Source organism: Eleutherodactylus coqui, chromosome 13 (assembly GCF_035609145.1).
Source record: "Eleutherodactylus coqui strain aEleCoq1 chromosome 13, aEleCoq1.hap1, whole genome shotgun sequence".
NCBI lineage: Eukaryota > Metazoa > Chordata > Amphibia > Anura > Eleutherodactylidae > Eleutherodactylus > Eleutherodactylus coqui.
In genome coordinates, this window is record NC_089849.1 from 126704849 (window position 1) to 126765796 (window position 60948).

The 60948-nt window shown below is 48.6% G+C and overlaps 1 protein-coding gene across 1 annotated transcript; it reads right to left on the reverse strand.

Annotated features, from left to right (window-relative positions):
* Positions 1 to 33720: 33720 nt before the first annotated feature.
* Positions 33721 to 58778, reverse strand: PRPF19 (pre-mRNA processing factor 19). The gene is made up of 16 exons (XM_066587889.1): positions 58624 to 58778; positions 55021 to 55170; positions 54831 to 54907; positions 51584 to 51725; positions 50517 to 50587; positions 47453 to 47515; positions 47330 to 47371; positions 46672 to 46746; positions 44599 to 44674; positions 43879 to 43988; positions 43604 to 43759; positions 43433 to 43502; positions 43262 to 43347; positions 40775 to 40945; positions 38031 to 38136; positions 33721 to 34191 (listed from the first exon to the last, which is right to left on the reverse strand). The coding sequence occupies exons 1-16, from the start codon at positions 58640 to 58642 to the stop codon at positions 34094 to 34096; spliced, it is 1512 nt and encodes a 503-aa protein (XP_066443986.1). The 5' UTR covers positions 58643 to 58778; the 3' UTR covers positions 33721 to 34093.
* Positions 58779 to 60948: the final 2170 nt, after the last annotated feature.

Here is a 60948-nt window from a genome sequence, read left to right on the forward strand (position 1 = left end):
ATATATTAGGACAAGTACTAAGGGTGTCCTGTGTAGTCATGTCTGGTCCCTATATATTGGGACAAGTACTAAGGGTGTCCCGTGTAGTCATGTCTGGTCCCTATATATTAGGACAAGTACTAAGGGTGCCCTGTGTAGTCATGTCTGGTCCCTATATATAAGGACAAGTACTAAGGGTGCCCTGTGTAGTCATGTCTGCTCTATATATTAGGACAAGTACTAAGGGTGTCCTGTGTAGTCATGTCTGGTCTATATATATATTCGGACAAGTACTAAGGGTGCCCTGTGTAGTCATGTCTGGTCTATATATTAGGACAAGTACTAAGGGTGCCCTGTGTAGTCATGTCTGGTCTCCTATATATTAGGACAAGTACTAAGGGTGCCCTGTGTAGTCATGTCTGGTCCCCTATATATTAGGACAAGTACTAAGGGTGCCCTGTGTAGTCATGTCTGGTCCCCTATATATTAGGACAAGTACTAAGGGTGCCCTGTGTAGTCATGTCTGGTCTCCTATATATTAGGACAAGTACTAATGGTGTCCTGTGTAGTCATGTCTGGTCCCTATACATTAGGACAAGTACTAAGGGTGTCCTGTGTAGTCATGTCTGGTCTATATATATTAGGACAAGTACTAAGGGTGCCCTGTGTAGCCATGTCTGGTCTATATATTAGGACAAGTACTAAGGGTGCCCTGTGTAGTCATGTCTGGTCCCCTATATATTAGGACAAGTACTAAGGGTGCCCTGTGTAGTCATGTCTGGTCTATATATTAGGACAAGTACTAAGGGTGTCCTGTGTAGTCATGTCTGGTCCCTATATATTAGGACAAGTACTAAGGGTGTCCTGTGTAGTCATGTCTGGTCCCTATATATTAGGACAAGTACTAAGGGTGCCCTGTGTAGTCATGTCTGGTCTATATATTAGGACAAGTACTAAGGGTGTCCTGTGTAGTCAAGTCTGGTCCCTATATATTAGGACAAGTACTAAGGGTGTCCTGTGTAGTCATGTCTGGTCTCCTATATATTAGGACAAGTACTAAGGGTGTCCTGTGTAGCCATGTCTGGTCCCCTATATATTAGGACAAGTACTAAGGGTGCCCTGTGTAGTCATGCCTGGTCCCCTATATATTAGGACAAGTACTAAGGGTGTCCTGTGTAGTCATGTCTGGTCTCCTATATATTAGGACAAGTACTAAGGGTGCCCTGTGTAGTCATGTCTGGTCTATATATTAGGACAAGTACTAAGGGTGCCCTGTATAGTCATGTCTGGTCTCCTATATATTAGGACAAGTACTAAGGGTGCCCTGTGTAGTCATGTCTGGTCTATATATTAGGACAAGTACTAAGGGTGCCCTGTGTAGTCATGTCTGGTCTCCTATATATTAGGACAAGTACTAAGGGTGCCCTGTGTAGTCATGTCTGGTCTATATATTAGGACAAGTACTAAGGGTGCCCAGTGTAGTCATGTCTGGTCTCCTATATATTAGGACAAGTACTAAGGGTGCCCTGTGTAGTCATGTCTGGTCTATATATTAGGACAAGTACTAAGGGTGCCCAGTGTAGTCATGTCTGGTCTCCTATATATTAGGACAAGTACTAAGGGTGCCCTGTGTAGTCATGTCTGGTCTATATATTAGGACAAGTACTAAGGGTGTCCTGTATAGTCATGTCTGGTCCCTATATATTAGGACAAGTACTAAGGGTGTCCTGTGTAGTCATGTCTGGTCCCTATATATTAGGACAAGTACTAAGGGTGTCCTGTGTAGTCATGTCTGGTCCCTATATATTAGGACAAGTACTAAGGGTGTCCTGTGTAGTCATGTCTGGTCTATATATTAGGACAAGTACTAAGGGTGTCCTGTGTAGTCATGTCTGGTCTATATATTAGGACAAGTACTAAGGGTGTCCTGTGTAGTCATGTGTGGGTCCCCTATATGTTAGGATAAGTACTAAGGGTGTCCTGTGTAGTCATGTCTGGTCTATATATTAGGACAAGTACTAAGGGTGTCCTGTGTAGTCATGTCTGGTCTATATATTAGGACAAGTACTAAGGGTGCCCAGTGTAGTCATGTCTGGTCTCCTATATATTAGGACAAGTACTAAGGGTGCCCTGTGTAGTCATGTCTGGTCTATATATTAGGACAAGTACTAAGGGTGTCCTGTATAGTCATGTCTGGTCCCTATATATTAGGACAAGTACTAAGGGTGCCCTGTGTAGTCATGTCTGGTCCCTATATATTAGGACAAGTACTAAGGGTGTCCTGTGTAGTCATGTCTGGTCCCTATATATTAGGACAAGTACTAAGGGTGTCCTGTGTAGTCATGTCTGGTCCCTATATATTAGGACAAGTACTAAGGGTGTCCTGTGTAGTCATGTCTGGTCCCTATATATTAGGACAAGTACTAAGGGTGTCCTGTGTAGTCATGTCTGGTCTATATATTAGGACAAGTACTAAGGGTGTCCTGTGTAGTCATGTCTGGTCTATATATTAGGACAAGTACTAAGGGTGTCCTGTGTAGTCATGTCTGGGTCCCCTATATGTTAGGATAAGTACTAAGGGTGTCCTGTGTAGTCATGTCTGGTCTATATATTAGGACAAGTACTAAGGGTGCCCTGTGTAGTCATGTCTGGTCTATATATTAGGACAAGTACTAAGGGTGCCCTGTGTAGTCATGTCTGGTCCCTATATATTAGGACAAGTACTAAGGGTGTCCTGTGTAGTCATGTCTGGGTCCCAATATATTAGGACAAGTACTAAGGGTGCCCTGTGTAGTCCTGTCTGGTCTATATATTAGGACAAGTACTAAGGGTGTCCGGTGTAGCCATGTCTGGTCCCTATATATTAGGACAAGTACTAAGGGTGCCCTGTGTAGTCATGTCTGGTCCATATTTTTGGACAAGTACTAAGGGTGCCTGGTGCAGTCATGTCTGGTCTATATATATTAGCACAAGTACTAAGGGTGTCCTGTGTAGCCATGTCTGGTCCCTATATATTAGGACAAGTACTAAGGGTGTCCTGTGTAGTCATGTCTGGTCTATATATTAGGACAAGTACTAAGGGTGTCCTGTGTAGTCATGTCTGGTCCCTATATATTAGGACAAGTACTAAGGGTGACCTGTGTAGTCATGTCTGGTCTATATATATATTAGGACAAGTACTAAGGGTGCCCTGTGTAGTCATGTCTGGTCCCCTATATATTAGGACAAGTACTAAGGGTGCCTGGTGCAGTCATGTCTGGTCCATATATTAGGACAAGTACTAAGGGTGCCCTGTGTAGTCATGTCTGGTCTATACATTAGGACAAGTACTAAGGGTGCCCTGTGTAGTCATGTCTGGTCCATATATATTAGGACAAGTACTAAGGGTGCCCTGTGTAGTCATGTCTGGTCCCCTATATATTAGGACAAGTACTAAGGGTGCCCTGTGTAGTCATGTCTGGACCCCTATATATTAGGACAAGTACTAAGGGTGCCCTGTGTAGTCATGTCTGGTCCCTATATATTAGGACAAATACTAAGGGTGCCCTGTGTAGCCATGTCTGGTCCCTATATATTAGGACAAATACTAAGGGTGTCCTGTGTAGTCATGTCTGGTCTATATATTAGGACAAGTACTAAGGGTGTCCTGTGTAGTCTTGTCTGGTCTATATATTAGGACAAGTACTAAGGGTGCCCTGTATAGTCATGTCTGGTCCCTATGTATTAGGACAAGTACTCAGGGTGCACTGTATAGTCATGTCTGGTCCCTATGTATTAGGACAAGTACTAAGGGTGCCCTGTGTAGTCATATCTGGTCCCTATGTATTAGGACAAGTACTAAGGGTGCCCTGTGTAGTCATGTCTGGTCCCTATATATTAGGACAAGTACTAAGGGTGTCCTGTGTAGTCATGTCTGGTCCCTATATATTAGGACAAGTACTAAGGGTGTCCTGTGTAGTCATGTCTGGTCCCCTATATATTAGGACAAGTACTAAGGGTGCCCTGTGTAGTCATGTCTGGTCCACTATATATTAGGACAAGTACTAAGGGTGCCCTGTGTAGTCATGTCTGGTCCCTATATATTAGGACAAGTACTAAGGGTGCCCTGTGTAGTCATGTCTGGTCTCCTATGTATTAGGACAAGTACTAAGGGTGCCCTGTGTAGTCATGTCTGGTCCACTATATATTAGGACAAGTACTAAGGGTGCCTTGTGTAGTCATGTCTGGTCTCCTATGTATTAGGACAAGTACTAAGGGTGTCCTGTGTAGTCATGTCTGGTCTCCTATGTATTAGGACAAGTACTAAGGGTGTCCTGTGTGGCCATGTCTGGGTCCGCTATGTGTTAGGACAAGTACTAAGGGTGCCCTGTATATTGGGGCAAGGAACAAGTGTGCCCTGTATAGCCATTTCTGGGCCCCCTATATATTGACACGGAGCAAGGGTGCCCTGCGTAGTCATGATTGGTTCCCTATCTATTGGGGCAAGGGTGCCTTGCATAGCCATGTCTGTGCCCCCTTTACATTGGGTCAAGGGTGCTTTGGGTAGCAATGTCTGGGCCCCCTATATATTGGGGCAAGGAACAAGGGTGCCCTGTATAGCTATTACTGGGTGCCCTATATATTGGGGCAAGGAGCAAGGGAGCCCTGCGTAGCCATGTTTGGGCCCCCTATATATTGGGGCAAGGAGCAAGGGTTCCCTGCTTAGCCATGTCTGGGTGCCCTATATATTGGAGCAAGGGTGCCCTATGTAGCCATGTCTGTGTCCCCTGTATAGTGGGACAAGGGTGCCCTACGTAGCCATGTCTGCGTCCCCTGTATATTGGGACAAGGGTGCCCTATGTAGCCATGTCTGGGCCCCCTATATATTGGGGCAAGGAACAAGGGTGCCCTGTATAGCTATTACTGGTTCCCCTATATATTGGGGCAAGGAGCAAGGGAGCCCTGCGTAGCCATGTTTGGGCCCCCTATATATTGGGGCAAGGAGCAAGGGTTCCCTGCTTAGCCATGTCTGGGTGCCCTATATATTGGAGCAAGGGTGCCCTATGTAGCCATGTCTGCGTCCCCTGTATAGTGGGACAAGGGTGCCCTATGTAGCCATGTTAGCGTCCCCTGTATATTGGGACAAGGGTGCCCTATGTAGCCATGTCTGGGCCCCCTATATATTGGGGCAAGGAGCAAGGGTTCCCTTTTTAGCCATGTCTGGGTGCCCTGTATATTGGAGCAAGGGTGCCCTATGTAGCCATGTCTGCATCCCCTGTATATTGGGACAAGGGTGCCCTACGTAGCCATGTCTGCGTCCCCTGTATATTGGGACAAGGGTGCCCTACGTAGCCATGTCTGCGTCCCCTGTATATTGGGACAAGGGTGCCCTATGTAGCCATGTCTGCGTCCCCTGTATATTGGGACAAGGGTGCCCTACGTAGCCATGTCTGCGTCCCCTGTATATTGGGACAAGGGTGCCCTATGTAGCCATGTCTGCGTCCCCTGTATATTGGGACAAGGGTGCCCTATGTAGCCATGTCTGCGTCCCCTGTATATTGGGACAAGGGTGCCCTACGTAGCCATGTCTGCGTCCCCTGTATATTGGGACAAGGGTGCCCTATGTAGCCATGTCTGCGTCCCCTGTATATTGGGACAAGGGTGCCCTACGTAGCCATGTCTGCGTCCCCTGTATATTGGGACAAGGGTGCCCTATGTAGCCATGTTAGCGTCCCCTGTATATTGGGACAAGGGTGCCCTACGTAGCCATGTCTGCGTCCCTTGCATATTAGGAGAATAAAATCCCTTTACCTGTTTGGCACTCCAGAAATGAGTATCTGAGTTCGAGGCATTGTATATTAATGCAGCTCTCTCCATTGTAGTTTGTAGGACTTGTGAAATGATGGGCAGTTACTGTTAAATGGCTCAGATGGGAATACCCTTGTGGACTTGGAAGTGTTTCAGTATGGCCCTCGGATCAGAACAAGTTGTGCACCTCTGGTTTAGTTGTTGTAGGTGGGTGGTCCTAGCTGGGAGATTTGGGAACCAAAATATCCCTTTGGTGCTGCTGTAAGAGGAAGAGGAAAGTAATTTCCTAAACAGGTGCCAAAGTATTTCATTGAATGTCATGTATACATTTTGCATATAAAAGAAAATAAAATAACTTTTTGCTTTTGTTCCCGAAGCTGTTGCAAAATGAAACATTTACCTGTAGTGCATACTTTATTCCCCTGTTGGAGTGCAGTACACAGAAAGGTCAGGTAGGGGGCTGTATACAGGCATTCTGGTGCCTGAGATGAGGGAAAACACCCGTGGGTGTGGCAGGAAGTAAGATAAAAGGATCAGTTCCTATCACACTCAGTGGGAAGTTGGCTGAGAGCCAGAGTGAGAGGCGGTGCGAAGAAGCCGTATCAGGAACTAGGAGCCTGAGGTCCGTCATGGACCAGTTGGGGTCTGTCACAGTCTGATAGAGGAGGACGCCCTCTAGATGCCCCAGGTGCGGGGTGGTGATGTCGACCCTTTGGGTTGTGAACACTGAGGAACTGTGTACCACAAGTTTGCTGTGCTGTGATTTGTGGAATAAATGCTAGCAGGTGCCAGACTTGAAAGAAACTCCCAAGTCCCCTGAGCCTTTGCCTTTGTACATGTGTCAACCATCCTGACGTAAAGATGCCTGGTTTGTTGTTAAAGGTTAAAGTTCACATCATGTGACCTTGAATGAAGAATGCAATTTTTTTAAAACCATTTTAATGAAAATTGTGGTTCTTTAGCTTTAACCCCTTAGTGACCAAGCCTGTTTACGCCTTAATGACCAGGCCAAATTTTGCAAATCTGACACGTGTCACTTTAACATGGAAAAACACCAGAAAGGTTTTGCATATCCAAGCGGTTCTGATATTGTTTTTTCGCCACATGTTGTACTTCATTTAGGTGGAAAAAAAAGACCGATAGAATTTGTGTTTATTTATTAAAAGCGCCAAAATTGGGAAAATTTTGAAAAAATCGTCATTTTTTCACATTTCCAACTGCAATATCTCAAATATGTGCAAACATAATATAGAAATTTTTGCTCAGATATATATTTCCATCTGTTTACTTTATTCTGGAAGCACATTGGAAAAACTTTCGTTTTTTTGTTAACCATTTAGGAGACGTACAAATGTAACATTACTTTTCAGCATTTTGAGGAACACTTTGTTTTCCTACACCAATCCAAGATTGGAAAGGCTCATAGGAGTCAAAATGATAGATACCCCCACAAGTGACCCCATTTTAAAAACTACACCCCTTAATGTACTCACTGAGGGGGTCAGGAGTGTTTTAACCCCACAGTTTTTTTTCAGGAGTCAATGCAATTTAGAAAAGAAAAACTAAAATTTCATATTTTTGCAAATATGTCATTTTAAAGACAGGACTTTTTTCTATAGTACACATGAAAATGAGGATTTGCACCCCAGAATGGATCCCCCTGTTTGTCCCGTGCTCAGAAACATACCCATTGTGGCCCTAGTATTACATCTGGATGCACAATGGGGCCCAAAATGAAAGGAGCAACCGGTGGCTTTTGGAACAGAAATTTTGCTTGAAGGAGATTTAGGCCCTTTTGCACACTTGTAGAGCCATTGAGTGACCAAAACGATGGTGAACGCCCACAAGTGACCCCATTTTGAAAAGTAGACCCCTTAACAAATTTATCTAGGGGTACAATGACTTTTTTGACTTCACAGTTTTTGAATGAATCTAAGCCAAGCCGAAGGAAAAAAATTACGATTTTCATTTTTTCGGTAATTCTGTCATTTCAAAAGCAGTTTTTTTTGTACCGCACATATATGAATGAAGACGTTCACCCCAAAATGGATACCCCTGTTTGTCCCGTGCTCAGAAACATACCCATTGTGCCCCTAGTATTACGTCTGTATGCACAATGGGGCCCAAAATGAAAGGAGCAACCGGTGGCTTTTGGAACAGAAATTTTGCTTGAAGGAGATTTAGTCCCTATTGCCCACTTGTAGAGCCATTGAGTGACCAAAACGATGGAGAACCCCCACAAGTGACCCCATTTTGAAAAGCAGACCCCTTAACGAATTTATCTAGGGGTACGATGACTTCTTTGACTTCACATTTTTTGAATGAATCTAAGCCAAGCAGAAGGAAAAAATTATGATTTTCATTTTTTTGGCAATTTTGTCAATTTAAAAACAGGGTTTTTTTGTACAGTGTACATAGGAATGAAGACGTTCACCCCAAAATGGATACCCCCGTTTGTCTCGTGTTCAGAAACATACCCCTTGTTGCCCTAATCTACTTAAAGGACACATGGCTAGGCCTATAATGGAAGGAATGCCCGCTGGATTTCAGGGTACAACGGAATAAATTCCAGTCCCCATTGCCCACTTGTAGAGCCATTGAGCGGCCAAAACGATAGAGAACCCCCACAAATGACCCCATTTTGAAAATTAGACCCCTTAACAAATTCATCTAGGGGTGTACTGCGTATTTTGACCCCACAGTATTTGAATGAATCTAAGCAAAGCAAAAGGAAAAAATGACGATTTTCATTTTTTTGGCAATTTTGTCAATTTAAAAACTGTTTTTTTTTTGACCAGTGTACATAAGAATGAAGACGTTCACCCCAAAATGGATCCCCCCACTTGTCCCGTGTTCAGAAACATACCCATTGTGGCCCTAATCTACTTACAGGACACATGGCTAGGCCTATAATGGAGGGAATGCCCGCTGGATTTCAGGGTACAACTGAATAAATTCAAGGCCCCATTGCCCACTTATACGGAAAAAATTTGACTTCCTAAAAATAATCCCCCGCCATCCCCATTTTTTGGCATTCCCTAAATATTAGATAAAGGTAATAATATAAACTGCGCTTTATGTCCGAAGACAGGGGTAATTACGGAGGCTCCTTGGGATGGGCACATGGGGCAAGAAAACCGGGTATCCCCCCTCCTCTCATGTATTTTCGAGGTATTTCGTGACCTCAGCGGCGGGGGTGGGGTGTAAAAAGTGGCGCTCTGTGAGTCTCCGTAAGCTTGCTGAGGTGCAGCGGTCTCACACAGAAGACGCTCAACAAGCTGCTCCTGGAACTGCAGGAAGGTGAGCGTTCCCGGGGCTTCTTGTAAATTGCGTATTACGGGTAGCGGTCTGAATAACGCCGGGGTCACACGGCCGGATGTGGAATCCGCTTACAGAGGCCCGCAGCGAATCCCAGCTGTGACCCTGCGTACGGCCGCGTAATGTACTGCGCATAACTGCCTACTCACACAGGCGGTCATAATTTTTTTGTTTGCATTATCCGCGCCGTCGCTTAGCGATGACCCGGGTACCCGCAGCCCGTACACAATGTATTTGCACATGGGCTGCGAGTATATCCGCCGTCATAGAGCACAATGGGCTCTAGGTCGCGGATATCCGCGGTAAAATATAGCATGCCGTGTTCTGTTTCTGCGAGTGGATTCCGTAATTCCGACCCGCTAATTGGGGGGAATTGTGTGATCCAATGCATGTGATTGATCCGTGGATAACCGCTGATCAAGCGCATGCAGAACCCGTAATTCCTCTCCGGTCATGTGTGACCGGCCTAATGTTATATCGCTACTTTATCACGTGACCGGGGACCGCTCAACGAGGCCGACGGTCACTGCTCCAAGCACTCAGGGACCGTTGGTCGCTGGGAGCAAGGAGATTTAAAATTTCCTGGGCTCCCCGACTCCTGCGAATGTGTCCGGCATTCTGCCGGCGGGCGCGTGCGCAGCAGCCGGAAGGGTCCATGGAGGATAATCGCATCTGGATTCAAATGCGGAAGCCTCCGAGAAGATGTTTCATCTCCCCCCACCGATCGCATCGGTGAGGGGAGATGAAACTGCCACTTTTTAAAGAACTTTTACGTGATCGCCATTATGCATTGGATAACGGCGATCACGTGACCAGTAACCGCATACCGCGGCTCCCCGTGACATCTCCAGGCTCTTGGCTACCTTTTGTAGCCAGCAGCAGAGAGATTTTATATTTCTTGGGCAATATTTCACTTTTGCGCATGCGTCCGCCATCATGCTGACGGGTGCATGCGCAGAAGCTAGGGTAAGGGCCGCGGATGAACATCCCATCAGGGAACAAATCCGGGACCTTGGGTACGTAATTTCATCCCCCCTTACGGATACGATCCGTAAGGGGAGATGAAACTTTTAACTTTTTAAACTTTTTTTAAACTTTTAACTTTTTTTTGACTTTTTAACTTTATATGATCACCGTTATCCGATGGATAACGGTGATCATATGACTGGAAACCGCATACAGCGGTCCCCAGTCATATCTCCCTGCACTCGGCTATCTGTGACAGCCGGGTGCAGGGAGATTTTGAATTTGCCGGGCTCGCCGGCTTCTGCGCATGCGCGCCACATCGGCACATCGCAGAAGCCAGCAGGGGGTCCCGACACCAGCCGGAGGACATCGGCGGACCTGAGGTGAGTATTTTCACCTCCCCTCATGGATCCGATCCATGAGGGGAGGTGAAACTTTTCTTCTTTTACACTTTTTTTCACTTTTCCGCGATCGCCGTTATCCATTGTATAACGGCGATCGCGGTACCGGGGACCGCTTACAGCGGTCCCCGCTGACATCTCCTGCCTCCCGGCTACCGACAGGAGCCGGGAGCCAGAAGATTTTAAGTCTCCCGCGCTGCCGGGCCTTCTGCGCATGCGGCTGACGTAATGCCGCCTGGCGCGCATTCACAGAAGGACGGCTACGGCGCCTGGAGCATCGGGACAGCGGGGAGTCGTGCGGCGGACCTCGGTGAGTAATTTCAGCTGCTCCGATGGATCCGATCCGGTTCTCTGTAGGTGCGAGTGGCCCAATAGAAACCAACGAGCTTTTAGTACTACTGCAAATTACACGTTTGAAAAGTATGCACCTAGTACGCAGGCAACATCCACCCCTGTGAGGCCTCAGGGCGGACTCGCAAGACCGTATCGTAATACGCAGTGTACAGTTTGCAGCGTTTTACCTGCATATTGACTTGCGTATCCCTGTGTATGCGTGCGGTGTTTTTCAGGGCGTATGCATGTGTATGTGCTGCAAATGAACATAAGCAAGAAAGGATGTCAGACGGTGCCTAACCCCATGGAAACGCGCTTCTAGTGCGCACATGATCCCACAAGGGCCATTTTCTGTGTTAGTGAGAGTTATTGGCGCTCTGAGAACCGTGTCTTCACTAGAGGATGATGCTCACGGCTTGGCTGGTATTTTCCACTTTTGCACAGCCACATCTGATGCATCAGAACAATGAGTTTGCCCATATCCACAGTAGCCATGGTATGTATATCATAGCCTCCACTATCCACAGGTGAGAGCTCGGAGGGTCGGTGGTCCTTGGAGACGCCTGCAGTCTGCCTACAACTTCTGCTTTCTTTTTTAACTTTCTTAGCAGGTCTCCTAGCAACATGTATAAAAATGTTGCAAATACGCAAAATAATTGCATATACATTGCGTTTAGAACGCACCAATAGAGAATAGGGCTCTTGCATGCGTAATATGCAGTAAAATGGAGCATACTTTTTTACACACGTAATATCCGCATTAAATAGACGCAGTGTGAATGGAACAATGAAAAGCAATTGACAACATTTCACATGTACATTGTATGAAAATATGGTTGGGTGAGCCCCGCAGCCAAATGGGAAACCAGTCCGAAAGTGTCCTTAACGCCCAGTGCAGCCGCGATTCTCACCATCACAACAAACAAGTGGTGAATAGGCTGCACGGTGGTTTGGGGGTTTTTTTTGTCCACAAGTTCGATATCGGATGTTTCCACTGCTGCCACCAGAGCTCGCTGCCATTTCTGACATTTTTTGGCTATTTTATAAAATGAAACCATCAAAATGCTGATAAAATTCTGCACAACATCCATTTTTTAGCATTTAAAACAAATGGAGGAGGCTCCAATGAATGTGGCTCAGTGGTTAGCACTGTTTCCTTGCAACCTTTCTAGGTCCTTCATGAGATTTGAACCTAGAGCCCCAGGACTGGAAGCCAACAGTGCTAATAAATGGTGATATTTTCGGGTCTTTGAATTTTAATAGTTAATTAGAGAGTTAACAGAAAGAAACAATGTGTAAAGGCCCATTTGGACACAACGATTATAATTATTGCTCAAAATTCGCTTAAAATCCGTCTTTTGAGTGATAATCGTTGTGTCTAAACGCGCTGCCATCGTGCACTTTTCGTTCATTGCTGATTTCTAGCAAGCTAGAAATCAGCGATGAGCCTTATCAGTGCCGCACACTGATTTTCTCAGCAGGTGGCGCTGATAGCATTCTTTCAGCTGGTATCCTGCTCGAGATGCAGGATACCAGCTGAGAGCTCTGAGAACAAAGCAGCTGTCCGCGCTCCTGCTGTTTCTCTGAGCCATCAGCTCAGCAGGACACTGCTGATAACTCAGAGAACAAAGCAGCTGCTGTTCTCCGAGTTAACAGCGGTATCCCGCTCCGCCTGCATTTAACTCTTTAAGTAGCTAATTGGCTACTTAGAGTCATGCAAAGACGATCGCTCAAAGCTGTTGTGAGTGATTTTTAAGCGATCATCTTTTAGTGTAAATGGGCCTTAATACATGTAGACCACTGATGCTCCTCCCCTGTTGCCCCCCTATCCCTTGAGATCTGCAAGAACAGGTAGCTCTTACTTCATGTTGCTATAACTCTGGCTTACTGCAAGATTCTTGTGGTCTAACCAGAGCTAAAGTCTTTAGAATAGCCAACCATTCTGCACAAAATGTACTTCGGCAACACGGTTAGGTCCTTTTCTCCAAGCCCAATTACAGCTAAGACAATTTTTGGGGCTGAGCGTACAGGATGTAACTGTATGTCCTGCGTTACGAGGAGTTAAATACTGCTTATATAGCTTTTATCCCAGTGTAGTGACCTCCCTGCACAACATGATGACCGCAGTGGAGCCCCTGACATGTCTCCGCTCCTGGGAAGCCCCTTGTGCCATTCCTGCCACGAGAAGCACCGTGTAAAGAAATCCGTAACTTGTGTCCAGTACCGTAATTTGGTTAGATAGGTTTGCTGCTTTGTGCAGGGCGAAATCCCTTTACCTCTTATTGTAAAAGTAGCAAATCTTCTTTTTGCTGTATTTTGGGGAAGGCCTGATGCAAGGCTCAATTAACCCCTTGATATTCTGGCTGGGAAACCCTGCACTTGGAAGGAAAAAAGTTGCTTTAGATTTACTGCTTCTCTTCATTTCCCCCTCCCTATCGCCGACGTATAAAATGCTGTATTGTTGGGTAACTTCTTTCTTTTTTTGTCGTAGGTGAGGGCATCCTTGTCCACTCCTGTGTAATCGCAGCCTGCAGCCCATACTTGGCCAACTTGCTTACGTTTCCTACTGCAATATCAGAAGTTTCTGATCTGAAAACACCAATGTTATCCAATAGGCGTGTGCTAAGGATTCATGGAATTGAAAGCCTTCACCTATTTCCTCTTGTCCATTACATGTATACCTCCGAATTGGAAATTCCACCCGGAGATGTCAGTGGTGTTCTCAAAGCCGCACGGAAGTTACAAATCCCAGAAGTGGAGCTATTGAAGCTGGAAGGAGGTAGATTATTAAGGACTGAGCCTGGAAGAAGATTAAACCGGAATTGTCTTAGTAGCAAAACTCAAACGCTCCATACGAAGGTTATTAAAGAGGCTAAAGCGGAAAGTGAAGGCATGATGAATGTATATACTCCTGTTGGGATTAAGCCACCCAGGAACCGCCAAAGCAAAATAGAGAGTGATGTAACTGGTATAGGTTTGCAAGACATTGAGCAAAGTCATAACAAACTGGAGCTAATCCTCTGCAGCTCATCGGAGAACAGCTCAAGCAATCTGAGTTGCACAGAGAATGTGTTAAGTACTGGCAGCTCACTGGAAGATTTGGTAGACAGTCACAGTTCCCCAAATGTGCCAAGCAGCCATAACTTGCTACAGGATGGACCTAGTAACCAGGACTTGCAACCATATGTCCCACTAAGCCACAACCCGATAAAAAATGTTGTAAACCGCCATGATTTAATCGAGAATGCTTTAATTGGTCAGAGTTTTATGCAAGATGTAATTAGTAACCAGAATTCACCAGTTGATGTTGCAAGCAGCCTTAACCTAATAGAATATAAACTGAAAAGCACAGTGGATTATGTACCCAATAACCGCGACCTATTAGAGCAAACGGGAAATGATTGTAGCCTGCTAGATATTGTGCAATGCAGTCAGGACCTACTCGACAATGTGCAGAGCACTGAGAGATTGCCAGAGGATGCGGGGCCAGAGGATGCGGGTCCCGTGGGCGGGGGGCCAGAGGATGCGGGTCCCGTGGGCGGGGGGCCAGAGGATGCGGGTCCCGTGGGCGGGCGGCCAGAGGATGCGGGTCCCGTGGGCGGGGGGCCAGAGGATAACCCAAGAGGTCAAGAAACACAGAAGAACTTGTTAAAGGCATGTAAAATAGCATTGCATAAACAAAAGCATAGCAACCCTGAAGTAATATGTAGCCAAGAGAGAAAATGTTTGGTAGAAGGCCAACAATCAAGACCTCAGACACAATCTAGAAAAATATTGTTGAAAAGAGTAAGAGTTGACAAAAAAAGTGAAGAAGTTGATACGAAGTTCTTGAAATTAGGTCCAACCATTAACAGTCGTAATATTGATATTTCAGTATCAGATAGGTCTGAAAAGCAAAATCTATGTAATGTGAGAGATTCATGTTTGACAGCGGACGGGTTAGATGACGGGCGGGATGATGTGACGCAGACAGTGGGATTAGGTGGACAACTCCCGGGTGAATCTGAAACTCGGGAAGATGAAGACGCCGGACATTTAGGTTCATGGGAAAGCTGTAAATTAAAGACGATAGAAACAAATGTGTTCTATAAAGCTGAAACGTTGTTTGATAGAGAAAATAATGATTCACCAGTAAGGGATGTGAAAATGACCAATCCTGTGCCACATCCAAGTTTGGAAAGCATAAAGGAGGCATCAATGGGTCTGATGACGAAGATGCAGGATGGACCTGTAGACGATCTGGGTTTAAAATCAAGTATTCACCGTCAATGTGAAAGCGTAGAGTCGGTGGTCCTAACCTCAAATACCAACTGTGAAGCCGCAACAAGCGGACCTCCATACCACGAAGACGCAAGATCCGGTACCTACTGTGAAGCTGAAACAAGCGGACCTGCACACCGGGAAGACACAAGATCCGGTACCTACTGTGAAGCCGAAACAAGCGGACCTGCACACCACGAAGACGCAAGATCCGGTACCTACTGTGAAGCTGAAACAAGCGGACCTGCACACCACGAAGACGCAAGATCCGGTACCTACTGTGAAGCTGAAACAAGCGGACCTGCACACTGGGAAGACACAAGATCCGGTACCTACTGTGAAGCCGAAACAAGCGGACCTGCACTCCACGAAGACGCAAGATCCGGTACCTACTGTGAAGCTGCAACAAGCGGACCTGCACACCAGGAAGACGCAAGATCCGGTACCTACTGTGAAGCTGCAACAAGCGGACCTGCACACCAGGAAGACGCAAGATCCGGTACCTACTGTGAAGCTGCAACAAGCGGACCTGCACACCGGGAAGACGCAAGATCCGGTACCTACTGTGAAGCTGCAACAAGCGGACCTGCACACCGGGAAGACGCAAGATCTGGTACCTACTCTGAAGCTAAAACAGGTATGACAGAAGATCTGGAGGCTCGAACATCAGGAAGACACCATGAATCTGTAATAGGTGGAACCGTGGACCATGAGGGTTTAACATCACACACCCACTGTGAACCTGAAACAAGTGCAGTACATGCCAATAACATAAGCATAAATGAATCAAAGAAAAGACGGCACAACTTGGATGACTCTTTTGATGAAGTAGAAAAGCTGAAGCTAAGGAAAGCCAATGATGGTCTTAGCTGGGAAGTTGTGAGGAACGTCGAGTCTCTAAGTATTGATTCCCCCAATAAGGGAAAAGAACACTTGAAAGAGTTGGAGGAGCAAGTTGAACATATACTAAATGTCACCACATCAATGTCCCCAGATGTAGAAGTGGGTGTATACAGTCCAGCTAGATATTTGGAGAAGTGTGTGTGGCCTGACTTGTCCTCAGAATCAGACATGGAAATCGATGTATTTGGATAAGACTATATATTCAAGGCCTGTATCAAAATAAGTATGTGTGCAAACCTTTTTACAGGTGCAAATGCACCTGCATGGAGTACATTACATACTCTTCATCTTGTGTGGATCTTTATAGGATTATTCCAGCCAAATAACATAAACCATATTAATGCAATAGGGGGGGGGGGGTCTTACCCCGCATACAAAAAACCAGAGTACCAGGCCTCTCCTTTGACTGAGTTGTATGGCTACTTCTTTATACAGGGGATCACTTATTAATGTGGTTTCTTGGGGTCTCAGTAGTTGGGCCTCGGCAGATCTTTCACACTGAACAATTATTCAGATCTTCGCTGGATTACGGGAATCTGAACGATAATTCAGTGTAAATACCTGCATGAACGGTGAACGATAATCCATTGGTTGTTCGGCTCATGCAGGCCTGTGTACACAGACTATGAATGATGGCCTGTTTACTGTGAATGGAGGCGGGTGGGCTGGAACGATCCCACTCTGCCTACATTCACTGAGCGATCACTGCTGATGTGTAAACACACAGGAGTCCCTATCTTTGGGCCCTACACTTGTCTTGTGTAAAACAGTTAAAACCTTACCTGTGGACAGGTATTATGACAAAAAAGGGATGTACAGCCCCACGGACTCTTCTAGTCACCCTTGTTCATAGTAAAATGTTGTTCCACATGCAGAATGTGTGCTTGGCGTACATACCTGCTGCTACGGTTTGTCCTATTCGCAGTCACCACCTCATGTATATAACATGTCTGGCAGATTCTGGACTACCCTGTGTGCGTCCGTAGTCTGAGACACGACCCGACTATCAGAACAGTAATGTCAGCATTGTGTCCATCGTCTTGCAGGGTGAAGTGTCTCCGACTACTGGGCACAAGTTAGTCTGAGATTCTCCAAGGCCTTTTTACATACATGAAGAGGAAAGTGGGAATGTGATGAACCGTGGTTGCAGTATTGTAGAGGTGGGCACACTGCCTGTTCTGCGTGTATGGTGAACACTTCACTACATTAGCACCACATTGGTGCTCCTCTGAGAATGGAAGCGATGACGTCTGGTCCAACTGTGTGTCGCTGCACCCACATCATAGGAGAAGAGCTACTGTATAACTGAAAGAGGCATGCATGACACACGCTGATGCTTTAGTAGCCAGAAGCAGCAATATGTGTAATATATAGGATACGTGTGTATTCATATGTATATTTACTCCAGAAGTGTGAACTAAGGCGTTTCACGTGTTAAGAGGTGTTGCCGTTTTGACTATATAAGGCCACAATGGGAACACCGCTGCTTACAAGGCGGCTGAGCTACACGGTTTCTGTAATTCTCATAGGAGTCAGTAGGAGTTAATGTAGCACAGGGAGCTACGCAGTTTGCATAACTCTCATTGGGAATTACAGAAATGGCGTAACAAAGCCCACTAAGCTGTTTCCATGCCAACCACCACCCCATGAAGCTTTTTTGTTTGCTTTATATCCATCATATCTGCATTTTACTATAATGCATTTTTCAGTTCCTGTAATACTCAAATTTTGTATTAAAGGGGTACTAACTTTTCAGACCACTTGTGCTCCTCTGTTTGTGCCTCATTAATCTTGTAAAATACTTTCATCACAAATCTTTGTTTTACTATTGTAAATCAAGGCTGAAGTGGCTGTCACTTGTGGTCTTTCAGTCCCTCTGCAATACACTGCCTGTTGGTAGGTATTAAGCTTCTGTAGTTACTAGGGTATTCTGTTAGCTGTGGGGGAGAAGCTACTTTACAGGCTCACTGCCTGCACCAAGAAGCTGACAAATCTGCAGACACTCTGTTTGCAATCAACACAAACTCTGCTTCTTCTGTTGTTACACATTATATTGTGTTCGCTAACCTTTAGGCCAGAATGTCTCTGCCCAACTCCTGCAATGGTCTTGGGATCACAATTCAGATACTGCCTCCCTGCTCATGGGACCAGAATCAGCACATGCAGCATGGGAAGTGACGGAAATGAAGTACAGGGCAGTGAACCACTGGAGGAATGCTAGGCTTGCTACACACCAGAAACTGGATTGCAAACAGCAGAAAAATGGGGAGATAATCAGAACTTGCAAACAGCAGCAATTAAGGGAGTAAGGAGAACCTGTTATATTTTAGAAAACTTGGGTATGCTTTTAGTAACTTTGTAGACTATCTGGTGTGCATTCTATGTAGACTTCACAGCATCGGTGAGCCATGGCAACTACAAGGACTTAATTTATTGTGTTTTGTTTTGCTTCCATTTCTGTATTGGTTATACCATTTTACATTGCTTCCTAGTTTTCAGTTGCCACAGTTTACTTTGATCCCAACACGCAAATAGACAGAACTGAACCAACAATGTTTAAATTGCAGCAATTAGAAATAGTTAAGCCCTATCACTTCTGCTGTCCCCGTGCTGCTGGCTGTGATGACCTTGCTATAGCATCAGTTGTGAACAGTAGCTGACAGGCATAGCAACAAGCTGCTAAGCCAATTGGAGCCTGTCAATGTCCCAATTACTGATTGGTCAGAAAAAAAAGACTGACCAATCACAGCTCTTTCGGTGAATAAAAAACAGGTGTTAACCTATTGTGTGTCAAAGCTAACAGAAGAGTAGAGTGATCTTGTGATGGAGCGCAGCTGTCTGTATCCTTGTAGATAGCAATCAGTGACAGGAAAGTCTGTTAATTTCTCCCCCCCCCCCCCCTCCCCTCCAGTGCCAAATTCTGGAAGAAGGATCTACACCCAGATTCTGCTCCTTCTTTTTACTTCAACAGCAGTGAATCAGTCGGACTCCCAACTCCTACTCTGCAAAGTAAATATCCAGTCCTCCACTTTTTCTGAGATTTCGCCCCATATTTTTGTCCAGAGAGAAGAGGCCTACAATCTTTCTGCAAAGATATTATTAAGGAATATTAATCACTGGAAAGATATTGCCAGTGAAGAAAAACCACCTTCTCTGCCACTGCAGTGGCATAGCTATAGGGGTCGCAGAGGTCACAATTGTGACCGGGCCCCTAAGCCGGATTCCTCAAATCGATATTTCCTGAAAACACCCAAGTTCTTGGCTATATGCTGTTATCTCTGATTTTAATGTCAATTAATTTCTTTTATCGTGTTTATAAGCAAAAAAACAGTTCATGTAAAATACTGAATGTGTTTTCATAGAAATGTTAACAAACCAAAGAGGAAAAAAGGGTATTTTATGAGCAGAACAAAAATCAGAATAAACTACAAGAAATGTATTTCACACAAAAGGATTTATTACAACATAGAAGAATATGTATTACAAAAAATATTTCCTAATCGTCGGTAAAGCCCCATTTAGACACAATTATCGTTACGGTCAGAAGTGAGCGATGGTTTTACTTTTAAAGATGGACATTTTAACCTAACAAAGATCCTTGGAAAACGGAGGCAGCGGCCGGCACTTCAGGCGTTAGATTATCGTCGTGTAGCGTTTGCATTAAACACGGTGTGTGCATTTAGTGAAGGGAAACAAAGCTACTTTGTATCGGCTCGTTGACAATCGTGGCTGGGCTTATCTGGTCTTTAAAAGAAAACCTAGCGGTTTAGCAGCGACAGACTAGATGGCTTTAATATAAAAGTTAAAAAAGAGGCCTATTATAGGCGATCTATGGGAAGGAACTGCGAAAGTTATATGAAAGACTAGGTGGTACAAACGACAGTATTCCAAGCGCTGCGGAATAAGTTGGCGCTATACAAATAAAGGTTTATTATTTAGTCATTGGAATGTAAATAATCTCTTGGTTATCCTTGTCAAAAGTACACGTAGTTTTGTGTTGTGACCTAAAATCTAGTAACGAAATCTGTGAGACCTTAAATAAAAATAATCCGTGAATCCGAGACCTTCGCACATGCATTTAAAAAGGCTAATTACTTTTTCAATGGTCTTGATTGCTGCTTGCAGGGTACGTAACAACGGCAGGCCCCATGGTTGAGCACTAGGTGGGCGTGTTAAAATAGGTGACTATACCTACCCCATAATCAGGTTTCCAGGAGTCTCCACGACAGCACCATTTGAGATAGCCTCCTCCTGGTTGGACAGGAACACACCGAGAGGTTAAAAGCTCCCCCCTCTCCCACCTTCCTCAGTGGTTTCTAACAAATTGCCGGGGTAGGAGCTTAACTTAAATCTTTACCTAACTGGTATTTTAAACCTATATTTTTCCTAAGAGAAATTATATTTCGTAAATTTTCCCTAGTATTTATTTTATTTTTTGGGGGGGGGAGGGGGAATGTATGTGCTGTCGTGGAGACTCCTGGAAACCCGATTTATCGGGTAGGTATAATCACCTATTTCCCCAGTCGTCTCCACGACAGCACTACCTAAAGAGTTGTATAAACTGAAAATTATCTAGGGTGGGATTGCCATCGAGAGAAAGTTGCAACCATAGGCCATGTCCTCGTCCTGCTGCACCTCTACCCTGTAATGTTTAACAAAAGTGTGCAGCCTCTTCCAAACTGCAGCCTTGCACATCTGTTCAACAGACGCTGAATTGTGCTCGGCCCATGAAGACGCTACTGCCCTTGTGGAGTGGACTTTAAGAACCGAGGGGACTTCTTTCCCCAGGGCCCTGTAGGATTCTGTAAGGGCCAGGCGAATCCACCTGGCTATGGAGCTTTTTGCTGCTTTGTTCCCTTTGTTTGGGCCAGAGAACTGGACAAACAGGTTGTCGTCCCGCCTCTAGTGACTTGTGGTGTTAATATAACTCCGGACCGCTCTCCTGACATTCAGGCAGTTTAGGGTTTTCTCTCTCTCGTCTTTGTCTATTGAAGAACGAGGGGATTACTAAATTCTGAGCTCTATGGAAGGGTGACACCACCTTTGGCATAAAGGCTGGGTCAGCTTTGAACACTAACTTTGTGTCGGTGATTTTAAGGAATGGGTGGCGGATAGATAGGGCCTGTAGTTCACTAACTCGTCTTGCTGAGGTAATGGCCAGCAGGAAATCGGTTTTGATCGTGAGCATTCTTATTGAAAAAGTGCTTCGATCAGTTCGATGGATTCTGCTGACGGCTTTCAGGACCCCAATTAGATTCCAGTCCGGAAATATATTTGTGGGCCTAGGTCATAACCTATCTGCTGCTGTTAGGAATCTGCTAATCTACCTGTTCTCTGATAACTTGGTGTCAAATAGAGTATTAAGGGCTGCGACCTGAACTCTTGGGATGCTTGGGGAGAGGCACATATCCAGGCCCTCCTGCAAGAACTCCAGGATTAAGGGGATGCCCGGAAAGATCCCGGCGAATCTCTTCCCTGCCTCCATGAGATAAACCTCTTACAGACTTTTTGATAAGGTTGGTTGTTTTTTTTCCTACTGAACATTAGGGTCCCGATTACTTTCTCAGAGGACCCTCTTCCTCTGTTAGGTTGTTAGGTGGAGTTTGTCTATAGTCGGGTAGCTCAGAGGTCCCTGCGTCAGTAGATCCACCTGAGCAGGGAAGACGACTGGGTCCTGGATGCTCAGTTTTTAGAAGACCGAACCAGCTCCTCCTTGGCCAGAAGGGAGCCACCAGAATCAGTGTGCATATCTGTGAATTGAAGTATTGCAACACTCTTGGAATCAACGGTATCCAAAAGATTTTTTGCGAGATGCTCTGTAGGGCTGGTGACCTTGTGCCCCCTTGGCGCCAAATGTGGGCAACCGCTGTGGTGTTGTCCGACAGGATTTTTATGTGCTAATTTCTTACCAAGTCCCCCAGCTGTTGGAGGGCCTTCCAAACCGCCTGGAGTTCTCTGTGGTTTGAGGATTGACCTCTTATGTCCTGCGGCCAGGGACCCTGTAGAAGTTGGTCTCCCACGTGTGCCCCCCACCCACAGGCACTTGCGTCTGTTGTGACGTGTGTGGCTGGGTTCTGTATCCAGTGGACTCCCCTTCGCAGGTTCGCTGGGGATATCCACCAACGCAGAGAGATTTTCACTGTTTTTGATGCGCATCCTTGTTCCTAATAAGGACTGTCTTCTGTCCCAGGCTGAAAGGACTGCGCTCTGCAGGGGTCTGGTATGGGCTTGTGCCCATGCTATCCCAGGGATGCACGATGTCAGGCTTCCTAGGAGGTACATGACCACCACCGCAGAAAGGTCTTGACTAGCTGACGGATCTTCTGTATTTTTATCTTGGGAAGAAAGGAGCATCGAGTCTCCGAGTCGAGTGTTATGCCCAGGAATACTTTTTCTCTGCTGGGATCTAAGCTGGATTTCTCACAGTTTATTATCCATCCTAGGAATTGGAGCAGATCGAGCACCATCGCCAGGTGTTCCGCTAAGAGCGCTCTGGACCCTGCTACAATCAGGATGTTGTCCAGATAGGGAGTGAATTTCTTACCGAAAATTCCTTTTTTCCGAGTCATCCTGACGGCAGACATGGAGGTTGCACCTTGACCTCGTAGGGACAGGAAGCAAGAGACTTTAAAAGGCTCCTCCCGTCTCCCATTCACCAGTGTCTTCTAAATTACTTACATGGACATGTCGTGGTTAACCAAGGAAGATATTTATTTGCTCCGAAAAAAAAATAACATGGTTAGTTCCATTTGAACATAAACAATAAGAGGGTAGCTTACCCGGACATAACACAAGATAATATGCACAAATTTTCCGCATTAAAGGAAATGTCCAACATAGGAGCCTCTGGGCTACAGATTCGTGCCCGCATAAACGTTTATATAAACGTGTGAATTTTTGGGAGGGAAATACGTGCCGTCAGGATGACTCGGAAAAAAGGAATTTTCGGTAAGAAATTCACTCCCTTTTCCCGGCGTCATCCTGACGGCAGACATGGAGTATACCAGATTAACTCTTTAGGGAGGGACCACTGCCTGCAGGACCCTTCTCCCGAAAGAGAGAGATCGGAGGAGAGGTCCGCATTCGGCCTGTGATGTTTTGCGAATGTGTGCAGGTTGGACCATGTGGCTGCCTTACAGATTTGGTCCGGCGTCACCATAGCCCTCTCTGCCCAGGAGCAGGATACTGCCCTGGTAGAATGGGCCTTGAGTCCTTCCAGGATAGCACTGTTGCAGGACGAGTAGGCCTGCTGGATGGTGGATTTTATCCGGTGGCTAATGGGTCTCCTAGAAGCCGCTCTTCCTCTGCCTGGCCCCTGAAATTGAACAAAAGACAGTCAGCCTTCCTAAAAGGATAGTGTCTGCTCTGGGTAGCATAGAATGGCCTTCCTTGCATCCAGGCTATGGTAGTCTCTTTCCCTATCGTTTTGAGGATTTTGACAGAAGGATGGGAGAATAATTTCTTGCTGTCTGTGGAATTTTGAGGCTACCTTTGGAAGAAAAACGGGGTCTGTTTTTTGTAGGACCCTATCGTCCTGGCTTAATAGGTAAGACGTCTTACAAGATAGGGCCTGGGGCTTGCTTACATGCCTTGCTGCTGTGATAGCTACCAGGAACACAGTTTTAAACGTGAGGAACCTAATCGGAATCTGATCGATAGGTTGAGGGGGTCTTTGCAGAGGCTTTGGAAAACTAGGTTCAGGTCCCATGGGGGAAGCTGTACTACAGCTAACTGACCTCATTCTTTCTGCTTTCATGAACCTGCGGATCAGTCTATGATCCGCCAAAGGTTGGTCTAGAATGGCCGAGAGCGCTGATACCTGTACTTCCAGGGTTCCTGCTCTCAGGTTTTTATCTGGAGGAAGTCCAAAATCTCCGCCACCAAAGTGTCAAGATTGGAGACCTCCAGCCCCCTCCAGGAGGAGAATTTTTTTATTTTTTTTCGATCTTATTATAAGTAGCTGAGGTTACAGGTTTTCGAACTGGCGTAGAGTTGCGATAACTCTGGAGGACAGACCTTGTCTTAGCGTCTGTTCCTCAATATCCACACTGCGAGGTTCAGTCTCTTCTAGGTTGGAGCAAAGAACTGGGCCCTGCGCTAGAAGGTCCTTCCTGGATGAAAGGCAGATTGGCTCCGAGATGGCAAGCTTTAGGAGCACCGGAAACCATGCCCTTTTTCCCCCAGTGTTGGGTGATCAGGATCAGCGTGATGTTGCTCTGCTGGACCTCCTGAAGAACTCTCGGGATCAGGGGTATGGGGGAGGGGGAAGGCGTACGCCAGACTGAAGTCCCAACTATGGGAAAAAGCGTCTAACCCCTCGGACTTGTCCCTCGGATCTAGGGAAAAATAGGCGGGACATTCTGAATTTTTGCTGCTCGCAAATAGGTCCACCTGTGGACTGCCCCAGGTTTCTGTAATGAGACGAAATTCCTCGATTCAGAGACCATTCCCTGGGGTCTAGGCCTCTTTGACTTAGAAAGTCGGCTGTCAGGATCTGGGATCCCTTGAGATGGACCGCTGTCAGGGACTGTACCGTGGACTCGGCCCATCGGAGAATCGGGGCTGTTAATTTCAGTAGGTGAAAGTTTCTGGTACCTCCCTGGTGGTGAATAAGTGAAACGGCGGTCCCGTTATCCGGGAAGATCTTAACATGCTCCCAGATGGCCCTAAGCTCTCTGAAATTTGAGGTCTAGGCACGCAATGTCGGACTCCATTTGCCCTGGAGCAAACGCTGCCCCACTTGCGCTCCCCAGCCAGGCTGGCTTGCGTTGGTGACTACGGAGATGAAGGGCTCTGTCACCCATGGGGACTCCGCCTCTAGGTTGCCAGTTAACCGCCACCAGCGGAGGGACCTTGTGACCGCTGATGACACGGGCGTTCTGCGGTCCAGAGAGGTTGTTGCCCCATCCCAGTTGCCCAGGGTGGCTCTCTGTAGCGTCCTTGAGTGAGCCTGGGCCCAAGGAATAATGCCGATACAGGAGGTCATGAGGCCCAGGAGCCTCGTTGCGTCCCTAATCGTTATTTGTTTCTTCTGGCCGCATTTCTGTGCTGCCAGACTAAGGTTTTCCTGCCTGGGTGGAGGCAAAGACAAGATCTGAGACACTGAGTCTATCTGTACCCCCAGGAGGTCTTTCGCGTCTCAGGGAGAAGACTAGATTTAGGGAAGTTAACTAACCACCCCAGTCTCTGAAACAGGGAGATGATTTGGCTGGTATCCTCTTTGAGGATCTTCGGCGCGGATGCCATTACTAGGAAATCGTCCAGGTATGGGAAAATGTTAATGCCTGCCACGTGGAGATGCGCCACCATCTCTGCTCTATTTTAGAGAATATCCTGGGTGCCGTTGAAATTCCGAGGGGTAGGCACTGGAATAGAAAATGGTGTACACGGCTGCCAATCCTGATGGCAAACCGCAGGTACCTGTGATGTTCCGACAGGTCTGGGACGTGGTAGTACGCGTCCTTTAGAACGACGGTACTCATAAAGTCCCCTCTTTTGATCAGAGTTACTGCAGACCTGATGGTTTCCATCTTAACCTTTTGTAGGTAATCAACCTGTTCAGGCCCTTCAGATTAAGGATCATCCGAAACTGTCGTTCGGTTTTTTGATCAGAAATAGGGGTGGGTAGAACCCCAAGCCCTGTTCTACTGCGGGGACCTGGACTATCGCCCCCATCTGTAGCACCTTAGAAATTTCATTTCCAAAGATACCCTGCAGGGCGGGGGATTGCGTGGGGGCCGGGAAAGCTCAACAGTCTTCCCCCCCCCCCCTGGTACTCGCCTACAGGGGAAGGGGTTGTTTTTGTCTTACTCCTGCCTCCTTCGGGGTAGGACCAGCACCCCGTCTTTCCTTTGCCTCGGTATGGCTTGAAGGATGGCTGAGGTTTGTGGGGAAATCCCGTTTTTGCTTGGTCCGGGAAACTGTGGGTCCTGTCGGTAGCTCTTTTTAGGATCTCCGAGTCCGCGCCAAAGATGTGCTGGCCATGAAACCGAGATGTTACACGGCCTTCCTTTGGAAGCCGTATCTGCTTTCCATGTTTTCAGCCAGACCGCCTGTTGCTGATCTAAGTAGAGGCAAGCATCCCAGTAACGTATCTCTAGGGGCCTTCTGTTTAATCTGGTCGTCGAGTTCCCCCAATCAGAGGAACATCGACCTCGCCACAGAAGTCGCTGCGATATTGGACTTCAGCGTATAGGCCGTTGTTTGCCAGGCCCATTTCCATCAAGGCGTCAACCCTGTCCATCGGGTCTTTAAGATGAGGAGTCCTTGAATGGCAGGGCTGTCTTTTTGGCCATTATGGCCACCTGTGCCTGACGCCGCGCGCGGCCGCACCGGCATGCCTGGAGGAGAGAGGCATCTGAGCCCATGGCCCGCCGCTCTCCCTGGCTGAAACCACTGCGCCGAGCTGTGGCAGGGGAAGGAGGGGACCCAAGGACCTCTGGTCCGCCACTCCGACCGCTGCGGTGGTGAACCCCGGGCGGTCAGACCTGTGGTCCGCCGTGCTCCCGGACCGTGCGTAGATGCTCACGTCTTTCTCCACAAAGCGGAGTCTCTCTTTATATTCGCAGGACAAATAGAGGTGTTTGTTCGCGCAGCCCACTCATACGTGATTACTTCAGGGTATCATTAAACGGAAACACTGTGCGGTTCCTTTGTCTGAGCCCGCCGGACACTGTGTCCTGTACGGATCTTGGCTCGACCACATCCCCTTGTATCCCTGACTGCTTTGATCAGGTCAGCCAGGTCCCCAGATGAGAAATAGTACTTTATATTCTCATCCCTGGCGTCAGGGGGACGGTCAAAGAGTTCGCCATTTGACAAGTTGCCCAGGCATTGCTCAAACTCTGAGCTCATTAGCGGTATGTGGCTCGCCCTTTAGCGGCCCTTCCTTCCGCTGAGCTGGGGGGAGACTGGAAATCGATGCCCGGACCTCCTCTCTAACCAGGGATCTAATATCTTCCCTGAATGCGCCTGTTCATCCGTAAGGATCCTGGAGGTACAATCGGGGCATAGTGCTCTTTATACGCTTCGTCAAGTTTTTTTTTTTTTTTTTTTTTGTTTGTTTTTTAAAGACACAGAGCGCCTTTCCTGTGTTTTTCCTTTAGGTCCTGTTTAGACCGAGTGGATTCCCTGTCCTGCAGAACATACATGCATGCACATAAGGGAAAACACACAATGCTAAATCCCTGAGCATAACATTCCTGCAACAAGTAACACTTACAGTTTGCAGGGCTTCCATCTCTGGTTCCTTTGTAGTCATGATGCAGAAACGCAGACAGAACCAGGTAGACAGATAAATCCTTCCCTGAAGGTGTGCTGTCAGTGGAAGCTTGTCGGGGGGGTCTCTATTTTCAAATCTCCCGCTGTTCCGGGTCAGCTGACGGCGTCTGACGTCACCGCGTCACGCCGCATCCTTGGCTCCGCCCCCCGACGCCGCGCGCGGCCGCGCCGGCATGCCTGGAGGAGAGAGGCATCTGAGCCCGTGGCCCGCCGCTCTCCCCGGCTGAAAAACAACTCCGAGCTGGAGGAGGAAGGAGGGGACTCAAGGACCTCTGGTCCGCCGCTCCGACTGCTGCGGTGGTGAATCCCGGGCGGTCAGACCCGTGGCCCGCCGTGCTCCCGGACCGCGCTGACTCTCCGGAGGGGAGATGAGAAGGGAAGCAGCCCTGTGGACCGTCAATCCCTCCAGTCAGCCTGCTTGGAAAAGGGTGAGGGGGGAAAACAGCCCTGTGGACCGTTCCCCCAGCTGTCATCCTGCAGCTCCCTGGAGGGAGCTCCTCTTGCATGTCCCTGTAGGGACAGGAAGCACTGGTGAATGGGAGACGGGAGGAGCCTTTTAAAGTCTCTTGCTTCCTGTCCTTACGAGGTCAAGGTGCAACCTCCATGTCTGCCGTCAGGATGACGCCGGGAAAAAGGTATTATCAGGATTGATCTTTGCCTTAGATAGGCAGCTACCTCTGCCATGATTTTTGTAAAAATTCGGGGCGCTGAGGAAATCCCGAAGGGAAGGCATCTGAACTGAAGATGAGTTGTTCTTCTGCCCATGTCTAGTGCGAATCTCAGGTACTTCTGAGAATCCCTGTGAATTGGCACATGAAAGTACGAATCCTTTAGATCTATAGACGCCATATAGGCTCCCTTTGGTATCAGCTTCACTGTTGAGGAGATAGTCAATCTTGAATTTTCGATATCTGATAAAGGAGTTCAGGGGCTTTAAGTTTGTTATCATGCGTGACTTCCCGCATGGTTTCCTTATCAGGAAGAGTCTGGAGTAGTGGCCCCTGGTCTTTTCGTTCAGAGGTACAAAGGATACTGCATTTAAATGTAGTAGGTCCTGAACGCATTGTTGGAGTAGGCGTAGTTGTTGTGCTGAGCCTCCTGTGGTAACGTATTTCCTTCTGGGGAGGGAAACCAGTTCTATTTGGTATCCCTGCTGTAGGAACTCTGGGATCCATGTGCCTTCGCAAATCGTGGCCCATCGATCCCCAAAGTTCCCCAGCCTTGCCCCCACTGCAATGATGTCAGGGTTTCTGTTTTGTTAGATCCCCTTGGTGGGGGTTGAAGAGGAAATTCCTCCTTCTACCCCCCCCCCCCTTGGGTTAATTCCAGCAGCCTGTTTTGCCCTTTCCCCTATATGATTCGGGCTGTTGCGCTGGGGCCCGAAAAAAGGTCTTCCCCTTCTGTTGCTTCTCCTCTGGGAACCCCTTTTTCCTGTCGGATGCCTTCTCGAGAATTTTGTCGAGATCTGGACCGAAGAGAAACTGTCCATGGAAGCCAGCACAGTTTGTTCTTTAAGGCTAAATTGCCAACCAGAACTTTAGCCATAAGACTCTTCGGGCTGAATTGGACACCTTTACTGAGAGCTTTACCGTCTCCGCCGCTGTGTCCGCCAAAAGGTTTGTGGCCATCTCTAGGATAGGAAGAGCGTTTATAATCGGCTCCCTTGGTGTTGTTAGTTATATGGAGCTCCAGCCACACTCCTAGGGTCCTGGCCACACATGTGGCTGTCCCAGTCTGAGTATACTAGCTGCTGCCTCCCAAGATCTTCTCAGGAGGCCCTCAGCCTTCCGATCCATTGAATCTCTTAATTGCGTGGCGTCCTCGAAGGGTAGAGTTCTTTTAGCCACCTTGGCCACAGGGACATCCACTTTGGGTACTTCTTCCCAGCTTCTTCTTCAAACGGGTACCATCTTTTAACCCCCTTAGAGGAGAAAGATCCCGCATCGGGCTTTGTCCATTCCTTCTGAATCAGCTGGGAAACGTTGCTATGGACTGGGAAGGTATGTCTGCTTCTTTCCCCTAGTCCCCCGAAAATCTCGTCCTGAATAGTACGCAGCTCTCTGGGTTCCTCCATTTTGAGTGTCGCCCTGACCGACGTAATGAGCTCTGCTAAGCCTTCCTGATGAAATAGATATTTCTTGTAATCTTCTTCATCTGAGGATTCTTCGGGCCCTAGTTCTTCCAGCTCCGTCCCGATCGAGCTTCTTTCAGAGTCTGAATATTCTTCCAGGCTATACACTCTTCTCTGGCACTTAGCCCTGGATGCCCCCGCTGGTGGCGCTGTTTGCGATGTCAGAGCTGACCGAACTTCCGCTTCGACTAGCTTCCTGACATCTTCCAGGAATCCCCCTGATTCCTCTTTAACCAGCCTGGCTACGCATGCCTTGCATAGAGGCCTCTCGTATGTAGCTGGCAGTCTCGATCTTCACTCTGCGCATTTTTGGGTTTTGTTCTGGGAGGGGCGTCTTTTTTTTTTTTATCCCTCTAGCAGACAAACAGAATTTTTTGTGGATAAGGATGCAACAGTCCAAACATTATACATTGGATTTACTTACGGCTCCCCGCTGTAGCTGAAGATTCAGCGATGTGCAGTGCTGGAGCACTCATCTGTAACCACTGCTGCAGACACCTTGGAGCAATACAAGCCAGCCTAAAAGCAATGGCTTACCTGTTTGAGTTGATCTTCTCTCAGGTTCCTTTTTATAATCTTTTTAAATTTGGCACCTCCGCGCCAAGCCCCGCCCCCTCCTCGCATCCAGCGATGCCTACATGATGTCATCATGTCGGTCATGTGACGTGGCCCCCCGACCCCTCCGACGCGCGTCAAAGGGACTCCTAGAGCGCCGCGCCCGGTCCTATGCACAGCTGATGGAGGAGGAGCTGAGGCCCTCGCTCTGCACCCCCCACGGGCCGCCACGGGAAGAACCTGGCCCATTGGGACCACTCCATGTGGGGTCCCAGGACCCACTCATCTGGAAGGGAGAACAGACTGACGCACTGCCCTCCGATCCGCTGTAAGTATTTTCATGCCGGCGTCTCCACCAACACCTTTTAATGGTGCTATTTATTGTACCATATAATCTACTGAAAACGTAAAAAAAACTGTAAGTGGAGAGAAATGGAAAAAAAAGATTAAAACTAAGATATTTAATTTTTTAAAATGTGCCGTGTCCATTTTCTGCACATTAACTTTTTTTATTTTTCTCTTGACATAGTTGAGTGAGGTTTCACTTAGTGCGGTACGTCCTGACGTTTCCAGTGGTACCATTTTTGCAATGGCGGAGGGCCGATGGGTTGCTATGGCAACAGCACGCCAGATACGACCATCCAGCTTCTCAGTAACATGTACTCCTCTCAAAACTGTTTATTGGGCGAAGTTTCTTCCATTGTGTCATACAGGCACGCACCAAACAAGTGGAAGAAGAGGTCCACCACCCAGGTAGCCTTGGACAGCCTGTAAAATAAAATAAGCAAAGGGTGGAGCCATTTGTAGGGCCTCAGGTGCCCCGACTGCTCATCTAATCACACCATAACTCCCATTCGCATACCTGGCTGAGATAGAACTGCAGCAAAGCAACAACTTCTTCTAGGTGTCCGATTTTGTAAAACTTTTTTAGAAGACGGACAATGCTGCTGCAGCAGTGGTGGGTGGTGGGAACACGTATTCTCAGAATTACCCACATACCAATGAGCAGATCTCGTACCAGAGCCGTCACCTCGATAAACCAGACTTAAGCTAGAAATAAGGATTTGTATCAGCAGCAGGGTTGCAGTCTCTTAACTGAGAACCAGTTTTCCACATTTGAAAAGCTTGGAAAAAGATGTGATCCCAATACAAGTGGAAATAATGAAAATGATAAATATTTAAGAGATGAGCAGGACTTCCGGGATTCTACTGAACCATGACTCATGTCAAAGGAAAAAGGCATTTGGAGGAATAAGGATTATTGGACTAGTGATACAGCCTGTAGTACGTCAGATAGAAAAACAAGTCCTTTAAGACAAGAGGAAAATGAAGCTTCGACTACCCTCTTTCCCTGAAAATAAGGCCCACCCCGATAACTCCTACCCTGATTTTTGAGGGACTTGAAATATAAGCCCTCCCCTGAAAATAAGCCCTGCACTACTTAAAAAAACCCTCGCCTAACCGCTGAATGTTGGCTGGCGCTCAATCCAACCACGTCACTTGCTTGCCGGAGGTGGGGTAATTCAAAACCCTATTACCAGAATGAGAATCCTCAGGCTGACACAGCCCCCCCAAATAAGACTTTTGGGGCAAAATTTTATATAAGACCGTGTACACTGATGAAGGGCAAATACCCTGAAACAGCTGCCTGTACATGGAGTCTGGCTTTGCTTTTAATTCCCAGTCATTGTTACCAGGCTTATATAAAGAGTCTGACTTTGGCTTGAAGGAATGCTGACTTCCAATAGGTGGCACTGTGGAGGTATTATTCCATCTCCCTTATTTGCATATTACTCCTCACTCACCGTCTAGGTGCTCTCCCTAAGGAGAAAAGATAACGTTATTTTCGGGAAAACACGGTAATACAACCTCCTTCAGAAAACCCTATCAGAAGCGAAGGCAGAAAGACGAATATATCCCAAGAGAAAATCAAAACAAAAACCAGGAGTCTTGGAGGAAATGGCTAAAGTTTCTTTGATGCAAATATAATTTTGAACTTAACTGATTGTAGCCGGCATTTGGTTCTGTACCAGTCAAGTATCTAGAAATCTAGGTTTTGCCCGACTCACACAAGCGTGCCTGTACAGTGGATTCCGTGAATGATACGCTGTACCAATCTACCGCAGGCGGCCATGTTGGCACTCACATGAGTTGCTATGATTGGTCTTGCGTATTTTGTGCATGTCCTATCTGGCCAGTATTACATGAGCATACACGCCAAGATAGTAAATAGTGATGAGCGACACGCAGCCGCTACACAATGCCACTGGCGTATATCTGGCATTCTGCATGGTACGAGACAGTCGTGTGAGCGCAGCCTGCTTACGAGAGGACTTCGATTTTCTTTAAAGGACTAACAAAATTAAATATTTTGAAAAATCTGAAAAGGGTGATCAAGAGAAAATAAAATCTATTAAAATAGTTTTTTTTCTCCAGTGTAATTGAAATAGACAAATTGCTTGGTCTTGATGGTGTACACCCACCAGTTCTAAGCAAATTAAAGGGGCTTTCCAGGGAGAATACTATTGATGACCTATTCTCAGGATAGGTCATCAATAGTTGATGGGCTGGGGTCAGTCGCTCAGGACCCTGACCGAACACCTGAGCAGGTGCATGATGTCAGCCCCGCAACAACACAGAGGTCAGAGCTAAAGCAGAATGCTCTGCACTGACCTGTGTAGTGGCCAATGCAAGCTGTGCCTGCAGTTACAAGCATCAGCCACTACACAGAGATCGGCACAGAGACTTCAACTCTGACCTCTGTGCTGTTGTGACGCTGATAGCATGCGCCCGTCAGCTGATCGATCGGGCTCTCGAGCGATGGACCCCAGCCAATCAACTATTGATGACTTGATAATAGGTCATCAATAGTATTCTCCCTGGAAAACCCCTTTAATTAATGAGACCGACCATTGCTTATATTTAAGGACTCTATAGTGACAGGGACTGCTCCACTGGATGGTCACATCAGCAATATTAAAAAAAGGATCAAAAAGTGACCCTGGAAACTACAGGCCGGTAAGTCTAACTTCTATTGTGGTAAAATGTTTGAAGGGTTTCTAAGAGATGCCATCCTGGAGGACCTCAAGGACAATAGCTCTATAACTCTGTATCAGCATGGGTCATTACAAACATTGCGACTGCACAGGTAATTTCTTTTTACATAGTAAAAGGTGGGATTTTGACATTTTTATTTTTTATTTTTACTACTACTTTTTAAAAGAGAACTTAAGTGTATTAGAAAAATGATAATATAGGATATACTGAAGTATACTGGTGTATTAGGAAGCCTATGAACCTCAGCCAGATGCAGTGACGCACAGGCTACCATTATATTCAAGCCTCCAGGTGCCATAGCAACCCATCGGAACCCAGTGATCCCATTCCGGCAGTCTGATAGGTGAGAGGGAGCCCCCTCCCTCTGTCAGCAGTTTACATGATGTGGTTGCATTGACAGCAGCGTGTAAAGGGTTAAACACGGGGTGCGAGGTTTCTTCAGTCCGACAGCCGAGCGCCCCCTCTCCCCACCACTGTTAAGGAGCTTTATTCTGCAGCGCCGTCTTTTAACAGTTGTATGGGTGGTTGTTAATATGTCAAAGTGTGGACACGGATTACAAATGACACGGTCTAGATTTGCCACCTATTTAAGGCTCTGTCTCTAATTCTACACTTAATCAGGTTGGATATGTAAGGAAAACTTCTCTCTAAGTGGTCAATAAATTTCAGAATTGAGTTCTCAAAAGGGTCTTAACTTTTCTTACCACCAAAATTGTTTTATTTCAGCAACATTGAAGAACCAAATGGCAATGACTTTTACAACTTTTATTACTAATTTAATAAAACATTACCAAATGCAGGAGAATAGAAACTGATCAAAACTGCTTTACATGACTGAAGACGACGAGGTTAGTTCAGCTCATGAGAAACTGGTTTCATAAAGGAAAGAGGTGGGAGGAAAAAAAACACAGGTAAAAAGGTACAAGAATAAAAGTATGAGGGAGGCGGAGCTTGTAGAGACACGTACAGCTAGAAGGGCGCTGGTAGCATCTTAGGAGTTACTATCTGCAATAGTTCAGTTACCGACCACACAGTACAGACATATTACACCTCATATGCATGTTACGCAGACCAAGTTAACGGTGTGGTGTCAACGGCATTGGCAGATGTCCACAATACCACATCAAAGGCTGTAAAAACGTAGACTCCGGTCCATCCCTGTAGAGGCCAGAAACTTAGCATTTTGGCCAAATGCTAGACCTGTTGTGAGCGCACTGTGATCTGTGGAGGAGGAAATGGAGAGGTTTAGTACACAAGGAATCACGTTCCCATCACTCCTGCAGGAATTACCACCGGGGATACATGTCAACTGAGAGAGAAGGCTACAAATATGGACACGGAATAGAAGTCTAACTTAAGCACCGCCCACTTGTCAACATTGCAATAATGCTGGTAAGATAGATTCAAGATCATGTTCTGTTGACGAGGACGGTTAAGGGGAATCTGTCAGCAGTTCTGACCCCACAAAACTGTTGAGCCATTTCTTTGGTCACGCTCCTACCAACAACATTCACAGGGGTGACCGGAATAGTGTTAAATCTGCCATGTGTGCACGTGGAGTTGTCCAACAGGGCCATGTCCTGACCTCAAACGCTCTCCATCTCCCTGAGCGACAGCTCTAATGGCCTTAGAGAGAGCAGGGTATGAGGAGCTGCAAGGTTGGGGAGATGGGGGACCAGCTGTATGCAACCCAAAATGCCACTTCTACCTCAAAGCAGCCTGGTTTAGGAGTGGCTACATTTTCCCACGATTGGCATGATTTGGCTCAGATAGGTTTACTGCTTTGCCAAGTATTTGAGTGGTTTGAAATCTGTTTTGCCTTCCCTATAGGAAAAGTAATGGTGCTTATTGTTGCCATTTCTATACGCTGCAGGGCTCAGAAGGAGCAGCAGGTTATGTACAAGGTGTGCCGAGTCCATCGGGGTAAATCAGAACGCTGGTTCAACACAATAGTACAATTATAATTCCCGGGATGTCCGGTATATCATGAAGCCATCTTTTATGTACAGGCGGGTTGTGTGGGTAGGAAAGTGTTACCCTGGTACAATACGTGTGGCCTCACTTCCAGAAGTACTAGACTCGCCCCTTTCTAGTCCCCAAAAATTAGGGCCTCGACGACCTCCTCCTAAAACTCAAGAAAGCTGCCCCTCCGGCCAGCACATGGATGTAGCATGTAGGCATTATACAGCGCCACCTGCATGATGGGCACGGACAGTACTTTATACCACACCCTTGTTTTCTGCATGACCTTGTACGGCCCGGGTACTTGATTAGACTGGTCAACCCCTCCCATGTACCTGTTGTAGTCAGGGCACCAGTCTGGCTTGGGGGTCTCTGTACTGGTACCTCGTACTGGGCAGGGGGGACAGCTAGGACCTTGTGTTGTGCTCAGTATAAGGACGTCCCTCTTGCCCTTATACCAGACAATAGGTTGGCGCTGCATGGCGCCTGGCTCTCATCCCTTATGAGAATTTGCCCAAGCAGTAACAGAATAGCCCCACTAACAGTGCCACATGCCGCAGTTCTTCTGGCAGCGCAGCACTGGTGTGATTATCCGTTCAGTCGCATCCGGCCTTCGGTCACTCCATGCATCAATGTTCTCCACACGTTCCTGTCTTTCACGGTTTTTCATTTCCGCGGTTGACATGTTTGTGGTGGTCTTGTTCTTTGTCATCCTGAACAAGATTATCCGGGTAGAGGTGGTAATTCTGATGAAACCTCGCACTGCTTGTACATTGTCACGCCCTACTGGTGGGATCGAAGCCTCCCTATAAAATGTACCCGGACTCCTCTACAGAAATGTTCTTCTCTGGGGTGAACGTCTCGGCAAACTTGGCATTAAGATGCTCTATTACTGGCCTGATTTTATATAGACGATCATTAATGGGGTCCTTGCTGGGGGGCGCTGCGTACTCTCATAATGCAGGACTGTTCTGATGGCTTCATAGAAGGGCTGGAAGCTGGCGAGACCCTGCTATACACCTCTTCCTGTGACATCACAGTGCAGCTCCTGCAGAACACCACTGACTGACTGTCCGCTGTCTCTAACACTATGTCCTCTCTCTACCTAAAACGGATCTGCTCGTGTGTTCTGCCCTCCACTAACCGACCTCATCTGGACATCTCTATCCCAGTGTGTGGCGGCACTATAACTCCCAGCATGGCCGCTGCCTTGGGGTCATATTCGACTCCGATCTTTTACCCCCTACATCTAATTTCTGGCCCGAACATGTCAGCTGCACCTCAAGAACATTGCAAGAACCTGCCCCTTTCTCACCATAGACACTCTAAAAACGCCCACTGTTGTAATAATCCATCCGAGAGTGGATGAGGGCAACTCACTGCTGATCGGCCCCCCGCACCAGACTCTACCCTCTCCAATCCATCCTGAATGCAGCAGCCAGGCTCATCTTCCTGTCCAGCCGCTACTCGGACGCCTCTGCCCTGTGCCAGTCACTGCACTGGCTGCCCGGCAAATACAGAATTCAATTTAAACTCGCTACCTTCATCCACAAAGCCCTCCACAGTGCAGCGCCCCCTATATTGTATCCCTCATCCACAGTGCAGCGCCCCCCTATATTGTATCCCTCATCCACAGTGCAGCGCCCCCCTACATCGCCTCCCTCATCTCAATCCATCACCCAGCCTGGGCTCTCCGCTCTAACAAAACCAGACTGCGCGCCCCTTTAATTCCAACCTCTCATTCCCACCTCCAAGATTTCTCCAGAGCAGCACCCGTCCTCTGGAACGCACTACCAAAGGCTACCCGGGCATTCCAGGACTCGCAGAACTTCAGGCGTGCTCTAAAAACGCACCTCTTCAGGGAGGCATACCGCATCCCCTAAACAAACCCCTCTGTACCCCCCTGATAACATGCTCCCTGACCTACTGACTGCAATCCCTGCTAGCCACCATCAACGGCCCCCTGCAGTCATACCGATTCTGTCGTCACACGGCCAAATGTCTGACCATTGTCTGTGTGTATAGCATCCCCCACTTTCCACCTCGCCATACCGCGCCCATCTCCAGCCCTTTACTTTCTGTATCACCCCATTACTTGTAGTATGTAAGCTTGTTGGAAACAGTAGGGGTGAGGGTCCTGCTCCATCAGCTGATTACTATGTAACCGTGGTTCTGTAATGTTTGTACTTTTGCCTTTCTGTATCCCCCCTGTCTTTATGTTGAAGCGAGAAGGTTCAGAAAACTGGTTGTTTATGGGAAAGGGAAAGGGTCTTGCTTTTAGAGTAATGCTGCATATTATAATACAGAAGGACCAAAAGGTTGCGCGTTCAAGTGTTCTTAGGGGCTACAGCAAATCATAAAAGTAGAACATCTTAAAATACAAATCCATCCCTTCACAAAAGAGTGGACACAATAAACATTAACCACAATGGCTGCTGTCGCCTGCATGAAGGGCCAATTATAGCAATATTAAGATATCAGGATAGTGAATGCCATGGAGAGAGAGAAAGAGGGAAGGACAAAAAAAGGGGGATTTAAACAGTTACAATGCCAGAACTGCATTTGTTATAACCTTTGTCTATAATTTAAAAGGAGGACATGGTGATGGCAAAATCCATAGAGGAGTTTAAGAGGGACTAGATGCCTTTCTAGAGCGCTATGATATTACAGGATATAGACATTAGGTGACCAGCGGGTCGGTGATCCGGGTATACAGGCAGGTACGAACTATCAAAGGTTGATTCAGAAATTATTCTGATTACCATTATGGAGTCGGGAAGGAATTTATTCCTCTAAATGAGCAAAATGGCTGCTTGGGGTATTTTTTTTTTCCTTCCACCGGATCAACAAAAAAGGAAGGGGGGGGGGGGGTGAAACAGGCTATATAAAATCTGTTATCAATATAATCATAACCAGCAGACTACAGTACAGTCATTGTTACCGTAGCACGGACGCCGTAGGAACCTGCGCTTTTATATCAATAGAAAAATAGAAATGTAACCTTTAGAAGGACGACAAAGAAACAATGCGAAAGGCTGGATGACAACCAAAGACAAAGACCACCCCTTCCATAAGCCTATTGGCACCGTGAAACCAACCTGTAAAGTGTAACACCTCTGCCCATTGCTTGCATATGTAGACTTGGATATCGGTACCTCCAACGGCAAGATATGTGCCACTCTGATCAAATATTAACGATCGCACCTGTTCAGAAAGACAACCGAGAGATTGCAGGTGAGTGAAGAGAAGGAAAAGGTTTAGCAGCGTCTCAGTCAGCAGAACTAAGAGTTACACCAAGAAAATCACTCATCCGTGGACAAGTGAGATTCAAGGCCCATTTACACTGAGCAATGAAAAAAAAAAATGCTAAAAAGTGATAGCTTTAAAGATAATCGTTGCGTCTAAATGAGCGCCCGTCGTGCACTGCTGGCTGATCGTTAAATTCAGGCCAACCTGAAAGTCGTTGTGCGGTCCTATCATTTCTAGGCGGGGAGTGCTGATAGCATTGTCACCCATTGGAGAAGAAAGGAGCTGAAAGCTGATAAGAGCCCTCCGGCTACTAACTGCATTCAGCTAAGGCTTCATTTGCACAGTAATGAGCCATTAAGTAGCTCCCTAATAGTTTATGCAAAATGATCACGCAAAGCTGTCACTCAGACTGTGTGAGCGATCATGGCTCCGTGTAAATGGGCCTTTACTCTCTAAACTCAGGTTATTGCTACTTTATTAATGTAAAATACCCCCCCCCCCCCCCCCCGTGCCGCCGCACTTGTGTTCACGTCTCTAAAGATAGTTCCATCAGCCCAGTGAAGAGGCCCAAGTAGCTCCAAAGATCACCGGCATCACTTGTTGGCAATTAACAAGGTAAATCCACAAGATTTTGTTTCTCTTACCGAGAGCCACATTATGCTGAAAAAAGGAAACCGAAGCTCCACTCCGGCCGTTACTAGAAGTATTCTTTATATACTGCCACATAAGACCCTGTGTGCTCCGGAGACGCAGCTACTGGCAGAGCTTTAAATTACTCCGAAGTCTAAAAAACAATGGCCTAATCCAAGGTGTTACAAGATTAATGCTTTGTGCAACTATACGGTCAACACTATTAGCCCTAGCCAATGGGATTGAGAGTTTCCTGGGGCACTTGCTGTTCCTGCCGTTAAACAGCTGCACCACCTGCTGGCTAACGCCAGTAACTACAGGCTATGGAAAAAAAGGCTTGGCATAGTGGTAGCCGGTAAAGTGTGATTGTCCTAAGGAAGAGAAACCAACTAATCTTGTAGATATCAGACCTTTTACTGGCCAACATACATGATGTTACAGCGAGCTTTCAGGTTCTTCTTACTGACCCTTAAATCAGGCTAGTGAAACTAGTTAGGATGGCACACCATTATAACCTACAGATGCGGACGGGGGGGGGGGGGGGGGGGGGGGGGGGGGGGGAACGACACTCCTCTTCATCTAAATAAATGTTCACACTCAACTGTGAGACTTAAAATAACGCCAATCTATACACAGAGTACAGATTCATCAGTCTCTTTGCTCAGATTGGTGTTATTTAAAGGGGTTGTCCCGCGCCGAAACGGGTTTTTTTTTTTTTCAACCCCCCCCCCCCCCCCGTTCGGCGCGAGACAACCCCGATGCAGGGAAGTAAAGAAAGTTTACCGGAGCGCTTACCTTAATCCCCGCGCTCCGGTGACTTCAATACTTACCGCTGAAGATGGCCGCCGGGATCCTCTGTCTTCGTGGACCGCAGCTCTTCTGTGCGGTCCATTGCCGATTCCAGCCTCCTGATTGGCTGGAATCGGCACGTGACGGGGCGGAGCTACACGGAGCCGCTCTCTGGCACGAGCGGCTCCATAGAAGACTGCAGAAGACCCGGACTGCGCAAGCGCGGCTAATTTGGCCATCGGAGGGCGAAAATTAGTCGGCACCATGGAGACGAGGACGCCAGCAACGGAGCAGGTAAGTAAAAAACTTTTTATAACTTCTGTATGGCTCATAATTAATGCACAATGTACATTACAAAGTGCATTAATATGGCCATACAGAAGTGTATAGACCCACTTGCTGCCGCGGGACAACCCCTTTAAGTCTCAAATGTCTGTGTGAACGTTTAGATGGTGTGCCATCCTAATGAAGGGTCGATAACCTGAAACCTCGCTGTAACATCATGTATGTTTGTTGGCCAGTAAAAGGTCTCATATCTACAAGATTACCTTATGGCTCTTTCCGGGAACAATCACATTTAAGTACACGGTGGGACGCATTGAAGCAACCGGTAAAATAGTGTAAAGATACCCCGTCTGAGGTCTCCGACATTGTAGCTGTACTGGCTTCAGTGATTGTGTCGGAAGACGTCCAATAGTGGATTGGAAAGTGTTAAAAGGGTATCCCCTTAGACACTTCTGGGTGTGATGGGTTTATGTACTTGTGCGCTCCGACAGCCTCGTCCGGATAACAGAAAGACGTTCTTGGAGCGGATTGTAATTTGGCAGCTTTAAAAAAAACCACCCCAAAACATCAGTGCGCTGCGCTACGTCACGTCCGCGACTCCCATTCACTTCTACGGAAGTTCTGGAAACATTGAAGCTAAGCCGTTTCCATATCCAGGCCTCCTCTCTTCCATTCACAGCCTCTGTGGCATCGGATAGGTGGCGGGGTTGGGGGTAGAACCCCTGTCTAGAGGAAGGTGTGGGTCCAAACTCTGGGATCTGCACCCATCACACATCTATGGCTTATGAATATACCAGGAGAGGCTTATGCCCTTTTAATAAAACAGAAGGCTTTGTTATGGCCATATGAGAAATCTGATTGACTGTAGAGGAAGTGTAGGATTTGATACCTGGTACCCCTCCTCTAGCTGCAGCGTCTTGAAGTTCTTCAGTTTCCGCAAATCCCACAGCTTCACACTGGAATCATCAGCAGCCGTCGCCAAGTAATACCCATTTTCTGAAAAAGCCACACATGATACGGGGCCAGAATGTCCAGGAAAGTTGGCCACATTTGATCGTTCCTATTAAAAGACCACAAAGTCAGAACATCAATACTTCAGTGTTACTTCAGGCCGGCCGAGTACAGAACAAATTGTATCACACCCAAACGACAGGGTGCCGCGAGCCCCAACAAGGCTTCTCACACATAGGACACAAGAACCATCCAACCAGCGTGTCGGCCCCCCGCACACCTAGACCTGACTGACAGATAAGCAGTACATAAAGTCTCAGCATGTGGTGAGGGGCTGCGGGGTTCGGCACAAGTTGTGTGGACTGATAAGAGAGGCACTGGACTGACCAAATGTACCTGCACTGTCAGTAATATGGAATGAATGGGGATGCAAGGGGCCGAGGGGTGATTAGTGCACGTGCGGGATAAGACAGGGGTGCGGGATAAGACAGGGGTGCGGGATAAGACAGGGGTGCGGGATAAGACAGGGGTGCGGGATAAGACAGGGGTGCTGTATTTTACTAAACATTTTTCCTCTTCTAATGAAAGGCAAAAAGCAGGTTTGGAAGGGAGATAATCTCATTTACTATATGCGCCTGCAATACAAAGAGCCGGCTCAGGATTTATCCCTCCCATGGACTGCACAAAAGACCGGGGAAACAGAATATTTAGGTATCTACAAAGGAAAGGGTTCTTTACAGTTCAAGCTATGCAAAGCCCCATCTCAGAAGGTAGTAAAGGCTGAGACGACAGCATTTAATAAGAGAGCTAGAGGCTTCATCTAATAACTAATGATATTTCAGCCAAGACAACTTCTGGCTCTCCACATCACAGAAAGTGACGGCCGACACTCGGATGTGTTGAGGTTCCCTGGCACAGGGGGCGTCAGAGTGCTGCTGTGCAATGGGAAGCAGAAGAGACCGCAGCGCCCCCATTCTCCACATTCATTGGGTTTCTGGAAACTGGAACCGCAGTCAGAAAGTGATGGAATATCCTGATAAGCCACCCCTTCCCCTTTGCTTCATTTCAGAAAGTGATGGCGTGGCTTGGGGGGGGGGGGGGGGGGAACAGTCCCACGTCACGGTGGAAGCTTCGGGTTGGCTGTGTAACACTGCCAACCCCTGAGATGCCATGGTTAACAGCGACTTAGACATCAGTGGTTAGACAAAAGGAGGAGGCTTCTTTTTACTCCCACTTGCCATCTCCTCCATGGAGGCCGGCGGCAAGTGAAATTCTCGCTTTGAAAATGTACATTAAAAAATGAAAACCCTTACCTAGTTCTTCACTTAAAGCGTAACAAGGCAGACAGGACTGCCACATCCAAGCTATTAAAATATCCCTTTTGTCCCACACGTTCAGTGCCCAAGGCCTCTCCCATGGGCGGTATAACGCTCCCGTTGTTTTCAATGAGGCCTCATAGAAATGTGTTCAATCGCGGCGCTGAACCGTGCTTTCCAGTGCTGGGGTGTGCTAAAACACGGTCGGCCAGATGAACCTGCGGCCGAAGACTAAAGTAAAGTCACGACAAGACGCAGGGATCAAAATCGTGGCGTTTTGCCAAGTGCCTGTGTGAGAGGGGCCTCAGAGCCACAACTGCCATTTGTCAGGTCATCTCCCAGAAGTAAGATTAAAAAAAAAAAAAAAAAGTTTAAAAGTTAGTTTTTTTTCTTTTTTCAGACAAATACTGTTGTTGACCTATCTTCAGAGTAAGTCATGACTAGTTGATCGCAGATGGATCAGCTGTCAGTGCAGCGGGGGTCCGATGTACTCAGCGGGGGTTTCAGAGAAAAGTCTCGCAATGAAAAAAGGCTGCAATGGGAAGAGAGTAAACCATTTGTTCTGAAGGCCATGAAAATTTACAGAACTTTGAATTTGGCACCAAGTGCATACAGAATTCTCTGAAGTAAATGAAGGGCATCTTCATACACGTCACGGCGAGCTCATTTACATAAACAATCATGGGAGTGCTTGCTATGAGTTCAGTGGGAAGCAGCAGGGGGCGCCACACGTGGTCAGGTGATTCACAGCCCACTTCTCCCCATAGATTGCTTCAATGATCTACAGAATGTAAAGGACATGATCCGCGTTTTACATGCAGTACAGAGTTTAAACATGTGACTAATAACAGACACACACTCACATCTTCTGTGCCCGTTAGTCTACAGGCTGCTGTAGCGACTGACATCCTGTAAACAGGCTGCGGCAGCATGAATGCATGACGTCCCGGGGAAGAGCTGGAGCAGCAATGCTGAACACGGCGGGGGTCCCTTATATCTCCATCTGTTCTATTGTGGTTTATGGCCCATTTTTGTAAAATACAAAACAACTTGGGCAATTCCCTTCAAGTTCTCAGTCTGAATTCAGTGGCAACCTACTAACAACTTACCTTCAAATCCCAGATCTTAATTTGAGAATCCATGGTCCCCGTACCAAAAATGAGCCCATCAGGATGAAACTGAGCACAGGTAAGAGCTGCAGGGGGAACATCCCAGTTTAGTACAAGATTACAAAACTATCATGTAAAAGTGTGTGTGGTGGGGGGGGGGGGGAAACTTACCACATCCTGAAGTTTCATCTGTTACTTTGGTGAGAACACGTCCTGCATGAATATCAGAGAATGCCCAGTACTGAAAGAAACCAGCAGTGAGACGCCAGGCAGCGCAACTACTTAAAGGAACATTCTCTCTTTAAAACCAATGTCAGAGCTTTAAGACGTGTGTTTTATTACCTGGTCATCGGAGCAGCTCAAGAGATAGTCTCCAGTGGCATGCAAACTTAGGCCCGTCACCGCTCCTTCATGAGCTCTTAGAACCTGGACACAGGAAGCGTCTGGAACAGACCAGACCCGTATGGTAGAATCCGGGGAGGCAGAGAACACCAACTCCTACGAAATACAGGGGTTTATGCACAAACATACATGGGAAGCCAGTCAGAAGGAAGGAAGTCTACGTTTATAGCCTGAAAGACCAATCTAGGCCTAATCAGGAGCTCCGAGTCCAATACCTGGGACGGATGAAACACAACATTGGTGACCTTCTTCGTGTGACCCTTAAGAGTTGCAAGGATCTGCTGAGACATGGCGTCAAATACCACAACACTCTTATCGGCCCCACCTGTGGAACAAGATCTACATTAACCGCATTTATTAGCAAAAGGCTTTTCACAATGCCAAAATATCATTGAATGTGCAGAAAGCATTTTTTAGCCTCTGCTTTACGGAGCGGCCATTATAACATTGTTACTATGTTTCCAACAACAGTTCCACAACTGTAAGTCAGTCATGCCTGATACTGCAGGGAATGGAGGCGAGCTGCATAATACAGGAAAGTCATGGTGCAATTTTTGGACCAAAGCCGCCCTGTTATTGTAATCACAGCTCTAGCAGGTGGCAGTGAATGGCCAGCGACCCCCAACGTTACTCCAATACTCATTCTTGTGCTACAGGTAATGACGAGCGCACAGGAAGCACTGACAGGCTCACCATGGAAAACGGCAGCATGCCGCGACTTCAATCCCACCAGTGGAGAAGCACTACGATTCTCGCTCATGGACATCAGGGTGCACTTTGCATAGTTAGCCTGTGGAAAGCTTTTCATAGCATGATCCACGGGTGATTTATCGCAAGCGGATTGCCGCCCGTGGACAGGCAGCCCAATACAGAATCACAGGAACTCTATCATACCAGCCCGAGTTTCAATGACCTTAAAAGCAAATATTTTTCACCTGTAAGAGTTTTGTTGGTGTCTGTTGGACACAAGTCCAAAGTCAAGATGCCAGGAACACTTGCACTGTGTAATCCCTGCAACACACAAAGGAAGCATTTACTTACATACGGCAGAAGAGAGGGAAAAAAACACCCCATGAATGCAGAACACTGCGAAACAGAGGGACACTTAAACAAATCTGTAATGTTTAGGTGGCAGTAGTCACCTAAACATCGGAGGATCCAGACCAGCACTACAACCATCACATTATGCCAGGGCGCCAAAAGTTTTCTTTTTGTTTTCTTTTTTTTTTAAACAGACTACTCTCAGATAGAAAACGACTTGGAATATTTTGACAAACCAGCCGCTTTGATTCTGTCGCTCCCAATTCACAGACGTGACTTATATAAAAACTCAAATTTTAATAAGATACAATTAAAATACGAAAAAAGGGGGCACTACACTAACAAACATACAAACACAAAAAACCAGGTAAGGTAAGTCACGGAGAATGGCGGTACCCGCAACACCTGGATTTATGATACTCGATGAATATTATTTCAAACACTCCACTAGAGTGAAACTCAGAAAGACCCCAACAGAACCAGAGTGGTAATTCAACAGGCTCATTTATTGGTACAAGAGCCTACTGGAGTCTTGTAGGACCTCAAGGCTCCACTCTGTCTCTGTAAAAAGGCTTGTTGAATGAGTGTCTCTTTTGTAATTCGCATTGAGCATGTACCGTTCAATGCAAATTAGAGTTCCAAGTCCTATATGGACAGGATTTTGTGGGGTGTTATAATGCGATCACCCAACATTTATATTTGTAGAACACTCAGAAGCCAAATAGATGCTAAGGGTCAACCTTAGATAAATCAAGCTAGTAGTGTATTTCTCTCCAGATGTTTTAAATACAAGACTCTGGGATGGTGCGGCATCTGCATTTAGCAGTTGATATATGAGAGAGTAGTGTTTTTAGACTCACTGCACTAAGCAGTTGATGCGAGTACTTTAGATTCAATAAAATAGTATTTTTGGACTCTCTGCATTAAGCAGTTGATGCGAAAAATAGTACTTTAGACTCAAATTAGTACTTTAGACTCTGATGCGAGTACTTTAGACTCAATAAAATAGTATTTTTGGACTCTCTGCATTAAGCAGTTGATGCGAAAAATAGTACTTTAGACTCAAATTAGTACTTTAGACTCTACGCGTTTCACCACATATTCTTTGTGGATCATCAGGAGATATAGTACTCAAGTTTTGGATCAGGTCTTTGTGTATAATGGTAAGATGACAAGGTTGTCTCGAATCACAGAGTATCATGAGCGGTTTACGACTAAAATAAGTGATAGACTCTCAATTTCACTTATAGCGAAAAATAGGTTACCTGGAATAACCAAGTGCCCTAATTCAGGAGTTTAAGGAGATAAATCCTAACTCTAAGTGCAAATAGCTTATGCTCCTAACTGATGCGAAGCAAACTATTTCTCAGTATGAGGGGCTATAACATAATAGTTATACCTTTGAGGGTAGAAAATTCTGTCGCTCCCCAACCATCCTGCCATCTTTAGTGTATGAACTGCAATCAATTAACTTAAATACAAGTAAAAGTCATCTCAGTGATAGGGGTGAAAAAAAAACAAAAAACCCAAAACCCACTGATTTGACTCTTAGTAAGACTCAGAACAAATTCCATGACATATCCAGGTATTCCATGACGGGTGTGAACCCCGTTACAGAGAACAGTTTGATAAGGCATGGCAATTAGATAGGCAGCAGCACTGCAGCCGTGTGTAAAGCAGTGGCTGCCTATACATATTAGATGAATGATGGCTGAACCTGACGACCATCTAATGTTTATGGGGGAGTGGGAAGTCGTGCCAACACGATGGCAGATGTTGGGGAAACGAAGAATCAGGCATGCAAAACTGCAGCCCGTGGCACTTCGTTCTCAAGGTCTTTCAGCAGCTTACTCCCCTCTCCCCACTAAGGGCCCGCGCACACGGCAGGACAAAGGCTTATCCAAACTGTATGGCCAGCTTTAAGAGATGGCACCCAAGTCCTAAGCTTGCCGATTATTAGCACTCACCACATGAGAGGAAACTTGATGATATTTGCTGAGCTCTTCCGGCTTGACCAGATCCTCTGGGACGGTTTTACCCCGCTGCAAAATAAACAGCAGAAGGACAGAAAAGAGGAAGAAAAAAAAAAGGAAAATTATCAGGCGGTAAATACAAATGAGAAAATGATGAGCCGTTAGCCGCCGTCAGTGACGTAGGCGGCGGCGTGGCAGTCGGCGGCGGTGTAGTAAATGAGCATCTAACACTGTATGCAGTACATCTATGCTGCTCATCTGGAGTTGGTGAAGTAGCCATCTTGTCACATCGCTGTATGCGTGAGCCCACCAGGACAACCGCAGCCTTTACACAGGCCCCCATTGTTTAAACAAATGTACGTATTGAGTTACAAGGGGAATCTCTAAAGGGTGGCGGTCATTGTAAAAAGAGAGTCATAAAGCCACGTCTGACGTTTTGATTTGTAGGGATCCGGGTGCCAAAACTCCCACCAATCACTAAATCAAAGGGGCAGCAGTGCGCGGCTGAGCGCTGCGTACGGTCCGTTCCAATGGGCTCTCCTCAGATTTGTCAAGACAGGAATCAATTTAAAGAGCACAAATGCCTGGAGGGACCAAGGTTGATCTTCATCGAGTCCATTAGTGTATGCAGGTCCTTAAGGCGGTCCCTTACCTTCTTCCGCTCCGTGGTCAGCACAGTCGCTTTGTCTTGAAGCTGCGTAAACAGATAATAAAACCATCATAAAACAAGCAGAAGTGGAGGCAGGCAAATTGTTAATCTGCTTCAAATCCCTACCTTCTGTATGATTTCTGCAGACATTCCCACCAATTCTCCCAAGTCCATGGCCTCTGCTGAACCCTGCAATAGAGGAAAACGGATTTGTTACTAGCCGTAAAATCCCTTTCTCGTCACATTCATTGGGGGACTCAGATTAACCGCAGTGTAAATAGTCCCTCAATGGAGGAGTTAATGAGACTGTATGGCGGATGTGACTTAAGGCCCTTTTACACGGGATGACTCAACGACTGCACAAGCGCTTAAAGGAGATGTCTCGAGGCAGGAGTGGATTTTTTTTTTTTGCCCAGTCCCCCTAATTAAGCAAACATTACTAAGCCCCCCTGTAAATGACTTTTCTAGCTGGTTTGTACTTACCGTTCCAGCGTTTCAGCAACTTATAAAAATTTTCCCAAGATGGCCGCCGGCTCTTTTCCCGTCGCTTGCTGTAGCCCGACGTGCGCGCTCCCGAGACGCTACCAGCTGTGTCTCCCTGACAACCAGACGCCCCGCAGCCGCCGACCGGACCCCTGGAGTGAACACGGCCGACCAGTCACCCACCACCAGGCAGCAGGTAACCGGCGCAGCCCCCCCCCCATCGCAGCGGCAGCCCCCCCCCGCCGCAGCCCCCCCCCCCCCCCCGGCCCATCACTTACCTGGGCGGCAGGACGGCGGGACAGCTGGGCGGCTCTGCACCTTCCTCTAACAGAGGATGGTACAGAATGGCCGCTCCAGCGCGCTCCCGAGCAGCGACAGCTCGTCTGCGCATGCGCAGAAGAGTTGTAGAGGGGAGCACACTGAAGCGGCTCGTGCTGAAAGGAGAAGAACGGACTGCGCAAGCGCGTCTAAAAAAGCAAGCTGCCAGCGAATTTAGACGGAACCATGGAGACGAGGACGATAGCACCGAAGCAGGTAAGTGAATAACTTCTGTATGGCTCATAATTAATGCACGATGTATATTACAAAGTGCATTAATATGGCCATACAGAAGTGTATAGACCCACTTGCTTTCGCGAGACCACCCCTTTAAGTCATGCCAAGGTCGTTAGCGCGCATGCAAAGCGTTTAAACAGACTTCGCCGCTATGTGAAGCGCTGAACATGGAGCATTTACACGGAACAAGAAGCCACAGATCCAGCGCATGCACAGATAGCGAGCGATGAAACAAGAAGCCACAGATCCAGCGCATGCACAGATAGCGAGCGATGAAACAAGAAGCCACAGATCCAGCGCATGCACAGATAGCGAGCGATGAAACAAGAAGCCACAGATCCAGCGCATGCACAGATAGCGAGCGATGAAACAAGAAGCCACAGATCCAGCGCATGCACAGATAGCGAGCGATGAAACAAGAAGCCACAGATCCAGCGCATGCACAGATAGCGAGCGATGAAACAAGAAGCCACAGATCCAGCGCATGCATAGTGAGCGATGAAACAAGAAGCCATAGATCCAGCGCATGCACAGATAGCGAGCGATGAAACAAGAAGCCATAGATCCAGCGCATGCACAGATAGCGAGCGATGAAACAAGAAGCCATAGATCCAGCGCATGCACAGATAGCGAGCGATGAAACAAGAAGCCACAGATCCAGCGCATGCACAGATAGCGAGCGATGAAACAAGAAGCCACAGATCCAGCGCATGCACAGATAGCGAGCGATGAAACAAGAAGCCACAGATCCAGCGCATGCACAGATAGCGAGCGATGAAACAAGAAGCCACAGATCCAGCGCATGCACAGATAGCGAGCGATGAAACAAGAAGCCACAGATCCAGCGCATGCACAGATAGCGAGCGATGAAACAAGAAGCCACAGATCCAGCGCATGCACAGATAGCGAGCGATGAAACAAGAAGCCACAGATCCAGCGCATGCACAGATAGCGAGCGATGAAACAAGAAGCCACAGATCCAGCGCATGCACAGATAGCGAGCGATGAAACAAGAAGCCACAGATCCAGCGCATGCACAGATAGCGAGCGATGAAACAAGAAGCCACAGATCCAGCGCATGCACAGATAGCGAGCGATGAAACAAGAAGCCACAGATCCAGCGCATGCACAGATAGCGAGCGATGAAACAAGAAGCCACAGATCCAGCGCATGCACAGATAGCGAGCGATGTTTTGGCATTTACACCGCATGATTATCGCTCCACTAGTTCATTAGCAAAGCGGAGCAGAAATGGAAGTGACCATTAATTCTGCAGGGAGCATCCGCTGCAGAAACTAGTCTGGTCCTCTACCCAGCTCGCTCCACAGGGGATCAAGCACAGACAGCGCGCCTGACGGAAGTACGCCCCACCCCCGACCGCATGATCTTTGGAAGTTCAGCCTCCCGCACAGTCCTGAGGAGTTGGGGAGGGGGGGGGGGGGGGGTGTCTAAATTCATGCCCTGCTCGGAGAAACAATTGCAACACTCAGCTGACGGACAGACGGCTGATAAGTGCAAGGCAGCAAGTGGCGGCCAGAATGGCGCAGCAGGCACAAACAATAAAACTAAACGGGGAGACCCACCTGGAGGAAGGGAAGTGCAAGCAGACCCGGTGTACCCCAGAAAGGTTAGGAGGGAAGGTCCAAACCACCCATAAAGGCAATTAGGAAATCGTGGCGCCATACTTACCTCATCCTTCCCACCTGAGCACCTGTCACGTAGTAGTGAGAGATCGCTGGATGAGGGAGCGGTGACCCCATGTCTAGTGGGAATCTGAGTAGTTGGCGCTGTTTGGTGGAGGAGGGATTAATAGCATGTCTGATGCAGCACTGTTCGCCTGCCCCACTTAGGACAATCAGGTAAGTTAGTTTATCCCCCATTCCTAGATAAAAGCAGAGACGACCCGCAGAGCAGGAAGGTTGGCCTCCTACCAACACCAAGCTAAAACCTATTTCGCTCAGTCCCTCCTACCAGCTATACCCCGCCTGCAGACACTAACTCTTTGCTTATTGTCCACCCCCTAGTGGCAGGAGCTACACCCAATATCTGTGTCCCCCAATGACACGGACAAGAAAGTGTCATTCAGAAATGGAAGTTAAAGAAGCTGCGCACAAACCCACAAAAGGATAAATAAGTGGTCTAATCTACTTACTGCGGCCCCTGCTTGAGGAGTCGGGTTGGCCTGCACAGAAATCCCAGCTTGGGGCTTGAGTGTAGCCAGAGCTGTGAACCAAAAGACACCAGAAAAACCGTTACGATGTATATAGTCAACATATCTTACAGTAAATGGAATGTGGCAGTTTCTTCAGTATGAGGCATACGGTAATGTGTAGAGGTACTACAGGCATGCGGTCTTATAGGATCTCACCCACGGAGGCAGAGTATGGACCTGTAGCCGGCCGGGAGCAGTGGATTATGGGCCTAAATCCATAACACTGCGGCGTGTGCGGGCCCTACAGCTGCAGGCCGGCACATTTTATTGCTCCTGTATGTGCAATGTATTTGTATAAGATCCTCCAAACATCCTGAGAGTGTAAGAATATAACTGATACTTAAAGGGGTTAGCCCAAAACGTATTTAATCACCCTTTAGTAAGGTTTTGACATGAAAGCAGCAGCTTTCTGTAGCCAACATAGATGGGGTCATGCGTGTTCTATGTCTGGCCACTGTGCCAGTTGGGCTGGATTCAATTTCGAACTTTATGTTGGGGTGTTGGAATGCAAAAACGAGCACTGGAGCTCCTTGTTACGAGGCACCAAGAAGGTCCGACGGAGCCAGTGACTTGTATTGGGTTTAGGCACGGTGCCGGTCATTCTACTGGAGGGGAAGACAATCGAGCTTCATGCGATGGGACGGATGCTGACAGCCTCTAATGCAGGCGGCCCCCTCACTTGTACTCTTTTCTGGGACAGTTGAGTATTGGCCATTAGGGCTGTCAGCTTCGGCCCCCGGGTGGTTTTCATCCCAGATATATAACATTTTTTCCCCCTTTTTGGCTCCCTTAACGGAAAAAAAGAATACCCAACGGCGTGTTTTATTCAGAATATCGCTGAATGGGACTCATCACCCGCGGTACGGATAGCCGATAAGTCAGTTTTGGGATAACCCCTTTCCTAACTAAAATAAGTCATTCATGCTTAATTTTATTTTTGGGGTGTTTACACTGTGCAATTATTGCTGACCGATCATAGCACTATTTACGAGTCTTAGAAGCAATACCTTCACGGGCGGCCGTTACTTCCTTGGTAAGACGGGCTATGACACGGCAGGCGGCGTCATGCTGGTACAGCGCGTGGGAGAGTTCTTGGCGGGTGGTCTGAAGCTGCTGCCGCAGAGTGAAGCTGTGGAGCATTACTGCATCCTACATATGGAAAGACAATCAGGGAGTTAGCATGAAGGCAAAACATCTACACTGCCCTTAAAGGGATTCGGTCATCACATTGATGCTGCCCGGACCACAGGTGGTATGAAGCAGAGATGCCCGTTGCCCTCATGAGGGTTTCCGTCTAGCGTTGTACAATAAAGGTGCCTCGGAGCAGAGTTGAGTCTCGGGGCGGCGGCGCCGGCCTCTCCCAGCATGCAGATGACAACCCTCTTGTGAATAGGAAGAGCTGTCAGTCTTCATGCCACCGGACGGGGGGTAATGCCCTTCCGCTTCAAAAACACAAGATAACCAGGTTTTGTTGTAGATCAGGAGGACGATGGGGCTACGAACACTTTTTAGGGTTCACTTAAAATTTTGCATCACTTGCCAGCTACTTCTCCCTGTACAAACTGCGTTTCAGGAGGAGATCCATGAGGCTGGACTGACGGCTTCCAGCTCTTCTCTCTCCTGATACTACTTATTAGCCAAGTCTTATTAGGTCATTTATGACCCCAAACAAATGTTTAGATCCACAATAAGGATCTTTGTCCCCTCCTGGGACGTGAACTGCCGGGACATGAGCTTCTGCATACTTTCCGAGGCTGCACAAGTCAGTCGTGGCTGCTGGCTGGTTACGCTTATTGGGTTTTGTGTCTGGACCCCAACGGGATGACCTGCTACACTGAGGGCTCCAAGTCTAAGGGTCAGAAGGATGGCCCCAAGGTCTAGGACAACCGGCAGGGAGGACTCCTCCTGGGACCCCACAACCTCAGCTGTCAGGGTCTAAAATAAACCCTCTCCATCCAAGGAGACGGACATCCATTTTGAGGAGCAACCATTGATGTGGTAGGAATCCAGAGATTTCCCTCTGTTGAGATTTCTTCAAATTTGAATTAGGTATGAAAAAATAAAAACACGACGGTGGGGCACCAAGGAAAAAACAACATTTTGAGAGGCGAGATCCACTTTTCTTAGCGGCTGTTAGAAGACTGTACTTTTAGAGGATAGTTTGGACCACTACTTCTGGTCCGGAGCAGAGCGAGGCGGACTACTCACAGCAATTCTGGCCTTTGGCAAAACCGCCAGTATGCCCATCTAGAGGAGGAGCTGGATGAAGTGAGCTCTGGCGGGATCCGGGTATCGGGGCCTTTTGCGGGATCTACTGTACAGCAGGATTAGGCCAATTTCACATGGGCGAGTGCGATATTGGGCTGGGAAACTTGGTCTGCTAGCGCGCTCGCCAACATGTGATGTCCTCATGAAGGTGAGGCGTTTGAGCTAAAACCGCCTCACATCACTTCAGGGAAGTAGCGGTCCAGAGAGTTCCCTATGGTTTTCAATGGGTAATCCTGGCATTCAATGCATGCACCTCTCACGCTGTGTGATGGGTGAGGCGTCCGAGGGAGCGCCCGGAGACCGGACACGCCGTGATTTTTCCCTGCACCACAATATGCCAGTATGACTCCACTCAAAGAACGTGGTTCGTATTCACGCATCTCGCAGCGCACAAATCTTGCACAATTTTCTCGGCCATGTGCAAACAGCCTCAGAGAACGTCTGGCAGTCAGAGAGGCGGGAAGCGTCGCAGCGAGCATCCTGGGTGCAGAAAATATGTGCACCTCAGTCTGGGAGCCGGTGAAGGACGGGCAGCGGACGTTGTATGGACTTACCGGCATGCAGCAGCTCTACCCGACCTCAGAAACAGCATGAGCAGCAAAATGGGTTGTTGAGGTCGCTCCATGCTTGAGGGCTTCACATCCCGGCTCTGACATGGTAACCACACCCAGTTAAAGGGGTTGTCAGAGTTAAAGGCCACAACAGAACGTACAGCCTCGCTTGTTCCTCACTGAGTCTACTTGGTGACGTCATGTTTACAGCCTGCAGTCAGCCTGTGCCATCAACAGGCTGCTGCAGCCAATGACAGGGCTCGGCGATGATCGAGGAGCTGTGGCATTGGCTGCAGCAGCAGGTTAAAGGGGAGGCTCGGAGCCGCCAGTGGAGGACGAGTGAGGAGAGGAGCATCGGGTACTTTTCATTTGAACGATGATTTTAAGGTAAACTTAAAATCCATCATTCAGCTACTGAGAGGTAAACAAACATTTACTTCTCAGTAGACCGCAGGCTGTTATCTCCACAGGAGACGGCAGATTACATTGTATTCTGACGGAAGCCGTGAGCAGAACAATATAGCTGTGTGCACAGCTGGGCGGGTGACTAATCACACACTGGGCTCCGAAAAACAGCTCCTAGGGGCCCTTTTACATGCAAATGAAGAGGATAAAGTGTTAATGGCTATTAATTTATGCAAATAGATCGCTACATCTTTCAATCATTTGAAAGATTATCTTTGCGTGTAAAAGGTCCTTAAGTCTCCCGTTCCCCAAACTGCAGCTTAGCTGGTCTAGAAGTCAGGAACTAGAGATTTATGTAGTTTGCCATGTGAGGTGCCGCCATCTTGTCAGCAGCAAGCTGCCAATGTACCGTAAAAACATGGGCTGTCAGAGCAGAGGGCATCCTCTGGTACTCTGAGCAGACAGATCGCGGGTCGGATGCAATTGTGTTAAACGGGGAGGGATGGGAACTTGGGTGCAGTAAAGGCCCAAAGTTGGTTCCTCCTAAAAGACGTATGGTGGATGAGGCCGCTAAGGAGTGGGTGACAAACCCCAAATCACTGATAGAAGCGGACGGCTATCCACCTCAGGGAAAAAATAAAAAGGAGCATGGAGGCAGCGGGGTAATACTCACTGGGCATACTTTACTTATCACACCCCTTTAGGGCGGAGGTGGGGTGAGGGAGAGATGCCATGGAGGTAAGTGCCTAAAGCAGTTGGGTTACACTTTACTGCTCTTCCCCCCTCTGAAACAGTGGGGAACAAGAAAATAAGTCGGCCCCGTATACCCGGGCTAAATGGAAAATAGTAAAACAGAAATGATTCCGTGCCAACTGAGCCGGTACGTCGGCCTCCGGGGAAGACGTCTGGGCTGTCTGCAGCAGGGTCCAGTTCTGCCTAGAGCCGCCTCCTAGCAGCGGCAGCCATACCCAAGTATATCTATGTCCCCCAACGACACGGATGAGATGACATGACTATATAAAGTACTCACCCATTCGTCCTGCAGGGACTTAAGGATCGCGGGGATACTTGTAGCGGACGGCGGCTTCGGACGAATTGGGTGAGCAACTACAAAGCAGAACAGCAAGGAGGGGTTACACCAACCATCTGCACAGATGCACCACATTGAGGAGCTCTTATAAAGTCACACGTCCGCATCCTTACAGTCCTGAAGCACCCACCTTTAATATCGATCAGCTGCTCCTCACTGAGCGGCTGATTGGTTACGGGATCCGTCCCATTCTCAGCCAGATACTTCTCGATGAGGCGTCTATCAAAGACGTGTCCAGATAGCGGCGAGACACAGGGCCGGTCCGTGACCTCGTTACTGACTGCAAGAAGAACGGCACAAATACTCAGCGGTTATAGGGGGGGGGGGGGGGGGGTGTCAAGGTGTTCTGATGCTACAAGACGACCTCTACTATAAAGGTCTGCCCTGCTGAACCCCAGCCCGGGGGCAGGAGGATCTCTCCCTGTGACGGGCGATCACATGAAATACACATTTGGTGGCACAAGGGCACATTGAAACCAGCGGGCTGGCATAAACGCCCACGCCAATCAGACATCCGGCATCTACACTGCAGATATTCGCACGCGACGTGTCATTCTGTGCGCACGGCACGCGGTACATCCGCACGCACACAACGTATAGCAGCAGTTATAATGCACTGCTACCCGTGTGAGCGGAGCGTGCAGCGCAGAGTTGTGGGGGAAGGTCCTGAACATTTGGAGGGTCTTAGCCCCCGGCACTTTGTACATTTTTATTTGCACCTCGTTCTGCACTCAGCGCCCATCAGAACGAGGGAAGCTACAAGTCTGCAAATGTACACTTTTTTTATTTTTTTAAACTACCATTCTAACATGGCAGTGCCATAAGTATTGCCAACCGGTGCCCAGCACTTAGGTGAATTGGCAGTGATTCCAGCCTACTGCGCTGTGATGCCACAAGGTTTGCACCACTGGATTTCTTTTGAAGGGGTGGGGGTAGTTCTTCTGTCGGGTTGGATGGGGGCCGGCTGTGGACAGCCATGGTCAGGTCTCCCCAGAGATGTCCCATTGGGTTCAGGGCTCTGGCCGGGCCCCTCAAGGGCATTCACAGAGTTGTCCCCACTCCTGGGTGGTCTTGGCTGGGGTCTTAGGGTCATTGTTGCAATTGTTGTATTGTTTTGCATTTATCCATGCCTGAAAGCGCTGCGGAATAAGGGCGCCCACCCACTGGCGATTTTTTTTCCCTGCGAAATTCGCAGCATTTTTTTCTCTGCAGGGGTCTATGGGACTTGTAATGTTAAAATCGCGATCGCGCAAAATCGCGATTTCGCGGTAAATTGCGATTTTGCGCGATCGCGGTTTTAACATTACAAGTCCCATAGACCCCTGCAGAGAAAAAAATGCTGCGAATTTCGCAGGGAAAAAAAAAAAAATCGCCAGTGGGTGGGCGCCCTAAGTCGGCGCCATACAAATAAAGATTATTATTATTATTATCGTCTTGTTGGACGGTGACCCTTCTGCTCCGGATCAGGTGGTCATTATCTCTGTACTTTGGTCCATCCAGCTTTCCACCCACCCTGACCGGTCTCCCCTCCCCCAGCATGACGCTCCACCACCAGGCTTCGTTATAGGGATGGCACTGTACAGGTGATGAGCGGCGCCTGGTTTCCATTCCACCTGCTGAACATTCAGGCCGTCGGACAGCTGCCTGCAATAGCTGCATAACGCTGATCACAGCGGTCCGCTCTGACAGCAGCATGTAAATGTGACACATGGCGATATCTGTAGGGTCTTCCTCTGCAGCCCTCAGGGTAACAGCTGGTGGTTCATACAGCTCTGGCACACAAGTGCTGCGGAGGGCGAGGTGCGGCCGGGATGCCCCCCCTCCAGCCGCCGGACCGCCGCCCCCCCCCCCCCCCCCCAGCCGCCGGACCGCCCCCCCCCCCCCCCCCCCTCCAGCGGCCGGACCCACCTGATTACAGGCCACTGTCATGAGGGAAAATTTATGCAAGATTTTTTCCCCTTGACCTGCATTAACCCCTTCCTCCCCTGCAGTCAGTTTTGTCCTTCCTGCCAGGCCAGATTTCTTAAAGCCACCGTGTCACTTTAAGGCTGCATCCGCAGGGGCTACAAATCTCATGTGAAGCGGATGCTGTCCAACGGGGTCTCTCACATGAGGTGGTCTGTAGCCTGAAAGCCCCCGCTGGACACCATCAGCTTCACAGACATGTGAGGATGCAGCCCAAGTGGTAGTAACCGTGTAACACTTCTACTAGCGACCCTTCTTCCGTGACGCAGCGACAAAGTACAACACGGCCGGAAGCTCGAGAAACTTGTGAGAAGTTTACAGTTTATAAACTTAGAGTTTTTCTGCTTCTAAAAGCAGCTGATTCCCCCAAACAGCCGGCGGTGGCGCTCCTCGTGGGCAGCCGGCAATAGTGCCATGTTGTGCTATATTGGATGGCGCCACAACCACCTGATTCTACACTCCCTTCATGGGGTGGCTCAGCTGTTAGTGCCAGGGGTCCGCCAGTGCCGGGGGGTCCGCCAGTGCCGGGGGGTCCGCCAGTGCCGAGGGGTCCGCGGCTCAAAGCCCATCAACCATAACAGCAGGGTGAAAAACTCCATCCAGATGTTGCCCTTAGTCATGTTTGAACCCACAACTCCAGCACTGCAAGGCAGCAGCCCTAACCACTGAGCCACCGTGCCGGATCTTCAGTCTCTGGAGGGGGGATAAGTCAGAATCACAGAACATACAAAGTCCACTCAGGACTTACTTGGAAGGGTTTAAAGCGAGGGCTGCAGCACTGCAAGGAACCAATGCTAAAGACTGAGCCACCACGGCCGTGCGCCCTCCTTCCTGTTCATCCTCCAGCATAGAAGGAAAGCAAAGAAGGACGCCGAGATAGGGGAGAAGGATGAAGACAATCTTCCCCCCTCTGAAGGCAGGGCTGAGGAGACACTTGGTGGCTCAGTGGCGGCTCTCGTGGTTCTAGATTCACCTCTGATCACGGACAAGGTCTGCAGAGTTTGTAGGTTGTGTTTATTATTGTGCTCCTCCACTGTGGTGGCCCGGCTATTAGCGCTGCCGCCTCGCAGTGCGGGGCTCCCACCCGTGGGGTCCCCAGCGACGCGGACGGACGGGGCTCCCACCCATGGGGTCCCCAGCGACGCGGACGGACGGGGCTCCCACCCGTGGGGTCCCCAGCGACGCGGACGGACGGGGCTCCCACCCGTGGGGTCCCCAGCGACGCGGACGGACGGGGCTCCCACCCGTGGGGTCCCCAGCGACGCGGACGGACGGGGCTCCCACCCGTGGGGTCCCCAGCGACGCGGACGGACGGGGCTCCCACCCGTGGGGTCCCCAGCGACGCGGACGGACGGGGCTCCCACCCGTGGGGTCCCCAGCGACGCGGTCGGCTCCGCTTCCACTGGTTAAAACAGGATTAACAGCCACCCGCAGGACGGACAGCTTACAGTGCGGACCCCCACAAGCTGCCACCAGAGTAGGTCATTACCAGCTGCAGACCCCCCTTACAGACAGCTTGTAGCAGGGGCCCCCCGAGCTGCAGAACCCCCATTACGGCCAGCTTATAGCAGGGGCCCCCCGAGCTGCAGACCCCCCCCCCGTTACAGTCAGCTTATAGCAGCCCCCCCAGCTGCAGACCCCCTTATCAGACAGCATGTAGCAGGGGCCCCCCGAGCTGCAGACCCCCTTACGGCCAGCTTACAGCAGGGGCCCTGCAGCACATTTCATCCCGTCAGCTGAGTCCAGACGAGCCGCAGGCCGCACTTACTGAAGCAGGTGAGGGACATGGCTGCTCGCTCTCACGGCCGTCCACAACGTGCGCCGCCGCCGCTGACTCTCACAGCTTCCGCTTCCGCGCCAAAACACGGCGCTTCCGGCGAGCAGCAGCTCTTTGTGGTGGCAGAGCGCCCCCTGCTGCTTCCGGTGAGCACGGCGGCTGCTGCGGGAACTGCGGGGACCCATCGCAGCCTGGCGAACCTCAGTGACCGGGCCTGTCTGCACCTTAACCCCTCAGTGACCGGGCCTGTCTGCACCTTAACCCCTCAGTGACCGGGCCTCTCTGCACCTTAACCCCTCAGTGACCGGGCCTCTCTGCACCTTAACCCCTCAGTGACCGGGCCTGTGTGAACCTTAACCCCTCAGTGACCGGGCCTGTCTGCACCTTAACCCCTCAGTGACCGGGCCTGTCTGCACCTTAACCCCCCAGTGACCGGGCCTGTCTGCACCTTAACCCCCCAGTGACCGGGCCTGTCTACACCTTAACCCCTCAGTGACTGGGTCTACACCTTAACCCCTCAGTGACCGGGCCTGTCTGCACCTTAACCCCTCAGTGACTGGGCCTGTCTGCACCTTAACCCCTCAGTGACCGGGCCTGTCTGCACCTTAACCCCTCAGTGACCGGGCCTGTCTGCACCTTAACCCCCCAGTGACCGGGCCTGTCTGCACCTTAACCCCCCCAGTGACCGGGCCTGTCTGCACCTTAACCCCCCAGTGACCGGGCCTGTCTGCACCTTAACCCCTCAGTGACCGGGCCTGTCTGCACCTTAACCCCCCAGTGACCGGGCCTGTCTGCACCATAACCCCTCAGTGACCGGGCCTGTCTGCACCTTAACCCCTCAGTGACCGGGCCTGTCTGCACCTTAACCCCTCAGTGACCGGGCCTGTCTCCACCTTAACCCCCCAGTGACCGGGCCTGTCCGCACCTTAACCCCTCAGTGACCGGGCCTGTCTGCACCTTAACCCCTCAGTGACCGGGCCTGTCTGCACCTTAACCCCTCAGTGACCAGGCTTGTCTACACCTTAACCCCTCAGTGACCGGGCTTGTCTGCACCTTAACCCCTCAGTGACCGGGCCTGTGTGAACCTTAACCCCTCAGTGACCGGGCTTGTCTACACCTTAACCCCCCAGTGACCGGGCCTGTCTACACCTTAACCCCTCAGTGACCGGGCCTCTCTGCACCTTAACCCCCCAGTGACCGGGCCTGTCTGCACCTTAACCCCTCAGTGACCGGGCCTGTCTGCACCTTAACCCCTCAGTGACCGGGCCTGTCTGCAACTTAACCCCTCAGTGACCGGGCCTGTCTGCACCTTAACCCCTCAGTGACCGGGCCTGTCTGCACCTTAACCCCTCAGTGACCGGGCCTGTCTGCACCTTAACCCCTCAGTGACCAGGCTTGTCTACACCTTAACCCCTCAGTGACCGGGCTTGTCTGCACCTTAACCCCTCAGTGACCGGGCCTGTGTGAACCTTAACCCCTCAGTGACCGGGCCTGTCTGCACCTTAACCCCTCAGTGACCGGGCCTGTCTGCACCTTAACCCCCCAGTGACCGGGCCTGTCTACACCTTAACCCCTCAGTGACTGGGTCTACACCTTAACCCCTCAGTGAGCGGGCCTGTCTGCACCTTAACCCCTCAGTGACCGGGCCTGTCTACACCTTAACCCCTCAGTGACTGGGCCTGTCTGCACCTTAACCCCTCAGTGACCGGGCCTGTCTGCACCTTAACCCCTCAGTGACCGGGCCTGTCTGCACCTTAACCCCTCAGTGACCGGGCCTGTCTGCACCTTAACCCCCCAGTGACCGGGCCTGTCTGCACCTTAACCCCCCAGTGACCGGGCCTGTCTGCACCTTAACCCCCCAGTGACCGGGCCTGTCTGCACCTTAACCCCCCAGTGACCGGGCCTGTCTGCACCATAACCCCTCAGTGACCGGGCCTGTCTGCACCTTAACGCCTCAGTGAGCGGGCCTGTCTGCACCTTAACCCCCCAGTGACCGGGCCTGTCTGCACCTTAACCCCCCAGTGACCGGGCCTGTCTGCACATTAACCCTCCAGTGACCGGGCCTGTCTACACCTTAACCCCTCAGTGACTGGGTCTACACCTTAGCCCCTCAGTGAGCGGGCCTGTCTGCACCTTAACCCCTCAGTGAGCGGGCCTGTCTGCACCTTAACCCCTCAGTGAGCGGGCCTGTCTGCACCTTAACCCCTCAGTGACCGGGCCTGTCTGCACCTTAACCCCTCAGTGACCGGGCCTGTCTGCACCTTAACCCCTCAGTGACTGGGCCTGTCTGCACCTTAACCCCTCAGTGACTGGGCC

Bases quoted from the DNA above. Each gene is read 5' to 3' on its own strand.
- PRPF19 (XM_066587889.1), bottom strand. The intron at 46,747-47,329 runs GTAAGGGACCGC...TTTATTTTGCAG, and splicing joins TGACCACGGAGCGGAAGAAG to CGGGGTAAAACCGTCCCAGA. The intron at 43,503-43,603 runs GTAATAAAACAC...GGTTTCTTTCAG, and splicing joins TGAGCTGCTCCGATGACCAG to TACTGGGCATTCTCTGATAT.